The sequence below is a fragment of the Festucalex cinctus genome, chromosome 3, assembly GCF_051991245.1.
Source record: "Festucalex cinctus isolate MCC-2025b chromosome 3, RoL_Fcin_1.0, whole genome shotgun sequence".
Lineage (NCBI taxonomy): Eukaryota > Metazoa > Chordata > Actinopteri > Syngnathiformes > Syngnathidae > Festucalex > Festucalex cinctus.
Window position 1 is genome coordinate 5,258,900 of NC_135413.1, and position 72,089 is coordinate 5,330,988.

Sequence of the window (72,089 nt, forward strand, 5' to 3'; positions counted from 1 at the left end):
AAAAATTTGGAATATGGAAAAACAGACAAAAAAAACCAAAACACATCACTAGTGTTTAGTTGCACCACATCTGGCTTTTATGACAGCTTGCAGTCTCTGAGGCATGGACTTGATGAGGGACAAACAGTATTCTTTATCAATCTGGTGCCAACTCTCTAAGATTGCAGTTGCCAGATCATCTTTGCAGATCGGAGCCTTGCTGTGGACCATTTTTTTTTTCAATTTCCACCACAGGTTTTCTATTGGGTTGAGATCTGGGCTATTTGCAGGCCATGACATTGACTGGATGCATCTTTCTCCAAGGAATGCTTTCGCAGTTTTTTCTCTGTAGCATGATGCATTGTCATCTTGGAAAATGATTTCATCACCCTCAAACATTTTTTCAATTGAAAGGATCAGAAAGCTGTCCAAAATGTCAAAGTAAATTGTGCATTTATCAAAGATTTAACCACAGCCATCTCCCCAGTGCCTTTGCCTGACATGCAGCCCCATATCATCAAGGACTGTGGGAATTTGGATGTTTTCTTTAGGCAGTCCTCTTTGCAAATCTCACTGGAACGGCACCAAACAAAAGTTCAAACGTTATCACCTTTTGTCCAATGCAGATTCGTGACTCATAATTGAAGATAACCTTCATCCAGTCATTCACAGTCCATGATTGCCTCTCCTTAGCCCATTGCAGTCTTGTTCTTTTTTGTTTAAGCGTCAATGATGGTTTCCTTTTCGCGTTCCTGTATGTAAATCCCATTTCCTTGAAACCATTTTGCACAGTTCTGACACATAGATTGACTCCAGCTTGCTCCCATTTATTCTTGATTTGTCTTATTGTGCATTTTCTGTTTTCAAGACATATGGCCTTTAGTTGTTTGTCTTGACGCTTAGATGTCTTCCTTGGTCTACCAGTACGCTTGACTTTAACAACCTTCCCATGCTGTTTGTACTTGGTCCAGATCTTCGATGCAGCAGACTGTGAACAGCCCACATCTTTGCCAACCATACGTGTAGAGTTACCTTCTTCGAGATGTTTGATAATCCTGTCTTTGGTCTCAAGAGACATCTCCCTTGTTGGAGCCATGATTATTGATAATCCACTTGGTCCAGCAGCCCTCCAAGGTGGATTACTGCACTGTTTTTAACTGCTGACTAACGAGCAGATGTAATTTGAGGCAGGTGCCCAATTAAGGAAAGGAAATTGAGTACTCAAAATGGAGTGATTTCATATTTTTTCCCTCAGAATGGAGTGATTACATATTTATTTCCCTGCACTTGCTCTATGAAAATAACACTTACTGACCAGCACAATGTTTTTTCTTCATTTCTTTTAGTGTTTCTGAAAGCCAAGATGTTGCACTTTGGAATGACCTTAAGGCTGTTTCATGCTTTTTATTGGAGTTTGATCTACAGAATAAAACGTCTGAGTGAGTGCTCGTCCAAGACTGGTGATTCCATAATTTTTGCTTGGGGTTGTATTTAGTAACGACTTTGGGACTTTATTCCGCACATTTTGTTTGTTCAGTTGCGTTGTTCTGTGCCATGTATAATTTTGTTTTGGCATTTGCAGGTAAAAAGAGGCCAAAGACGCGCCACGTTGAGAACAGGGAAAAGGATATAGAGGAGCAACTCCTGCTGCAACAATGTGGCTCCACTGCTCCTTCACTCTCCCAAGACGAGATATTTTTACAAAACCTGCTTCCTCTCCTGCAAAGGGCGCCACCAGGAAAAAAGGGGGGCATTAAGTTCCAAGCTTACAAATTAATATATGAAGCTAGACAGTAGGACCTTTGCAGGGGAGGAACCAGCCTTTGTTATAATTTTATTTCTACCTTTTATGAAATCATTCGATGAATGCACTTTTGTTTAATTCTTTAAGAAATCAAACAGTGGAACCTTGAGTTACGAATGGCCCTTTTTACCAACTTTACAAGTTGCGAGGGGGAGTTTTGGTCTAAAATGGACTCTGTAAGTTGTCCTACCCCTTCTCACGTAAAGTCAAAGCAGAATAAGCATTTGTTTGTTTAGTGTGATATTTTCTTTTCCATATGATACATATTCACTTACACACCAATTAAAATAGGAAAAAGTATATTAATGTAGTTTAGGGGCTGCAACGGTTTAATCAAATTTCAAAGAGCAAAGTTACCTCCACCCCGCGACCCTTGTGAGGAATAAGCGGTCAAGAAAATGGATGGATGGATGGAAGTTACCTCCAATCTAATAGATAGATAGCTAGATAAATACTTTCTTAATCCCCGTAGGGGGAAATTTAGTTGTCCAGCAATAGCATCAGGAAAATAAATAAACAATAAAAACATACATCTCAAAAGTACTCAATGTATAAAAGAAAAGAAACCCGACAGTTTACATCAATATTAATTATTATAAAAACGGATAGCAGCTGGAATAAAAGATCTCTTAAAACGCTCGGTTCTGCAGAAGATGAGCAGATCTATTGCTCCTTTGAGCAGAAAGTGTCTTCTTGTGCAGCGGATGCCTCATGTTGTTGAGGATGGCCTGCACCTTTCTCCCCAAGCACCTGTCCACCACTGAGTCTAATGACTCCCCAACCACAGACCCTGCCCGCTTAACTATTTTGTCCAGTTTGTTGTGGTTTCTGATTTAGATGTTATTGCCCCAGCAAACAACAGCATAAAAAAGAACAGCAGCAACAACAGACTGATAAAACATAGTCAGCATCAAATTGCACACATCAAAGGATTTCAGCCTACGCAGAAAAAAAGAGCCTCGTCAAACCTTTTTTTTTTAATAAAGGTGCTCTATATTGATGTTCCAGTCCAGTTTGTCATCCAAGTGAACACCAAGATATTTGTATGTATGTACACGTTCCACGTCCTGTCCATATATGTTGATTGGTTGGAAAATGTTCTTATTCTTACCAAAATTAATAATCATATCTTTGGTTTTGCTTATATTCAGAATAAGTGAGCTTTTAGTGCTCCAGTCACAGAAGGCAGTGATCAAATCCCTGTACTCCCCCTCCTGACAGTTCTTGACACAAGCGACAATGGCTGTGTCATCTGAGTACTTTTGAATGTGGCAATTGTCCAAATGATGTTTGATATCAGCCATGTAAAGAGAGAAAAGGAAGGGGCAAGTACAGTTCCCTGTGGAACACCAACATTGCTCACAACAGAGTCCGAGGTAATGTTATTGCCCAACTTCACAAACTGAAACCGGTCCGTGAGGTAGCTGTGTATCCATGTAATGAATGTTGACTCCACCCCCAAGCCCTCCAGTTTATGTTTGAGGACATCAGGTTTAATAGTGTCAAATGCACTTGAAAAATCAAAAAACTCACATATCCAGCTGATACATCCAGGAAGGAGTAGGTCCAGTGCAACAAATAAAGAATGGCATCATCCACCCCGATTCCCTCCTGATAGGCAAACTGGAGTGGATCCTGTGCATGCTGTACCTGAGGTCTGAGGTAGCGCAGTACAAGCCGCTCCAGCGTCTTCATGATATAGGAGGTCAAGGCCACAGGTCTGAAGTTTTTTTTTATTTTTTATTTTTATCTCAGATGCATGTGCTTCTTTAGGCACAGGTACGAGACAAGGTGTTATAATAACGTTTCAACTTACAAATGAGGTCACGGAACCAATTAGGTCCGTAAGTTGAGGTACCACTTTAAAGCCCTTGGAAAATGTGCCTTGTGTCATGATGGATATTTTGTACAGTTTTGATGTTTTGTCTGCATTGCTGCTTTCCACATTAAAAATGCCACCATGTTCCAAGATCCACTAGAATTGCGGCTTTATTACCTCAACATCATTGATAAAGCTGATGTGATTATATATGTGTGTGTGTGTGTGTGTGTGTGTATATATATATATATATATATATATATATATATATATATATATAGCTTGATCACTGTATTAGTACTGCTGATGCTCATGCTAGCATTAGTTCTATGAAGATTGAATATGGAACATCTATGTATGACCATGTACCTCTTCTTATGTCTATTGAGTGTGAGAATCTTCCAGAGTTGTTGACGTATATAATTTTAGTTATCTATGTAGATTCATGCCCCATCCCTGTAAAAGGCCACCTGGTTTGACCCAAACTTGCTCTGACACATTTTCCTTTCTTCTGACCCAGCAGACATATGTAGGGGTTTTCCGATCACGTGTGCTCTGGCTGGCCTTGAAGGCATCCTGTGAGATAGGGGTTTTCCGAACACGTGAGCTACACGTGCTACACGTGAGTGAGTGAGCCAAGGCCAGGTGCAGGCCATAAAAATGTCTTGTCCGCAAGATTTATGAGCAGGAAGGTACACATGAGCTTGCGTAACCATGAAGTTCATGCAGAGGTCAGCTTTAAATTAGGCCAAAGGTTGCGAGCCTAAGTTTACGTGGAGTAACAGTGCCCCCGATGGTCACAAAATAGTACTGCACCAAGTTAAACTCCTATCTTGCATTGCACTCTAGTGGCCAAAGACATTCATATGAATAATTAGGCTAATTTGTAGGAGTGGACAAATTTTGTAGTGGCCCAATACCGTTAGCTACCTTAAGATGTTACGCCCAAGGAAAAAGTTTGGGGGTGGATTCTAGTCAGGCTATATAAACCAGTGCATCCCGTTGTCCGACGGATTTCTGATCCCTTCTGGCCAGAATATATGTCTTGTTTGTATGTCTGTGTCAAATAAATCTCTTTGTCTACAGCTTGAATCTCGGCCCGGCACTCTGTTACTTTTTTCTTCTAGATGCTGAGTTGTTGAACTTCTCCTTTAAAGCGAATACTCTTGGAGAGGACAGTCGGCGCCCCCCCCCCCCCCCCCCCCCCCCTCTTTTAGCTATATGTTTTAGGAGCTGTTTGTCCCACGGTATTTTACCAAATAATATGTTAGCGGTTACCCTGGTTCCTGTTATTAAGGATAAGGCAGGTAAAGTGTCAAGTCTGGATAATTACAGACCGATTGCTCTGGCCAGTGTACTCTCTAAAGTACTGGAGAAAATATTATTGGACAGATTAAATCCATATCTTGTTAGTACTAACAACCAATTTGGTTTTAAGTCCAAACATAGTACAGATTCATGTATTTATTCTCTGAAAGAAATGATTGATACGTACAGAAGGGCAAACTCCTCTGTTTTAGTTGGTTTTATTGATGCCTCTAAGGCTTTTGATAGGGTTAATCATTATAAATTGTTTTGTAAATTGCATAAAAGAGGAGTACCTAAAACTATAATTAGGATTCTGGCATTCTGGTACGCCAATCAGAGTAAGCAGGTTAAATGGGGGAGAGCGACCTCTGCTCAGTTTGGTGTTGGGAACGGAGTTCGCCAAGGAGGGATTCTTTCTCCAGTTTTGTTTAATGTGTATATGGATGATATGTCAGAGCAACTTGGGCAGTGTAATACTCGCTGCATGTTTGGCAACACTGTGGTCAACCATCTTATGTATGCAGATGACCTTGCTATTATGTCACCTAGTAGTGCAGGGTTTCAACAACTGCTAAATATTTGTTCTGACTATGGTGTAAAATTTGATATTAAATATAATGCAAAGAAGAGTGTGGTGCTGATTTGCTGGGCAAAGGGGGATAAGGACCTTAGATTCCCATCTTTCTCCCTGTCTGGACATGTGTTAACTGTGTGTAGTAAAGTTAAGTATCTTGGACACATCATTACAGATCTGTTGTGCGACGATGATGACATGTACAGGCAGCGTCGCATGTTGTACGCACAAGCTAATATGTTGTGTAGAAAGTTTTATTGGTGTTCTGACCTTGTTAAGGTAAACCTTTTTAAAACATTTTGTACACCTTTGTATACTGCTCCTTTGTGGGCAAGGTTTAAAAAAGTAAGCCTCTACAAGCTTCAGGTTTCTTATAATGATGCTTTTAGGATTCTTTTAAATAAGCCCAGGTGGAGTAGTGCTAGTGAGTTGTTCTGTACAGCCAGAGTTTACTCATTTGAGGGTTTAATAATGAGGCACTTGATGTATGGATTTATGTGTAGGCTAAATGGGTCACAGAATGGCATCATACAGTTGCTGACAAATTCTAAGTTAAGTGCTGTACGATATGGATCCCATTTTTGGTCATATTGGCACAATTGTCTCATCTGTTGAGGTGTAAATTCGCTTATTTTATCTTGTTATTTTTATTATTATTATTATTATTATTTGTATTTTTTTTTTTTAAATCCTTTCCTGTTTTATATGTTACGTGTGTTTGTTATGTGGACCTGAGTCTGATCAATAAACGTGATAATATATATATATATGCATATATATATATATATATATATATATATATATATATATATATATATATATATATATATATATATATATATATTAGGGCTGTCAAAGTTAAAGCGCTAATAGATTAATTAATCACAGAAAATTGTCGCATTAATCACGTATTAACGCAGATTAATCGCACTATTTTTTTCGCCCGCACTTGAGCCTTTAAACGCAACCGCGGACGGTTACATTGAAAGCTGCGCAGGTCAGTGATTAGGTCAATGCATGGCATTTCCAACGCCCGTTGTTCCAAAATGAGCAGGGTGACTCCAGTTGGTGTGATCGGTGGTAAATTTCACTTTAAAAAACTCCCTGACTGGACTTTAGATAAAACAAAAGTAATTTACATTTAATTAATTAATAATTGCTGAATTGCACCCAATTGATATGATGCTGTTATGTTTTGAGCAATACACGCATACATACAATTGCGTACATGTATTTAATCAATGTTTGCAAATGACATTCAGATAATAAAATGTGTTAATGTTAAAATATTACGGTATTTTGTATTTTATATCACGAGAGTAATTTAGCTGATTAACAGTCTTCCCTCGCTATAACGCGGTTCACTTTTCGCGGTCTCGCTGTATCGCGGATTTTTTTTTAAGTGCAATTTTGCATATTTTTTTACAGTAATGTGCCCATTTTATAAAATTTATGAAGGTTTGAACATTGCCAAAGTTTGAACAAGAGAGAAATGTGAGAACATGTAAATGCCTCAATGAGAAAAGTGTATAATTTGTGCGGTCGGGGATTTTAGAGCCTTAAAACATTTATAAGAATTGTAAAACATAAAGCTAACTACTTCGTGGATTTCATTTATTGCGGGTATTTTTTGGAACCCCAGCGGAAAACGAGGGAACACTGTATATATATATATATATATATATATATATATATATATATATATATATATATATATATATATATATATATATATATATATATCCATCCATTTTCTTGACCGCTTATTCCTCACAAGGGTCGCGGGGGCTGCTGGCGCCTATCTCAGCTGGCTCTGGGCAGTAGGCAGGGGACACCCTGGACTGGTTGCCAGCCAATCGCAGTATATATATATATATATATATATATATATATATATATATATATATATATATATATACACTGCGATTGGTTATATATAATAATGGATGTATATATATATATATATATATATATATATATATATATATATATATATCCATCCATCCATCCATTTTCTTGACCGCTTATTCCTCACAAGGGTCGCGGGGGTGTTGGAGCCTATCTCAGCTGGTTTTGGGCAGTAGGCGAGGGACACCCTGGACTGGTTGCCAGCCAGTCGCAGGGCACGCACGCACACACACCCTCGTACATATATCTTTGAGAGGACATCCATTGACATAATGCATTTCCTAGGCCCTTACCCTGATCTCAACCATAATCCAATTCAAACCTAAACTCTAAAACCAAGTCTTGAACCTCAAAAAGATGTCTTGAGTTGTGAGGACCGGCCAAAATGTCCTCACTTCACAAAAATGTCCTCATTCTGTTGGATAAATAAGTATTTTGGTCCTCACAATGTAGTATGTACAAGTACGCACGCACCCACACACCACTGCACACCCCCACACACACCACATGATGGGCATTGCCAACATCACTAGGACTGTAGTCCGCTCGTCTGCCATGAACACTGACAGGCTGGCCCTGCAGCGCGGGTCCCAGCTCAACGCACAGGCATGGAAGTCAATGGAAACAACTCAATCTCCCGGAGCCGGGATTTTGACGGCTTGCGCTCTCACAATCACGTAATCGCCTAATATGGTTATTACTCGTTTTCAGTAGCTAATAAAGCCCCTCTCTTGCTTTTCTGAGGCAGATGGGTGTAGTTTCTCAGGTGGAGTTTTATTGATTTCGATTATCAGGCTTGTACTGTCAAAAATGTGATGTTTGGTCAAGATGGCGGGCGGGCCAGCAGCTTACATGGCAGCTGCTCCTGCTCGGTCATGTTCGGCAAAAACCTGAAATTTACAGGACCATAGCAAACTAATAGTGGAAGATGAACTTTTAAATGTCCTTGCTGTGAAATTTATAACGTTGAGCCAGGATGCACTTGTTATTCTGGCAGTTAACACATTTGACTGAGTCCGTTGAGGCTTACAAGAAGGTGTTGTTTGAGGTGTGCCGAACAACTCTGCACAATATAGTGCATAGAGGTGGGCAGATAGACATTAACGTGAAGAGTTGTCTGAAAGTACTCAAGGAATGTGGGGAAGATGTACCGCATTTTGTTTCACCCTATTCGTAGGCTTTGCCCCCCGTGACATTCACTAGCATGGATGTACAGTATGCAGTGATAGTCTGCTCAAGAAAATGGAGCAGCTACATGCTTCCCTGTACGGAAGCGTATTGCATTCACTTGGGGAAAAAAAAAATCCTGTTTTTCTGACTAATTTTTTGGGGGAGCTTTGTTTTTTTGGAGTAATATTTTTTCTGTTTTTCTGAATATATTTTTTTTCTGTTTTACTGAATATTTTTTTCTGTCATAATTTTTTTTCCCTAAAAACAGAAGAAAAAAAATACTCAGAAAAACAGGGGGGGGAATTATTTAAAAAAACAAACAAAAAAAATATTCCAAAAAAACAGAGCACCAACTTCTGTTTTTCAGAGTAATTTTTTTTGGACCTCAGAACTCCAAATGACTTGGTGCAGACCTGTATATATGACTGGATAGCCGATAGCCCATACACGCCAGTGCAAGCCGTTGAAGTCACAGGGCGACCATCTTGTTACGCCCACGTCGCAAGCAGACTGCTGTATAAACTATACGGTATACGTACAGATGAGACATATGCAGCTCGAGGCGGGATGGGGTGTTTGTGCCAGGGTGGTCACTAAGATGGCCGCCCTGTGACTTCAAAGGCTTGCACTGGTGTCGGCTCTCGGGTCAGGCCGGAGCCGGAAGGCTGGCCGCAGCGACACCTGTTCCAACACCTGTTGGCAGGCTGATGCACCAGGTCCCCTTTTGCGTTGTGAGTTGGAAGAAAAAGCGAGTCAGAACAAAAAATAGGCAGGAGTAAGCACACTGAGACCATTCAATTTGCGCAAATGGAAAAAATCTGACAATCTCAGGAAATGCAACAGTTTATAAAGCATCACCCATGGTACAAACACTTTTCCTGATTGACTATCAAACCTGCCTGCCCACTTCACGCTTAGATCTTATTGGTAAGGGAAAGCCTTGGCCAAACCCACTTATTATGAGATGCAGTTAACTGAATGCTAATAGTATCCGCTTTTGACCACTAGGGGGTAGTGCGAGCTTAGTTTTGTGACTTCTGCTGGTATCCAATTGTTATAAAGTGGTCAGCAGATTATATGTCCCCCCCCATTCTTGAGACCAGAAGTAGTAACAGGTTTTTACTGGTATCAAAAGGACTTATTCATACATAAAAAATAAGGCGACCTATCATTTACATTGTATGATCTAATAAATTTGCTAAAACTAACCTTTTGCAGACACCAAAGTAATGAGACCCTTGTCCTGAGCATCTTCCCGTCAGCTGACAGTTGTAAAATAATGAGATCCTTGTTCTGAGCATCTTCCCGTCAACTGACAGTTGTAAAGTAATTAAGATTCTTGCTCTGAGCATCTTCCCGTCAGCTGACGGTTGTAAACTTTCAGGATATCATTTGTTCATTAGCCCTTAAGCGTGAAGGAGCAGTTTTCCCAACAGTTGACCACAGTAAACTTGTGATTTCTTGTATTTTCAGCTGGCACCTTAGAGTTATGCAATTAAGTAAAATAAATGATTATAGGGTAACAAATACATGATTCCCTTTGTGACAAGTCAGGATACACACTGGCATTTAATTTCCTTAAGCTATTTAAACACAAGTAGCAATCATAAAGTTGTTTAGCATGAAAAGGGTTTCACTTGAACATTTGGCCTAGAATAGGTCAATAGTTATACGCAAAAGGAGGTGGATGATCTTAAAACAACTCAAATTAATTACATTGAAAACGGTAAAACCATGCAAACTGAAATGTACAAAATATGTGACAGTTTAATTATTTTAAATGATAAAATGGAATATTTAGAAGGACAGTGTAAAAGAAACAATCTGATTATTGATGGAATTGAAGAATCACCAGGAGAAACATGGACTGACACCGAAGATAAAGTAATGAAACTATTCAGAGACAAATTACAATTTCAGGAGAAGATAGAATTGGAGCGTGTGTATCGGACTGGCAAACGGGAAACTGGGAGGACCAGACCCAGGACAATTACAGTTAAATTTGAAAAATACAAAGATAAAACAAAAATTCTACAAAAAACAAAACATCTTAAGGGCACAAACATATACATAAATGAGGATTTTACTGATATTGTTCGAAAAAAACGGAAAGAACTTATACCAGAAATGAAAGCAGCACGGGAAAGAGGAGAGATTGCCTACCTAAAATACGACAAGCTTATAATTCATCCCCGTACAAGCACACCCAGACACTTGCACCAACACAACTCATCAATAAAATGAAGGAAGACACAATACACTTGATGACGAAAAGTTGACAAATACTAGAATGGAAAATCTATACCCAAACACAAAAAAATTACAAATATTTGATTATACGGAACATAAGACATCTGATCCAGAAAATGGCATTGACCCAGATAAATTTTTATGTAGTAACAACTATGACCTTGCCTGCGAGTACCACACTAATGAGCAATTCAATGTAAATGTAAGTAAGGATTTTCGTGCATTCTCAATCATACATTTTAATAGTAGAAGTCTATATAAAAACTTTACAGAAATTAAAAAATGCTTGAGTAAAATAAATAAATTCCAAATTATAGCCATATCAGAGACATGGCTTGATAATGAGAAAATAAGCGATATAGAAATGGAAGGATATGAATTGTTTACAATGAATAGGGAAAACAGAAGGGGAGGAGGAGTTGCAATATATGTTGATAAGGTTTTCAAATGTAGTAAAATTGAACATCTAACTACTACTGTGGATAATGTAATGGAATGTGTAACTATTGAAGTTCATATAAAAAATATGTCAAACGTAATTATAAGTTGTATATATAGGACACCAGGATCATGTCTTGATACATTTAACGATAAGTTAACAGATATCCTTAGTTATACAAATGATAAAAAATTGCGAATATTGTGTGGTGATTTTAACATTGATTTATTAAATCCTAATGGACATCAGAAAACAACTGATTTTATAAATATGATGTATAGTAATAGTTTATTTCCTGTTATTATAAAACCTAGTAGAATAACAATCGATACAGCTACACTAATTGATAATATATTCACGAATAAAATTGACCTTAAAATAGAAAGTGGACTCCTTATTAATGATATAAGTGATCACCTCCCGATTTTTGCAATTTTTTATGATTATTTTGATAAAAAAAATGAAGCCGATTACTTACACATTTGAAACTAGAGCAAGAACAACACGCTCCATGGCTGCCTTTAAGTTGGATTTAGAGAAACACAACTGGTCTGAGGTTTATTCAAATAACGATCCTGATATTGCATATAGTGAATTTCAGTCAACCATTATTTCTCTATATAATAAACATTGTCCATTAATTAAGATTACAAGAAAGTATAAAGGTCCAAATAAGACATGGATGACGAAGGGGATACAGAATGCATGTAAAAAGAAAAATAATTTATATAAAAGATTTATTAAATTGAGAACTGTGGAAGCTGAAACAAAGTACAAGATCTATAAAAATAAATTAGCAAATATTATTCGAATAAGAAAGAAAGATTATTACTATGAATTATTAGAACAGAATAAAAGCAATACACAAGAAATATGGAAAACACTAAATCATGTAATTAAAAAAAGTTCTAAAAAAACAAATTTTCCACAATATTTTATAAAAGATAACGATATGGTAATTGATGAAATTTCTGACATAGCTAATAATTTTAATGAATATTTAGTTAACGTGGGCAGCAACTTGGCAAACAAAATCCCAGAGCCAAGAAACAAACGTGAAATAGATAAGAACATTGTAAATAATTCATCCACTATGTTCCTTAATGGTGTTAATGATATTGAAGTATTAAATGTTGTGAAAACATTAAAAAATAAAAAGTCTACTGACTGTCTTAACATTGATATGACATTAGTAAAAAGTATTATAGAATATATTGTACAACCTTTTACATATATTTGTAATTTATCATTTAAAACTGGTATATTTCCATCAAAAATGAAGATAGCCAAAGTCATTCCTGTTCATAAAAGTGGAGAAAGACACACGTTTAATAACTACAGACCAATATCATTGTTGCCACAGTTCTCAAAAATTCTAGAAAAATTATTTTCATATAGATTGGATAATTTTATTGAGAAACATAAGCTCTTAAGTGAAACCCAATATGGGTTTAGAGAAAAACGGACCACCTCAATGGCAGTCATGGAGCTTGTAGAAGCAATATCTACCGAAATAGATAATAAAAAATTTACTGTTGGGATTTTTATGGATTTAAAAAAAGCTTTTGATACTATAGATCATTCTATATTAATGAATAAATTAAAGAAATATGGAATAAGAGGTTTAGCTTCTAAGTGGATGAAAAGTTATTTGGAAAATAGATATCAGTATGTGCAGTTTAATAATGCACAATCAGAACACATGAAGATCACTCATGGAGTTCCCCAAGGGTCTGTGCTCGGCCCTAAATTATTTATACTGTATATAAACGATATTTGCTGTGTCTCAAAAACATTGAAAAGTGTCTTATTTGCTGATGATACAACTTTCTATTGTTCAGGAGAAAACCTGAAGCAGCTTCTGACTACTGTGGAGTATGAAATGAATATATTAAAAAAATGGTTTGATGTAAATAAATTATCATTGAATTTAAATAAAACCAAGTTCATAGTTTTTGGCACGAGACAAATCACTCATCAAGTCAAAATTATGGTGAATTCAATTGAAATAGAAAGGGTGAATGAAAATAAATTCCTTGGAATTATTATCGATGATAAATTATGTTGGAAGCCACACATAGAAACTGTTAAAAGGAAAATGTCAAAAATCATAGGGATACTCTATAAAAGTAAGGATGTTTTAAACATGAAATCATTATATATATTATATAGTTCATTATTATTACCATATTTGACCTATTGTGTGGAATTATGGGGAATGGCATATAAAACAAATACTAACACCGTTTTCAAATTGCAAAAGAAAGCTATAAGAATTATTAATGGATCAAAGTATACAGAGCCAACACATCCACTATTTATTAAATTAAATGCAATGAAATTTTATGACTTGGTGGATTTTAAAATAGCACAAATAATGTATAAAGTTTATAACAATTTACTCTGCCACAGTACTCAGAAGTTATTTGAAATTAGACACAGTCCTTATGATATAAGGGGTACAAGGGTGTACAAAAACCCCAAAACAAGAACAAATATTAAGCAAAGGTGTGTATCTGTAAAAGGTGTTGATCTGTGGAATCATTTGGAAATTGCTCTGAAAAATTGTGATTCAATGCTGGAGTTTAAAAAAATGTTTAAAAGTAAAGTTCAAAAAAATTATCTATGTCAGACCAGTATATGAAAAATGTACATGTGAGTATGTGTAAATGATCTAGATAGGTATTATGGTATATGTTTAGTAAATTTATGTATATATGTTTTTGGTAAATGTGAATATGTTAAGTGCACTTGTGTATATATATATATATATATATATATATATATATATATATATATATATATATAACTTGGGTTATATATATCATTTATTATTTTATTATTATTTTTTAATAATTAGTAAATAAAAATTGTATTAATAATGAAATAAGTTTAAATATATTTAGTAAAAGGGGTAGGACTAGATAAGTTTTTAACTTCTTCCTACTCCCTTTTGAACATGTAAGTTATGATTAATTGAATGATTATGTTATTGGGATTTTCTTCTCTTTTGATTGTTGTTGTTTTTTGTTTTATCTCTGCTGTTCATCTGTTTATATGTTCAAAAAAATAATAAAAGGAAAAGGAAATAGTTCAAGAGACAGCACCAAAAATCAGATCCCACACTGGCATGTATGGGCTTTCGGCTATCCAGGCATAAATACAGGTCAGTGGTCTGAAACAAGTCACTTGGAGTTCAGAGGTCCCCAAAAAAAATTACTCCGAAAAACAGAGCACCGCCTTCTGTTTTTCGGAGTAATTTTTTTTTTCTGTTTTTTGGAATAATTTTTTTTTCTGTTTTCTGGAATAATGTTTTCCCCCCTGTTTTTTTTTAGTATTTTTTTTTCTTCTGTTTTTTGGAATTTTTTTTTTCTTCTGTTTTTTGGAATATTTTTTTTTTTTCTGTTTTCTGGAATAATTTCCCCCCCCCCTGTTTTTCAGAGTAATATTTTTTTTCTGTTTTTCGGAATAATTTTTTTTCTGTTTTTTGGAATAATTTTTTTATGATGGAAAAAAAATATTCAGACAAACAAAAATTAAAAGAAAAACATACTCAATAAAACAAAGCTCCCAAAAACATTAGTCAGAAAAACAGGAGATTTTTTTTTTTTTCAAGTGAATGCAATACGCTTTCGTACCCCTGCAACTTGTCCAAAAATGAATAAACTAAACTAAACTAAACTAAACTAAACTAAACTAAACTAACTTCAGGAGGAAGTGTGGGTGGATCTTCACGTGATAACTACAGATGTCAATCGCTGGGCGTGCAGGCTAAGTATGACGCGGATGAAGTTACAAGAAACACATTTATCAGATGATGAACACCACAAACTAAGGAAATCCTGGGCTGATAAAGTGTATTACTCATCTCACTGCTCTGGGGAAAGAAGAGGGGTGGCAATATTGATGCAAAGACGGTTGAAACATTAGTAGGCCTACATAGACATGAAGAGGGTTTATGCTGGTAAATGGGCTCCTAGATTGCATTCCAGTCTCTATTGTTAATGTATACGGGGTTTTGTGAAGTTATTATTCAATAGGCTCATGGAGCATAGCTCTGGCCTCTTACTTGCGGGTGGAGATTTCAACTGTGTAATGTCACAACAAGATAGGCAGTCGACATCTAAAACGGCTATATCCAAAATGCGAAAACAAGTCTTAAATATTTGTCTGCAGAGGCAGGTGTGACTTTTTTTTATGACGAGAAAAAAAGTGGCAAATTAGCCGCTTTTTTTTTCTCGTCGTGCAGCTGATTGTGTCAAGTGTAGTGCCGTCAAAAAGGAAACGCATGTGTCACGCTACATAGTTTGCAAAATGTCTACGGTGGAAGAACTCGTTAAAATGTACTTTTCGGTCGGGTTTTCAAACAAGGAGATACGAATTGCTTTAGCAGAGATTAACAATATCATAGTAAGCATTCGCACTTTGAAGAGGTACTGCAAGAAACAAGCAGTTTGGAGGAGGTGCTGGCTTTTGTCCACCAGGAGCTACAACAAACCGGAAAGATGCAAGGCTACAGGTGGTTACATTTGGGGGCAGTTCAAATGGGCTTTGTAGTTCAGAAAGACACCGTACGCCAAATTCTGAAACTGCTTGATCCTCATGGTGTGGACCGAGCGAGGCGTCTTCGGCGCTGGCAGTACAATACCAAAGGACCCAACGCTTTGTGGCACATGGACTCTTACGATAAGTTAAAGCCATATGGTATAGGAATAAATGGCTGTATTGACGGATTCAGTTGCTTTGTTTTATGGATGGAAGCCAACACCACAAACAGTGGTGACCGAAAGTTGTGGCTGGCTACCATATACAATGCGTTACACGTTTGGGTGGATGTCCGGAGAGGATGCGCGCGGACGATGGGACAGGAAATGGACATGTAGCCAACATGCAGGTCTTTCTTTTTATTTATTTTTATTTATTTATTTATTTATTTTTTTTAAGAGCTCAGAATTGTTCCTTCGGTAGTCTTACCGATTCAACGTCTTATCATCATTGCTCTTTTTTTTTTTTTTTTTGTGTGTGTGTGCGTGCGTTTGCGTGTGTGCGTTTGCGTGCGTGCGTGCGTTTGCGTGCGTGCGTGCGTGTGCGTGCAAATACGTATACATTTATACTCATTAATTCACCTAAAGCCTTATAAATATCCCATTACCCTTCGCCTTAACCAGGTACTTCAGAATCTTGCCAGAGTCGTGAAGTTTAAATGGTCAGGAGACCAGAGAAAAGGTCAGAAAAAAATAAAGAGAAAAGAAAGATAAATCAAAGTGAAATCCAGCACCGACCAAACACTTCCTGCCTTCCCCATGATTACAAAATCAAAGTCTTACGCCAACCCCGGAAGCCTCTAAATTCCAGCAAATTTAGCGAGATCTCAAGAGACCAGAGGAAAACCTAAAGAGAGGAAGGAGGGAAGGATCGATAAGGCAGAGTGAGATCCATAGAAGCCAGTACATCCAATCCATCAAAGTGAAATCCAGCACCAACAAAACCCCTTACAAAACCAGAGTCTTATGCCAACCCCAGAAACCTCAAACTTCCAATAAATTGAGATCTCAAGTGACCAGAGGAAAAACTAAAGAGAGGAAGGAGGGAAGGATAGATAAAGCAAAGTGAGATCCACAGACCCAGCACCCACTGATTCAAGGGGCTGTGGGAGGGAGAGGCTACTTCTGTTGAGTTTCAGTAGATGCTGGTGCGACGGATCTGGCATGCATAAGGACCACCACCAAAGAAAGAAGCCGTCAACCGCGGTCCAGCAAAGCGAGCACCGCCCCCCCCGAAATCCCCAGGCCGCGGCAGCACCAAGGCCACCCCCAAGCCACCCGAGCGGACACCGGTCGGCGAGCCGACCCAGACGCCCGGAACACCCCCGCCCCAGCCCCGGCCCACATCCCCAAGCCCAAGGCCGCAGAACGAGGCCCAGCGGGCCCCCACAGCGCCCCACCGGTCCCCAGCCCCCATCCCCCCACGACCCACCCGCACCCCACCCAAAACCGCCACCCGCCACGACCCAGGCCCCACCACCCCCAACACCCAACCCCCCACCCACCCATACCTCCACCCCCCCCAAACAAGCCCCCCCCCCGACGACCGCCAACCCCCCCGCGAACCCGGCCCCCCGCGAAACACCCCCCCCCCCCCCCCACCCCCGGAAACCGGCACCGGTTAGCAGCGCAGAGAGGGAAAACGTGCCCACCCCACCTCCAGCCGTCGAGAGTAGCCCAGCGGCGGGAGGGGGGAAGCGGAGGAGGAAGCACCAGGGGAAAAGGCGGAACACCAGAACACCGAGCCCGGTGGGGAGAGGCCCCGGTCGTCACGCCAGCGTACTGGTGACACCTAACCCTGTTACTGAGTCCGCCAGCTCGCCGAATGGCGAGCTCTACCCTTACACCGTGAATGTGGCCCCCACCCAGTGTATATACAAGTGTGTGCGTCTGGTGCATTAAAATTGGGAGCAGGTGAGTCGGAGCAGAGGGAAAAAATTTCCCCTACTCCGACACACCCGCATCCCCCCCAAAAAATGAATATGTATATGTGTGGTGCATTAAAAAAGGAAATGGAGGGACAAAGTGGTGGGGCAGGGACACAGATGGGGGGGGACCACAGCGCTGCCAGGCACTGCAGTCCATCCCCTCTGATGGCTCCCCGCCCCAACTCACCCCTCCCCTTGGACATGAAGTGCATTCAAATTGGAGGGGAGTTGAAGGGTGAAGACGGTGTTTCCGCCCTTCCCCACCCCACCAAGAAATGTGTTGTGTGCCCTATGTGTATATTTACAAAGTGTATAGTGCAAAACTAGTGAAGTGAGTAAGAGGAGCGACCAGCGGGGCCTCACCCAACCCGGCGGGTGTAGGTGGCACGCCCGCCCCCCAGCACCCCAGCACATATTTGTGTATAAAAATAACTTAGATATTTTTGATATTTTCTTTATTGTTGTTGGAGAAAGCTTTATAATATCTTTAGCTAAGACAGGCAGTTGGAGCGTATCCTGAAGTGTTGGGATTTGTTTCTTAACCATGCTTTTAACTTGCAGATAATGTAAGAAATTTCCATTTTTTATTTCATATTTCTGGACCAAGTTTGTATACGATATAAACTTATTATCTGAGAAAAGATGATGAAGGTGTGTAATTCCTTTCTGCTCCCATAAGCTTAAATGGAACGACTGATTATTAAGTTGAAAGTCGGGGTTATGCCAAATGGGAGAGAGCCCACAGGGCGCCAACTGGGAATTTGTAATTTCTAATGCCTTCCACCAGGCAGTCAGGGTGGCGGCTATCATTGGGTTTTTAAAACAATTATGTCGTTTTATTGATTTTGTAATAAAGAGTAAATCTAACAGTCTAAGATTATTACAATCCTTCTGCTCCAATTCCAACCAACAGTTAGTATCTCTGTTGGGTTGTGTCCATAGCACAAGATATTGTAGTTGATTAGCTATATAATAGTACATAAAGTTTGGTGCCTCTAAACCTCCTTTAGATTTACTTTCCTGAAGAGTAGATAGACTAATTTTGGCTTTTTTTTAATTCCAATAGAATTTTATGATAGCAGAGTCCAGCGATTGGAACCAGTTAGACGTAGGTTTAAATGGAATCATTGAAAATAAATAATTAATCTTTGGTAAAACTTTCATTTTTATAGTAGCTATCCGTCCTATTAAAGAGATCGGAAGATTATTCCAGCGCTCCAGATCACTACGGATACTATCCAATAATGGTAAAAAATTTAAAGAAGTTAATTCAGTTAACTTTGGTGAAATTTTAACACCTAAGTATTTTAAATTACCTGTAGGAAAGGAGTAGTGTGGATCCTGACTTGTAGGATTCCATGAATTTTCTGTAATAGGTAATAATGTTGATTTTGTCCAGTTAATAGAGTAATCTGATAAGTGAGAGAATTTAGTTATTAAGTTAAATGCTTCCCCGAACGAGATAGCAGGTTCTTCTAAATAGAGTAGTATATCATCGGCATATAGATTAATTTTATGTTCTATTGTCCTGGAGTGGATTCCTTGGATCCGTCTATCCTGACGTATAGCTAATGCAAGCGGCTCAATAAATATAGCAAATAATAAAGGAGACATTGGGCACCCTTGTCTTGTTCCCCTTTGTAGAGTAAAACTCTGTGATGTAATCCCATTAGTAGTAACTGTAGCTTTAGGAGAATCATATAATATTGAGACCTATTGAATGAATGACTCCCCGAAGCCGAATTTATTTAAGACAGCAAAGAGGAAGGACCAGTTAACTTTATCGAAGGCTTTTTCTGCATCCAGCGAAATAACAACTGCCTTTTTATCATACCGCTGTGACATACTAATCAAGTTAAAAAGCCTCCATGCAGGTCTTTCTAAGGAGGGACCATACTGACAATTTTTCCAAAGAGAACAGCTTGATTTATGGGCGCAGCACAGGGAATCAACGTATTGAATCCTGGTGGGGCATCCTGAGAAAGGAAAGCGTTCAGTTCTGGATGAACATGTTCAAATCGCTTCAAGACGATAGGCATTTCACTGGAAGCTTCTTGGATAAAAACTTGAGTTCCTCAATCTTGTGCAGGTAGGTATACTGTCACGTTGCACCTTTATTTGAGCTGTTAACTGAAATGTCATGCTAAATATAGACATCTGCATATGAATATCCATATTTCATCTGCTAAATCATTCCCAGCGTCTTACAACTTGCAATCCACCACCTTATTGCTGGAGTACGTAGGCTAAGATAAAACATGATACGATATTTAAAGCTACTATATGGACGATTTCCCCAAAAAATATCTTAACAATAGCCTTTTTATTTTACCATTTATGACTGAAACATATTCTAATTAGTAGATCAACATCTTAGCTGTTCACAATGGGTACTCCGACAAGCCTCTGGCCAATATTTATGTAGGAAGCGTCCGGTCCGAATCCTTCGAATTTCCCGCCCTCTGTCTGCGGGATGTGACGTCATGCACGTTCTCGTCAGTTGTTTCCTGTAGTCGCGAAGACGGAACATTTCAGCGGTGGAGAGAGTTGAGATCGGACTTGAATTAGAAAAGTGATTCACAGCTGGCTTTCTACTCCAAAAGGTAAGACGCGAGTATCTTGACATTTAGAAAAAAAATGTGTTGTTTTCAAATAGCAGTAACCTCAAGATCGATCACTTCTCGGTCGTAACTATTGGGGTGAAAGTGAGGTGGACGGCAACATTTAGCGTGAAAGGGGCGGCAAAGTTGAATGTAATAGAACAGAATGACTTTATGAAGAACAGACGTTCCATTCCGCGGCGTTTCAATCAGGCTAAATGTTGCCTTATTTTCCTCCGTGAAAACAGCCTATTGTAGCTACATTATGCTAACGGAATGTGAACGGTACTACTGAATGGCGATAACATTCACGGCCGTATCACACTAAGTAGTGAATGGGTCTATATGTTTTTCACAATCGTCAATTTTCATAAATGACAGCCCACCTTTCGGCTAATGCACAATGACGCTAGCCTGGGGGCGACATACACTGACTAGAATCAGGTTGACGTCCGTCGAGCGGGGTGACTACAATATGTAACTGCATATTAACATCGGAATGAGGTCCAATTAATTGACGTAATTTTCACATCGTTTTGGAGTACAGCACAGGACTGGACTTAGATTACCCTTTTAAGTATTTACTACATTTGTTCAGGATACAGTTACAACATTAAAAAATGACTCTGTTAATGATCTATCAACAGATGGTCCTTAGGGACTCTCATCCTGTTATTATGGTGCGGTGTAGATGCTCATATATGGTTGGGACAGCCCTGTGCAACCTGCCTTGCTCTTTCAAACGGTATGAACAGGAAATATGCATATTCAGCAGTTTTAATAATGACAATATGGACATTATTGGATTAAAAAACCATACATGCATTCCACAAAATCTATTTTATGTTTGGTTCCTTGGAATTTGTCTAATAGCTGTCAATAGTGAGAAGGCCAAAAAGTCAATAATCTGGAAGGAGCCTAAGCAGCTAGCGTTGATTGAGTCCTGCAGGCATGCTAGACTTGGTGGATGTCTGGCGGAACCTCTTGAGGTGAAGCAGGCCCAGGCACTGTGACCTGAAACGCAGGTCTAAGAAGGCGTAGAGGAAGGGGTTGAGGCAGCTGTTGGCAGATGCCAGGGTGAAGGCATATGGGAAGGTCAGCAGCACGAAGCGCTCAAAAGAGCAGACGACTAGAAGCAGGTCCAGTTCATAGAGGGCTGCTGTGACTACGTACACATGGTAGGGCATGCAGCAGGCGGTGAAGACCACCACCACGATGGTGATAATCCTCAAGAGTCGCCACTTGCGTTGGTCCTCCTTGTGGCGGATGTTGAAGTGGCGCATCATGATATAGCCAATCAACCCGTAGCACACCATCATGACCAGGAAGGGGAGCAGGAACCCCAGGGCGCTCAACGTCAAGCTGAACCCTGCGTGCCACAAACCCCACTGCTGCCTACTGGTCGCCACCAAGCTGAAGTCCAGGGTGCAGAAAGTTTGGTTGCTTCCCAGATGTTGCCAGGTGCTGAAGAACACGAGGGATGGCACAGACAGGAGGCCCGACAGCGTCCAGGCCGCGGCAAGGGAGGCACGTACGTGACCACGAGTGCGCAGATGGGTACTGGACAGCGAGTGCACGATGGCCAGGTAGCGGTCGAAGGTCATGCAGGTGAGGAGGAAGGCGCTGGTAAACACGCTGAAGAAAAACATGAAGTTTACCATCTTGCACATGACCACCCCGAAGCGCCACTGGCGATGCATGATGAAGACTGCCACCTGCACGGGCATCATGATGATGTAGGCCAGGTCGGCCAGGGCCAGGTTGCCGATATAGATGGTGGGCGCCCGCCACTTCGCCCTCACCCGCCACACGGTGAAAAGGACCACGATGTTGCCAGTCAGGCCCAAGATGAAGATGAGAATGAAGATCACTGGGATGAACGATGCGGTCAGCGGCCAGTCGGAGAAATCACATGTGGTGTAGTTCTCCATCTCTTCGTAGTCGTAGTTGTAATCGCTGTTGGTCGGCTCCATGGCTTTTCTCTCTCGCTCCTCTCTCAGACTCGAGGTTGCATGTGTTGCTGCTCGTGTTATCTTTCAAGCCTCTGAGCTTGTGCACCCAGCCCCTTTCACAACAGCACTTCCCCTTTCCAAGTGGAAACACGTTCACTCATTTGTAACTTACTGAAACATGGCAAATTATATTACATTATCTAGTATTGCTACCAAAAACACAAAATATAAAGATATTTTTTTTTCTGAGTTTATTTTAATTAAAGATCATTTATTAGAGGTTTTTCTCCCCACATTCTTCTATCTAAATGTGACCCAGGCCGTATCCTTGTCGAGAATCTGCAGTTCACTATCCTCATGTTGAGCACTCACTCCATCTGTCTTAAAAACAAACAAAAAAAACTAGTGCTGTCAAAGTTAACCGTTAACTAATTAATTAACCACAAAAAAATATTGCATTAATCATTGTATTACCACAGATTAATCACACTATTAATTTTGACCGCAGATAATCGATCCTTTTCAGCCGACAGTGGATGGTTACATTAAAGGTAGCTGTTGGAGTTTGAGCAATAAACATAACTACATGCATTAAAGTAAAGAATTTAATAAATCTTTACATATGTCGTAGGTCATTTTTCCCATTTTAAATTATGCAAATAATTAATTGATTAGAAAAATCAGGATGAGCATGTGCAGTAGATATACATTTTTGAAGACATCCTCATAACATTAAATGTCGAAAAAATTAACACATAACAGGTGCGCTTCAAATGTAGCGGGCAAAATATGTTGGGGGGAAAAAAAGCCTTTTTAAGTCAGTGATTAATCATGATTTATCAAAATTCTAAGATGTGATTAATCTGATTAAAAAATTTAATTATTTGACAGCTCTAAAAAAAACATTAACTATTAAGATTTCAATGAGTATGGAATACATGACTGGATTTGGCCATCGGGCATACTGGTGGGCCAGCGTCTTTTGGGGCCGATGCAGTGCTGTTTAATGATTATTGTCTTCAATTTTAGACTGGCCCACAATTTAGAGGGCCTAGTCCATTAATCCATTTGGAATATAGACAGAAAACTTAACCAACATCAGTTAATATCAGTGGCAGTACTAGAGTCAGGAGTTAGGCTGCGGCGGCGGGCTTAAATCAAAATGCTAGGGCTGATTTTTTATTTTTTTTGCCAATCCAGCTCTGATGGAACATATGTTCCAAGTTCCAACACAATCTGCTGCTTTTGCAAGAACTAAGATTTTGTTCAGTCTCGTCAGAAATGTATTCTTGCTGTTTCCCAACTGTTAAAATATTAGGTTCCTTTTACTTTTGTTGAACATGTGCTACGAAGGGATTGCGCAAGGGACCCATGAGAAACCAAAATAAATAAATAAATAAATAAATGTAAAATATCGATACTAGCGGTCTGGTATCGGTCTGATACCGATACTCATGTTAGTATCGATTCTAACGATACTTGGATTGGATGAACTCTCTTCATTACAATGAATAAATAAACAATTTAAAAATAATCATCAACGTTTTTCTCAAGTGCACAAATAATATTGGTGTGAGTTGTAAGCCCTAACCATTGCATATACATAAAAAAAGAGAAAGTAAAGCAATAAACATCAAGCTGATCTAATACAATAAATTCCCAAACATTGGTTATTGCATATGTCGGCACACGTGCATGCCCATACATGCTCACAAGTACACACATTATACACAAACATACATACATACTCACTTGCTCACACAATCTACATGCATGCATATATGCTCTTAAATTCCTTTATCTGATTTATATATTTTTGTAACGCTATCTTTTAACCTCTTTTTAAACACAGTGACTGATTCACAATTTTTCAATTCAGCTTCATAATTGTTCCACAATTTAATCCCTTTAACAGGAACACACATTTGCTTGATGCTTGTTCTTAACAGTGATTTTTTTTTTTTTTAAAGTCACTTACTTGTGTCCCTTAACCCATATAGCAGCAGCCCTCTTTGATTTCAAACTTCCGAATACTGTGGCAAAGTTGGTTATTGTATACTTTGTACATTATTTGTGCTGTTTTAAATTCGACTACGTCACAGAATTTAATTAAGAGTATTTAATTTTAATGAATAACAGATTTGTTGGTTCTATATAATGTGAGTTATTAATAATTTGTATATGGCTCTTTTTGTAGTTTAAAGACAGATTGTGTGTTAGTTGTGTATGTATTTCCCTCCTGCGATTGACTGATAACTAGTTCAGGGTGTACCCCGCGGTGCATATTGCCCAAAGATGGCTGGGATAGGCTCCAGCACCCCCGTGACCCTTGTAAGGATTAAGTGGATGGATGGATGTATTTCCCCATATTTCGACACAATACATCAGATATGGCAGTAATAATGTACAATATAATGTATATAATGATGTCTTATTCAGATCTTTGGTTTTATATAGTATACTTAGTGGTTTGGATATTTTCTACACGAGATCAAGGATATAATTTTGCAAAAATTACGTCGCCAAGAAATTTTACTTCATTTACTCTTTCAATTGAGTCAACAAGGTCTTTGACTTAGTCTAGTGCCAAAGATTGTAAATTTTGCTTTGTCTAGATTGAAAGATAATTATTTGTCGACCCAGTTTTTTTTTTTTTTTAAGCTTTTAATACACAAGACATATCATGAAAGACCAAGCACAGACCCCATGAGTAGTCTTCAACGGATTTGATTTGAAACTGCATCGTGCAACATGCTGGTCTTATGGTGATTCCAAGAGCCAAAAAGAAGTCCGCGGTTTCAAGATTCGGACTCCAGTGCTCTGGAATGCCGTCCCCTCGGAGGTCAGAGCTGCTCCCTCTGTAGAAACGTTTCAATCGCATCTTAACCTCCTGACTACCAGCAATTCAAATTTGTCCTCTGTTGTGGACCTTTTTAAACCTGAATATCTCCCACCGAGTGCATACGATTGAACTCCTTTTGTGCTCTATAGAGGATATTCAGAGCTTTCCAATGATACCAAATGTGTAGGGGTGGGGCTTTGCTACCTTTGATTGCATACATCCATCCATCCATCCATCCATCCATCCATCCATCCATCTTCTTGACCGCTTATTCCTCGCAAGGGTCGCGGGGGCTGCTGGCGCCTATCTCAGCTGGTTCTGGGCAGTAGGCGGGGTCACCCTTGACTGGTCGCCAGCCAATCGCAGCCTTTGATTGCATCATAAAAGAAAATGGCTTCCCTCAGTGCAAGCACTTTTTAGGGGAGGTAGTGTAGAACACTTTTTATTGAACAAATTTCGGCTTTAAATGTTGTTAGGGCGGCACGGTGGTTAAGTGGTTAGCACGTCCTCCTCCCAGTTCTGAGGACTCGGGTTCGAGTCCAGGCTCCGACCTCCCTGGGTGGAGTTTGCATGTTCTCCCCGTGCCTTCGTGGGTCTTCTCCGGGTACTCCGGTCTCCTCCCACATTCCAAAGACACGCATGGCAGGTTAATTGGGTGCTCCAAATTGTCCCTAGGTGTGCTTGTGAGTGTGGATGGTTGTTCGTCTCTATGTGCCCTGCGATTGGCTGGTAACCAGTCCAGAGTGTCCCCCGCCTACTGCCCAGAGGCAGCTGAAATACGCGCCAGCTCCCCCCGTGCCCCTTGTGAAGAATAAGCGGTCAAGAAGATGGATGTTGTTAGCATGTTTTCTATAAGACGCTTAAGAACACATTAAAGTATTGTTTGAATTATTTTAACTGTATTTGGGCCTAGCATTTAAGTTTTAAAAATGTCCTCTGTAGTGGACATATCATAGCTTAAAAATAAAAACTTTTTATTATCATTATTATTATTATTCCTTCTTTTGCAGTATTCCAGTTACTTCACAAAGATTTTTACACTCTTGCATTTGGCTGAATGTTGTGGGCCTGGTGACTGCTTTCTTTCCCTCACTTCTCCACGGCTTGGAGAGGGAGTTAGGTGTCAATGAATATTTTGGATGCTACTTTACGGGTTCTGCGCCGGATGGCCGGGTTGAGATCCGGGGCGGACCATCACCTTGAAGTTGCCGCCATGGAGACGGCTGCCCCGACCGACCGGGCTGGATTTGGATGATGACCCACTTCCCTGACGACGTCTTCTTGCAGTGCTTCAACTTCTACAATGTACTTTTGCACTATCTAGTTACTAATGTTTATTATCACAAACAATGTAAATTGTTGCCCATTCGGAATCCATTGAAGCCTGGTTATCCTGGAAGGGGGCTTACCACATCTGCGGCCCTTTCAATCAGTTCCTACACTCTTCCTGCTTGCCTAGTGTGTAGACGCAATCTGCTCTGCTCCTGCTTTGCTTTGCATTCTTTCAGCTGATAACTGCTTTTTTCTTTCTTTTTCTGGGATTTTTCCTGGACATTTGACTAGATGTGGCTGTACTACCTTTTTGTTTGGTAGATACAACCAGCTGGACGCATTTTTCAAAAATTTTTGGAAACTCCTCACGATAACGTGAGCACGGCCTGCTAAATCAGCACACGACTGCTACTAGCAGCATGGCTGGACGAATGATGCCTTCAATCTCGACCGATGAATACCACAAACTTCTTCAGAAGATGGCAGTGCTGGAGACAAGAATGCACCGCCTTGAAATGTTTGTGGAGGTGAATGGAAAATCGTGGAATGACACCATACTGCCAATGTCTCCAAACGGTGGTCATGAGCATGCTAACAAAAAGCTAGCTCCATCCACAGACCCTCTGTGGAATGTGCTGGGAGCAAAGCCAAAACTGAGGAGTCGTCGCCCAACAGCTGGACCTGACCGCCAACTAATGCCTGAGGAAACACGTCGGCCTATGCAAAAGGCTACCTCAACCCCAAGAAATCAGTCTTGGACGTTGGTACCAGCAAGAAAAAGGAAACCGTCTCTTGGCCGACGAAGACAAAATACTGATATCGAACTGAGAAACAGGTTTGCCGTGCTGTCGCCGAGCCAGCAAGCCTCGGGGGATCATAGCACCAGTCAAAGGTATGAAACCGGACCTTCTCAGCAAATGCGTTCAGCTACTGAGACACAAACACTGATAATAGGCGACAAAGCCTTGTTTGGTGTTAAACGTCTGTGCAGCAGAAAAAACACAAAAGTTCTGTGTTTTGCTAATGACATGGTGCTGGACATTTCTGAAAAAGTCGACAAGATTGCTATACTGACTACCCGACTGTGAGATCGATTGTGATTCACACAGGAGCATTCGATGTGTTGAAAAAAACAGTCGGAGATACTGGAGCAAGACTTTATTACCCTTCTACACAAGATGATATGCCTAAATGCAGAGGTTTTTCTGAGTGGTCCTCTGCCTACTGTCCGACCAGGTGATGAGCGTTTCACTCGGATTATGTCACTCTCGAGATGGCTGAAAAGCATCTGTGCTTCTTACTCAGTGAACTTTATTGACAATTTTTCTATGTTATGTGAACGTCGCCATCTTTTCCAACGCAATGGGATTTATCTCAATAAGCAGGGAGTCAGATTACTGACAGCCAACATCTTCCATAGCGTGCGTCACTGCATGGACGCTATGTTCCCAAAACAAAGGACATGAAACACAACAACCGATAAGAAGAGGGTCTCGTGAGGCAGGCTCACTATCTTCCACTCTCTGCCCTTCAGAACAGATTGATTTGTCCTCATCTGCCCACACTCCAAACACCGACCATCCAGCTCCCCTGCTCCCGAACGACACCTGCCAAACACCAGCACGACCACCACCACCAGTTTCACTACCAGGTGCACCCCTGCGCTGTTCATCGCCCCCAAGCGACGCCTGCCAGACAGCACCACTATCGGATTCACTGCCGGACGCACCCCCGCGCTGTGCACCGCCCCCGAATGACCCGATGACTGACTCGCCATCGTGTCTCACCAATAGGTTGAGCAATCTGGTCAATCTCTCCATACAGCTAAATAAAAGTCTCTCCAGGCAGCTGCCTGCTGATGACAGTTCGCCCATGCTCCCCCCAAGACGCCACATTCAGCTATCTACTAATCGTCTGACTCCACCAAGCCTCAGCGTACAGCTCCCCATCCGCCGACCTCCATCTTTGGCTGTGGAGAATCTCAACTACAGCTCGGTCTGATATGCTTTGGGTCCAGACTACATATACAATATAAAAAATGTGTGTTCCCAGAATAATTCAGGACCCAAGGAAGCTTGTAGCATTCCTGTGATTACAAGAAATAGAAAGTTGGCAAAAGAAATGAGAAGAAATAAGTCAGAAGCTACAAACCTAGTCAGATTGTCAACCTCTGACCAGCGTCTCCGATTACCACTGTGAGACTAGCACTACTAAATACAAGATCACTAGTTAACAAATCATTGTTGATTCATGACATTACTATATGATCTCGACTTATTTCTCCTCAGTGAAACATGGCTAACAGAAGGTTCCTGCAACACGGTTCTCAATGAGGCAACACCAACAAATTTTTGTTTCATGAACAAATGTCGTAATGGCAAAAAAGGCGGTGGACTTGCTGCCATTTTTAAATCTCTATTTCAGTGTAAAGAAATGTTATTGGGAGGCTTTAATTCATTTGAATATCTTAGTCTTTTGGTAAAAGGTGAACCAAACATCGTCATTGTCATAATTTATAGACCTCCAAAACAAAAAGGCAGATTCATGGAGGAATTTGAAGAAATGCTGTCAGTAATTTGTACCGTCTATGACTATCTGGTCTTAACTGGAGACTTTAACATTCATGTTGACCACAACTTGGATAAAAATACCAAAGAATTTTGTAATATACTTACTTTTGGTCTCTCACAACATCTAAAAGGTCCAACACACAATCAAGGTCACATTCTTGATCTCGTCATCTTGAAAGGTGTTGACATTTTACCTGTTGAGGTGAAAGATCTGGCTATTTCAGATCATTCCTGTGTGTTTTTTGAATTGCAAATAATCCCAGAAGTTCAAACAACTACTGTCTCTATTAAAAAAAAGGTACATAAATGAGAATACAAGCAACATGTTTATGGAATTAATGGCTGCATCACCAACCAAGACCGTTGATGAACTTCTGGATGAATTCACCTAAAAAAATCTCGAATGTTTTGGATGCTGTTGCTCCTATTAAAACTAAGACCATTTCATCCCAAACTAAAACACCTTGGAGGTGTGCTACCAACATAATGACTTTGAAATCTAAATGCAGAAAAGCAGAGCGAAAGTGGAGAAAAACTAAACTCCAAGTTCATTTTGACCTGTGCAGACAATGTCTTTGTCATTTTAACCAAGAGTTAGTCATAGCTAGACAACAACACTTTTCTGAAATTATTAATAGGAACCTCAACAATACACGCACTCTATTTGCCGTGGTTGACAAACTTACAAATCCCCCAAATCAAACAGCGCCAGAACTCCTCTCAACAGATAAATGCAATGAATTTGCCTGCGACTTTAGTGAAAAAGTACAAGCTATCAGGTCAAACATTGTTACAAACCAGCAAAATAACAAAATGATGCTGCACTTAAAATCACCTAGGAATAATTTAATTACCATGACAGAATTTGACTCAGTGGATCAAAATACTGTAGTAGACTTGGTTCAGCAATTGAAACCTTCCATGAGCTGTCTTGACTCAATACCATCTGGCTTTTTCAAAACCATTGTGAAATCTGTTCAGATCGATTTACAGCAAATAATTAATTGCTCACTTCAATCAGGTGAGCTTCCTAAATCTCTGAAAGTAGCCGCCGTCAAGCCCATTCTAAAAAAAGAGAACACTTGATGTCTCCCTGCTAGCAAATTATAGACCAATTGCAAACCTCCCCTTCGTAACTAAAATAGTTGAAAAAGTGGTTTTTAATCAACTCAGCAATTTCTTGAGCTTAAACGGACTTTTGGATAAATTCCAGTCAGGTTTCCGACCTCATCACAGTACAGAAACAGCTCTGATTAAAGTACTGAATGATATAAGATTGAGCACTGATGCAGGGAAGGTATCGGTGCTCGTCTTGTTGGACCTCAGTGCAGCATTTGACACGATTGATCATCATATACTGTTAGACAGGCTGGAAACTTGGGTGGGGTTAAATGGAACAGTTCTTAAATGGTTCAGGTCCTATTTGAAGGAAAGGAGTTATTTTGTGACTATTGGAAATTTTGAATCTGATCGAAAGGCCATGACATGTGGGGTCCCTCAAGGGTCGGTCCTTGGACCCCTGTTGTTCAGTCTGTATATGTTACCTTCGGGTCAAATGCTTCAGAACGCCGATGTTGACTATCATAGTTATGCAGATGACACACAACTGTATTTATCAATGTCCCCAAATGACAGTAGTTCTATTAACGTATTGTATCATTCTCTAGAGCAAATTAACAACTGGATGAACCAAAATTTCCTTCAGCTGAACGAAAACAAAACAGAGCTCATTGTTTTCAGCAATAAAGAAAAGAGGATTGCTGTTAAAAAACAGCTTGAGTCACTGTCTTTAGAAACTAAAGACCAAGTTCGAAATCTTGGGGTATTAATAGACTCAGATCTGACCTTCAGCAATCATATTAAATTCATCACAAAAACAGCCTTTTACCAGCTGAAAAACATATCCAGACTGAAGGACTGCATGCTTCAAGCAGACCAAGAGAAGCTTATCCATGCTTTTATCTCTAGCAGACCCGATTACTGTAACGGTCTTCTGACTGGACTCTCTCAAAAGAACATGAGACAATTGCAGCTCATTCAGAACGCTGCAGCTCGAGTTCTGACCAAAACAAAGAGATCAGAACATATTACTCCAGTACTTAAGGATTTACACTGGCTCCCTGTCAGCTGTAGAATCGATTTTAAAGTTCTGCTACTCGTCTATAAATCACTAAATGGTTTGTGTCCTGAATATATCCAAGAAATGCTGATTGAGTACAAACCCAGCAGGGCTCTGAGATCTACAGAATTGGGCCAACTAGTGGAACCCAGAGTTTGAAGCAAACGTGGTGAAGCTGCATTTAGCTATTATGCTGCACACAGATGGAATAGGCTACCAACAGAAGTGAAGTCAGCCCCGAGTGTAAATGCTTTTAAATCCAGGTTAAGAACTTTTCTTTTTTATTATACCTTTGATTAGGGACTTTTAAACAGCTTTAGGTTTTTTTTATTATTATTTTAAACTTACTTATGTTAAATGTTTTAAAGTTTGTTGAATGTTTTAAGATTGTTATTGTTTGTTCTTTCTAGTAAATTGGGTAACCTATTTTCATTTATTTTTCTTCCCCTGAATGTTCACTACTGTTTCTTGATGCTGATGTGTTGTCTTTCCTTGTGTAAAGCACATTGAGTTGCCTTGTGTATGAAATGTGCTATACAAATAAACTTGCCTTGCCTTCTGTTTTTGTTAAATGGTATCTGTAAAACCCTCATTTATGTATGTTTGTACTTTGCTTTCTGTCAAATTCTTGTTGTGTCTTTATATTTTCAAATTAATATGATTGGCCTGGGTCTGGTCGTCCCAGGTTCAGGTTTTCCTGTCCGATGACGAGCCTGCTCCACCTCGATCTACTCAGCTGTAGTTTCTACTTGAAAATTGTCATTCCTTTTTTTCAGTGTCTGTCCATGTCTCTCCATCTTTCTTCCATTCCATCAATAACTAAGTTATTTCTCCTCGACTGTCCTTTTCATAAGTTTAATTCTGCCATAATGTTTGTGACTTCAATGCAACATTAATGAAGTGTAGCTTTATGGCTAACACACTGGATAGTGAATTTACCAGGAAACAAAAAAAACACTTTTAAATGAGATATATGTTTTTATTTACATAATGAATCAAGTTAAAGCATTCTAAAGTGACGTTGAGACACCAAATCCGTACTTTAGTAGTTGACGGTCTTTGCTGGCTTGGTTGCATCCAGGTCAGCTTCCAGGTAACGGAATCGACGATGACGACGCAGAATTTCAATCGCCCGTTGCTCTATGGTGGAGGGACTAATACCAAGATCCTCTAGACCAGGAAGTCCTGGGTATTTCATGTCAGTTGCATGAAACTGGAAAACAAGTTTTCATCAAGTTCCACTGTGATTGATTGTGATGAGAGCTGTAATTCTTACATTAAACTTCTTCCAAAGTCTTTGTCGTCTTTCTTACCCTTTCTATTTTATCTGGGGTTGTCCAGGGCTCAAATGGATTCATTGCGAAAAACTGAGCCACCAGGCTGAAGGAACACACAGAGAAGGGAATTAAAACCTTTAAACAAGTAAGAATCAAATCCTCAAATGAAAGATTATCTTATGGGAACCAACCACAATTGTGAATGAATGTTATCATGTTTAAACACTTACTGCATGAGTGGGCGGGGGACAGGATAGGGCACAAAGGGTCTGTGAATGATGGAGTAGATATACTCCACAAGGTCATGGAGCAGGTACCGGTTGGGACTACAAAACAGGACACAAACGCTGCATCATTATACGTGATGTCAATTGTGCAAGTTTGCTTTGAGAGTAAGTTGGTCTCTTCTGACCAACGTGTATACCAATGCAAAACACATCAACCAAAATAATGTACATATTGTTTAATAACAAATACTACAATGTGTCCCTAAACTCACATCAAGAAGTTTTATCATTCACTGACAGTAACTATAGAATGCTGTCTACTGCCCATGTGTCCATCGGGCTTACGTGACATTGTCCAAAATGAGTATTATCTTTGTAAAAGCACAATCGTTGATACAGCTCTTGCATTGGATGGAGCCTGCTGGGCTGTGCTGGTGTATGTAATGTTGCGCCATTTGAGTGTAAACACTTGGTCACCTACCCAACTAGTGCATATGTCTTGCCATTGGCCTCTGGGTCTTTGACGGCGCTGATGATGGCCTTCGCCACGTCAACAACCTAATGAAGAGGACAATTTTTTGGACAAGTGAGTAGGTTAGAATGGTACCATGAGATTAGGAATGGGCCAATATTAGAATCTGACGGTACGATAATCGTGAGCAAAAATATCACCGTACCGAGGTCCCTCGCTATTTTATGGTTCACTTGTTGCGGATTCACTCTCGCCGATTTCTACCCCTCCATTTTCAATAGTGAGTACCCCATAAAATATTTTTGCCATTTTTTTGTAATATTTGAGTAAATATAAACAGATCTTTCTTTCATTCAACACAATCTATTAAACTTCTAATCAAAATATAGAATATTTGCTGAATTAAGAAACATGTATTAAAAAAAGTTGACATTTTACTTCTTTTAATACTTCTTGGCAAGTCAGTGTCCCATCAGTGGTGAGCTATTTTCAGAATAGATCCCAGTTCCCAGTTATTTTTACTTTATTATAAATGCTTTTTCATTCATCCTATATGTTCTTTTTTCCATTTACATTCATTTTCCCCCATTAAAAGTATGTTGTTGTTGTTGTTTTATTTGATTATACAGCACAGTATATATATATTTTTTGTTTATTATACGTTTTGGTATGATTTTTAGTTTATTCTAAATGCTTTTTCATTTATCATATATGTTGTATTTTCATTTACATTCATTTTTTTCTCATTAAAAGTATGTTTTAATTTACTTATACAGCACAGTATGTATTTTTTTCATTTATTCTAAATGTTTATTTTATTCATACTGTTTTTTTTTTTGTATTATGTATGTTTTAAGGCTGTAAAACACCTAACCTCACACTTCATTCCTGCACTTTTCTCCCAGGTATTAACGTTTTCTCACATACTGTATCTCTTATTTAAATACAGTAGGCACTCTCAGTGTTCTAACCTTTATAATAGTAACAATAATACACGCGGTGCGGTGAGCATTCTATCTCAGCGGACAGTCTTAATATTAATTATGAAGAGAGGAGGCAGGACATGTAAACCCAGTTTGACCGGAACTGCATCACCGCAAAAAAAAAATAAAAATCAGCGAAACAGCGAGGCCACGAAAGATGAACCCGCGATAAACGAGGCATAGTTATTTTAGGGGAGTATCGGTACTTTTTTTTTTCTTTTTCCCCCACTTAAAACACTGAGTGCTACAGCAACACACGTGAAGTGAAGGTCGCTAGTTTTGACGCTTCTTTGGCGAAAATAAATATGGGTCTTAAAAATAGGTAACTATCGCAACAAAGTCATATTGAAACACTGGGCAGCAGAATTGGTCCAAGTGAAAATGCAATTTGATTGGTTGGTAGCTTCACATGGGGCGTTGTGCTGACTCAAAGCAGAAAAACGGTACCCACTGAAGGCACCTGAAAACAGACAGACATGTCTGTTTAACCTGTTTGGGTATTGCCCACAAGGCAGTAATAAGCAGAGGGATTAAATAATTTTTCAGGACAACTCAACTCATTTTGCTCTTTTTTTTCTCATTTTCCATGATTGGAAATTTGGCTAATCATTTTCCATATTTTCCGGTAAGCATAGGATCCCTGAAAATGAGTTATTATCTTTATTGTCGTTCAAATCTTCTTCCCACTGTCATCTTTGTTAGATTTCAGCACAAGGTGGGTTCGAATTCATCACAACTGCACAAGCAACAAGATAACACTAATGCAATTATTTATCTTCTGTGTTAGTGACAGAGGAAAAAAAGTAATCTTACGCAAACAGGCTGCTTGACTGTTTTCTTCCCGAGGCTGATGAGCGGAATGGCTCTGCCAAACCAACGCATATCTGAAGAAATGACATCATAGTGAGTGAAGTTTGGATTTTCAAATCACGTTGACGCATGCTCGGTCTTTACTTGCGTAGTAGTTGAAGAACCTGTCCTCCCTCCCAAACATCTCCGAGGGCTTCATGATGATGGCGTCGGGAAACTCATCTCTCACCGCTGTCTCTCCCACAGCCTGAAATACACAACAAAGCACAGGTGTCAAATACAAGGCCTGCCAGCAAAAGCTTGCCATCATCATCATCAAAATATGATGGTGAGGAAATTATAAGGGTTCTCAAACATATTAAGAAATGAAGTGTGACTGTCTTGCATTCTAGCCACATATCTAAGCATCTTTTTTTTCTTTCTTTTTTTTTAAATTAAGAATACTGTTCCACTTTCATCAAAAGAAAACATTTAAGCTTTGAGGTTTCATTTATTTCATTAAATCTGTTCCCGTTTCCATAAAAATGATCAGTTTCTATGGCTGGGGAATTGGAAAGCAGGTTTCCAACCTTGTTCCTCAGGTATTTGGATGAGCTGCGGATGTCAGCGTTGAGGTGAGAGATGTGGATGAACTTAGTGATGCCAGCCTCTCTGGTTGCCTTGGCAATCTGCTGAGGGATGCTCACAAAGACATCCTCAAATCGGTAGTTCCTTCACACAGAGGCAAACTAAATTCAACAAATGCCAGTATTCAATGATTACTTAGTTGGAAATGGTGTCAGGTCAGGTTATACCTTGTTTCCCATTCTTTTCCCACAAGATTGATGACCACGTTGGAATGCTCCAACACTCGTTTGATGGAGTCTTTGTTCCTGGCATCCCACTCCTGTGGCAGAATTCCAAACAAAGTAAATGTGAGGTGTCTGATATTCTTGGTTGGGTGGAACATCACTGAACTCTTCTGGAACTTACGGACCATAAAAATGATTTGTCCGAGGTCTCCCATAGGCTTGAAATACATGGTGTCATATTGATCACAGCGATGAGGGACTATGATCTGAGAGCCAATACGACCTGCAAATCAATAACACACCAAATAAAAACTATGACTAGCTTTCAGAAAAAAGCATCAAGGCATCAATGTTTGGATTCCAACTCAGTGCAGACAATGAACAACATTTAGTTGAGTTGATGGGAGAATGGCCCCTCATATGTTAGGTTTGCATTGAAGGAAGTGAGGAAGAGTCAGCCCATCTCTTCTCCACTCACCCAGTCGATTGACCACGTATCGCCCCAGGAAGCCTGTAGCACCAAACACAGTGGCGGCGATGCCACTGGATGACGAGCGGCCTCCCTTCCCTTTGGGGATGACAGCATGGTGCAGCTTCCTCTGCTGAGACGGGCCCACACAAGAGGCTGACAATGCAACAGGGGGACAGCAACCCTCTATTTGGAAAGAAATGCCAGGTATTATGTACTCATAGGCTCACTTTTAAGTGGCAATAACTGTAATAACATAGACTAGTCTGTAAGTAATGTGTTATAAGAAAAATACATTGAAACAGTTGAAATTACCTTAAATTTGAAGAAATTATAAGTACAGTGATTTTATTTATTTTGGTGTATACTATATTTCACTTAACGCTACATTTGATTCAAATAATTACAATAAACAAATAATTTCACATGACCCGCTTAGGCCCTTGTTAGAAAGAAATGCATTTACTTCGACATTTTTTGTCAGTCCAAAACTTACGATGTAAACTATTTCTTCGTGGTTTCAACCAGTCTGATCGTTGCAAATTTGTATCGGAGACTGAGTGAGATCCACACCTTGACAACTCTGCACGCTCATGAATGGAAACAAATTCAACTACTGTACTGAGCGATAAGACAGTTCGCGCAACATCATGGCTCGACACATGACTTGAAGTGAGAGTGAGACTAGCCAGCGTCCTCAGGTAGCCATTGAATGAACAAAAACAGCTAACTAGCGTTAGCTATTAGCCAGGAAGATTAGCAAGGTCGTTCAACACGCATTCGCGTTTGTAGTGTGAGTCTGTGTGAAGACGCTGTATTAAGCATACCTAAAAATTCACAAAACCATGTAGCCACATACAGTATTGACTACTAGTTTGACTTTACTCACTCGTGATCTTTGGAAGGACACTCGCAGAACGGCCAACAAGCGCGACGGTCGCCATCTTTTCGTCTACGGTATCCAGTGAGGACCGAAAGAGAGCGACGTTGGTAATATGACAACAAAGCCAAGGTTGATATTTCAGGAGAGGATAAAAAAAGCAAGTTTTGACGAGATAAAAGATAAGCTATGGTCACTTTCACACCACAATTTTATTTTAGAGTACTTATACAATTAAGATGTACGTTTATTCCCCCCCAGAAAAAAAAATCCTATCGGGTAGCTGGACATTTAAAATAAAATAAATAAAAAAATAAAAAAATAAAAATAATAATAATAATAATAATAATAATGTTAGTCCCGAGTTAAGAATGGGCTTATGTATGTATGTATGTATGTATGTATGTATGTATGTATGTATGTATGTATGTATGTATGTCTGTCTGTCTGTCTGTATGTATGTATGTATGTATGTATGTATGTATGTATGTATTTATTTATTTATTTATTTATTTATTTATTTATTCATTACAAGCACGTTTTTTGCCACATTAACTTTGTCTGCACTCCATTCCAGATTTTAATGTTAACTTTAATAAAAAACAGTGCTTTGATCCCAAACTTTTCAACATTAGTGAATGATGTCACGTGTGTCAGAAAAGTTCCATAGTTGACATCACAGAAGACGCAGCGACAATATCTTTGAACCCAACTTTAAGCTCCACCTTCACAACAGCACTTTTCAGTTTAAGAGACGAGCTTCCCTTTTTGTGCCATTTTCCTTTTCCTTGCTTGTCACAGGAAAAACTGATATTCGAACAAAAGGGATTTGGAAGTAATTTTCACTTACAGAAGAGACTTCCCCAAAAACTACTGTTAAAATTTGGGTTTTAGATCAGTGATCAACTGATGTCACGTTAAATGTATTTAAAACATCAATTTTGCCACGTGGCTGTGTTGCACAGTGCTTATGTTTGACTTTGATTCTCTGGTTCAAACCCCTCTCATGGCAATCATTTTTTTAGGAGTCAACTTTTAACTGGGACACAGCTGGGCAGCCAAGATGGGGCCCATTCCTTACCAATATGACTTTTAGCTAGGGCCCATATGAGGCCCATCTTGAGCCCATCTGGGCTTGCCCACATGGGGCCACCATGACTCCATTAACAATACTAATTGCCTTTATAATAAATGGTTTGCTCAAACATAAAAAACAGCATATTACAGCTGTGCATATCTGTTTTTTCTTATTTAATATAGCTCAACTCAAACATTGCTATCTTCGTGTCATCTGTTTTCCCTAATAGCAGCTCTGAAGATTCTAATTGCATGATCATATTCATAGACACAGAAATATTAAATAACATTTTATTTCGGCATGTAATACACAAAAATGATTCACTTTTCAAATGTCATGTTCAGTCGCTATTGTAGAATCGCTGATGGCTGGCCTGATTGCCACTAAGGATGTTACTGCCAGTTTCAAACTAATGCCACAAGATGAAACCCATCTGCAATAAGATAAATAAGCATTACTGCACTGTATAAGAATCCAACGGTTTCTATACACACCAGTAAAGTGCAAGATAGCTAATACTGCAAGGCACAAACTAATATTGTCTTTTAGTTTCTAGTGTAAAAATAGAATAACACGGACATTCAAAGTATAATCATACAAAAGGGGATTCTGTACTAAACATATTTTGGACACAATATAGAATAAACGTGAATCACAAATACATAATTGTTGAGGTGCACGTTTCCCTAATCATATATGAAACAAAAATAAAGAAATAAACAAATTAATAAGCAGTGTATGTGCTCCAGTTAAAATATACATGACTTTGCATCTCTGCGTACAAAACAGTTTTGGCTCGGCCTATATTGCACACACTTTCATAATTTAGCACGAGAAAGGTTGTAAAGGAACAATGAGGATAAAAGAAAAAAAATGTGAATTTCAATATTCTTGCCATTTAAAAAAAATAGCTTTCTTTTTCTCACGAAATAAACATTTGTCAGATATTTCAATAATCAACCAAGACTATGCCCAATGTATAACAGTGGGAAAAAAAAAAGTACCGTTTTAACTACTGTACATTTTGTGGGCATTCCCATCCATGAGGCTGACAACCATTACAAACAACATAAGTTCTTTATATTTCCTTGAATATTTTAGTGTAACTTTTTCCATTCTCCATCTTCTAAAATCTTGTTGCTTATATATCACAACTGATCGGCCATTCTCCTTAGAATCGTCTTTATTTGTGAGGTGTCACGCTCATACTAAACAACATGGCAGTTTGGAGCAACCTGTCACCATCAGCCTGCAGGAAAGCTTGGCTAATACCATTTTAGTTTGTATTCCTGACTGAGGAATGGAAAAGCAGGAGCAAATCTCAGCACCCATGTGAGTTTCCAATTTTTCTTGATTGACTCCTCTGCTCTTAAATGATAGGAGGCAAACATTTCATGTCTTGCCTTTCTGTGGCCTCTTCCTCCTGCGGTTTGATGACGATGTGAACAGGCCTCTCTAAACCGCCATCCTGAATCTTGGAATCAGCACTCTCGCACACCTCGTTCTCTGCTGAAGCCCCGATTGGGCGCAGACGCTCACCCGGGGCCGTCTTTTTGTCTGAACTGTGTCTCTTCAGCTTGTCCTCGTCGCTGTTTTCTTCAGAGATGAACCTCTCTGCTGTACCACCCCAAGAAAGGATATTAGATTCCTGCTTAGTGGGTATGCTTCATTAGGCATGCATGCAGTCAACATGACACTTAGAAACATTTTACAGTGGAATCTTTGAGGTCGAACACAATCTGTTCCCAGGATGTTTGGATTTCAAAACTTTTACCTAACTTTTATCCCATAAATAATAGAGATAACAACAATCTATTCTAAATTGAAACTGTTGCCATAATGATACTGTCATTAACTGTACTGGCAGACTTTTGTTGGTTCCATTAATGTTTCTGAGAGGTAGGCTACTCACCAGATTTGCTGTTAGCTTGTTTGATGCAATTGTATTCACCATTTCTCTCTGTGCTGGCCACACTTTCCGTAGGCTTCTTCACTGATGGTTTGGTTCTGGGCTTCACTTTGTTGAAATTCCCCTCCAAGATCCAGTCGTGTTGTAAACCCTCATCTGGTGTCATCCGTTTAGTTGGATCCCAACTAAGATGCACAAGGGAAAAGAAAGGAGCATTTTTAGAGCAATGGAATTCAAGTAGTGCCTATTTTGGAGGTGAAGCAGAATTGGAACATACGTGAGGCAGCGTGTGATAAAGTCTAAGAATAAAGCATCATTTGTCTTCAGTGTAGTTGACAGCTCCTTGGAATTGGGTCTTCGTTTCTTCCCCTTACTATTAGTGGTGTTTCTGGGATTTCCTTTTGAGTCTAAACATCAATACAAACAGAGCTGTTATTAGCACTGAACATTAGACTCTCATGAACAAATCAGTATGTTTTAAAGTCTGACGTTTTACAAGCACATGGAAATTCAGAACTTCACCAAGATAAATAGTGGAATAAGGCTTTTGTGACGATTATTTCTTTTGTGTGTGTGTGTGCAGAAATGCCTTATCATTAGCCACTGAAATTACTAAAATTATTGTTCAATAAAGATTATAGCGTCAAACAAACTTGAAGGTGATGTAAAGAGAGTGTGAATGTCTTCTTACCAAAGAACAATCTCCTCCTGGATGCAGACTGAACAAAATCATTTGGTGGCATTCCAAGAAGCTGCAAAAAAGGAAAAAAAAGAAGAAAATAAAGAAAAGAAAAAAGGAATTAGGACACTTAAGTGTATTGATTCAAACACTACTACATAACCAGAAGAAGCAGAACCATTTAAAGAGTGATTAATCACATGCACACCTCCATGATACATGCTATCTGCTCCACTTCACTCTCCCCAGGGAAGAGAGGGTACCCGGTGTAGAGCTCAGCCAAGATGCAGCCCAGACTCCACATGTCAATGGCCATGCTGTAGGGGTGACCCAGGATGACCTCAGGGGAGCGGTAGAAGCGGCTCTGGATGTAGGTGTACACTGCAATGGATGAGGTGCGGAGAGCTCAAATTTACTTCACCTATTCGTACTTTTAGTTTGGCTGAAGAAGCCTGTTTCAAAACATTTTATTTTCTTCAGTTACATTTGTTATTGTGATGTATCCTAGGTATTTTGTCTTACAATCTATCTACACTTACTAAATTGTATGAGTTATTCTGTGGTTTCCACCTCAATGTCTGATTACAATCTGGCCACATCTTGCAAAGCTTGAAAGAGGACTTTTTGATTTTGGGTATTCTTGTACTGTGTGTTTTGATCATTTTGGCTCTGTATTTCTGAATGTTATGTGTGTTCTAGGGCATTTGCTTGTAGGGATGCGTCAAGAGAATTGTGTTTGGGACCTCCGCTGTGTCAGATATCATCATACTGCTTGACACTGTGCGGCGGGCGTACGTGTGCTTGACGTAATTTTCCTGCCGGCGTATACACGTAGTCTAGTTTAGTGGTTCTCAACCGCGGTCCTTGAATACCCCTATCCAGCCTGTTTTCCATGTCTCCTTCAGTCAACACAGGTGTTTCAAATCACCAGCTAATCAGCAAGCTCTACATGAAGCCTGATAACGATCCTCAGCTGTGTTGGCTGAGAGAGACATTGGAAAACAAGCTGGATAGGGGTACCCGGTTGAGAACCATTGGTCTAGTTTACCATGTTTGTGAATTTGGCAGACCACGTTGCACCTTACTGGGAGTTCCGACGGACCGAGGGCGTTTTCTATTGATGTGGAAGAAAGTAAATTAGAATTAAGACCTGTTAAAAGCTAGTCTAAGTTGCGGCGCAGGCGGTGTAATACAATTTTGGCGGATTTGATCGAGGCACAGGCTCACAGATTCTGAGGTCCGCGGACATGTATCGACATTGTATTTCATTTGTACAGTAAATTATGACAACAGTGCAGTAAATTATGACAACAGTGAATCATTGTAGAAATCAATTCATTGAACAAGTTATGATTATAATCATCACAAATATATTTATTAAAGTACCTCCCAGACCACTCCACAGCGGCCAACTTTACATAATCAACAAGTGGAGATCTTCTTGCAGTTCCTTTTAAATATACTTTGCGTGCCAATCTTTTGCGGAGTGACTGCAGTAAGTCCTACCCCCCATCTATACCCCACACTTCTTATGTGCTAAATTTAAAAGGAATGAGGGGAGCTGCTTTCATTGGATGGCAAACAAGTCAGCCATGTTCCGTCCCACAATGGTGCAAATCACCCTTTTACACCCTTTTACTTTTACCCATCTACCTAAATACTAAAAGAAAACTCCACCCACCCCTTTGCGATAATCTTGCACTGGGCATGAAAGTTATCTGTGCTCTTTTCTAAGATAATAAACAGTACACATTTGTTTTTCTTTAAGATTTGTTTCTGGTATTATCTAATTCATATATTTGTATCTTTGAGGTTTGATTTTTGATAAGGCTTTTATTTTGCATCTTGTTAAAATTATGCTGGGGTAGCTGTAAGGTGTCCAGTCACAATTTGGCACAGATAAACGTTCACATGCAGTCATATGCTCTCACCTCTTTGTTGTTCATAACAGCTTGATCCAAAATCAACCACCTTGATGTTCCCTGGACCTCTCTGAGACAATAGGATATTCTCCTGTTGAAGAAAAGCTCATTAGTTTCTCTTCCACAACACTAGTGTAATACTGTATAGCTCCACAAGATGGCACAGGTGTCTTTACATTATTTTCACAACAATGCTGAGCAGAGCTACTAAAAAAGTACTTCATTTAATTGTATCTTTATTGTACTTGTATTCCAATTGTACATTCTGTCCTAAAATATAACAGCTATCTGGTTGTGCAAGAATCAATACCGGCTTGAGGTCGCAGTGTATGATCTTCTCTCTGTGGAGCATCTGCAGGCACCTGAGCAGAGCATGGGTGAAGCGACGGATGAGGGCCACACTGAAGCCCTGGAAGTTGTTCTTTTTGATGAGCTCATACAAGTTCACCCTGTCAAGAGAAATCAATCCATCTTTATTTATATAGCACTTTTCATACAGCATGTGCAACTCAAAGTGCTTGACATGATTTAAAACAACTTTGCAGGCAACCCACCTCCCACGATACTGGCCCTCAAACATTAAGAAAAAGACCTGCACATACCAACACAAGTTAAACAACTGGTGACCTAAGAAAACTGGGGATCAATGAACCAATGCAATTTGACAAGTTGGCGTTGTATTAAGATCATGGTCACAATATGTTTGGTAGCTTGATGTTTCAAACGTTTTCCTCTCCACTTGGAAATAATACATAATTGTGTTGGCATTATTCTCCTGCTGTCTGTTGTGATGAGCTGCTCTATGGTTGGTGTAATTGGAACCCCCACACCATGAAGCAAGAAGGGGAAAGAGATAGGGCTCTAATCAAGGCCTTAACTAAAGGATTTGGTGACAGTAATGTTAGACAAGGTGGCAGTCCAAGTTGTCCTCTAAAGGTCTTCCATTTAAAAGGATACCTATGCCTGTGCCTACGGTACACATTCATCACGTAATCCCCGATCCCATGCTGTCACACTCTGACATCAAGGTGAAACCACCTTGCTCAGGACAAAAGTTCCTAAACATAATAAGACCAATTTTGTGCTTGTTTCTGTGGATGATGAGGAACAAAAAACAAGAGAAAGAGTTGGTGTTACCAACCCGAGAAGCTCAAAGGAGATGCAGAGGTGATTTCGGAAGTAGAAGTACTCCTTCATGTGGATGACGTTGTGAAGGTTGTCTTTGTCTTTCCTCTTTATCACATCCAGGATCTTCAGCTCAACTAAAGCTTGGTGATGAAACCTGGAGAGCAAATAATATGTTGAATTTACCACTCCATCCAAAAGTGAAAAAGATTTTCCCAACTTGCACCTCTTCTTGTTGCGTATCATCTTAACAGCCACAAGTTCGTTTGTCTTGTGGTCCAAACATTTCAGAACCTGCCCAAAGGAACCTTTGCCAATCACTTCAAGTACTTCAAATCTGTAGGCGATATGGTCGTGCAGCACCTGCAACAACAAAATGAGCACAGTTAGAGCAACCTAATATTGACACAAATTGATAAAAACACCTGACATAAACTGTATTATGATTCTTAATTTGCCAGAAAACCTGTTAGTTTTGCTCTTATGCCATCACCAATATTACTTTCTCTGGCTAAATCATCCCCTTTCCACCTCTCGTGTCACCTACCTGGGTGTTAAAATGGATCCCCATCCAAAATACCATCTGAGAAACATTGCAAAACTTCGTCCTGCACTATCCCTGGCAGGTACAGAGAAGCTCATCCATGCCTTTGTTTCCTCCATCTAGATGACTGCAACACACCCCTCATCGGGATTCCGGGTAAGAACACTTCTGCCAGGATCCTGATGAGGTTGCGCAAATTCGGAAATCACCCCCATCCTGAAATCACTTCACTGGCTCCATGTCTCTCTCAGAATTGAGTACAGGGTCTCCCTCCTCACCCACCAGTACAGAGATGTCTCCCGATTCCTCAGAAACAACCTCAGAACTCAAGACCTTGTCATGAACCCTCCGTTCTGCAACAACAGACACCCTCCCTGAAACCAAGCTCTGCACCATGGCCGATAGGGCCTTCTCCTCTGTGGCTCGGCTGTGGAACGCTCTCCTGAGATCCCCACAGACTACTGATGCTTTTAAACAAGACCTTAAGACTTTTCTTTAAAACAGCTTTTTTTTCTATGCCCTTCTCTTTTTTTCTTTTTTCTTTTTAATTTTTATTTTATTCTGCAGCAGGTTGAGATTGCAGAAATATAAAGTACATTACAAATAAAATTATTTTATTATTATTATTATTAGTGTACAGTAAGTTTGGACATTAATGCTCATTAGGGGTTGGCCTACACTCCTCAGCAAGTTTATGTTAGTTAACTAAAACTAATGAAAAAGCTAAAATTAAAAAAACAACTAATTTTGTAAACAAAATGAAATAAAAAACAAAATTGCTTTTTAAAAAACGAAAACTAACTGAAACTACATTTTATATTTACAAAACTAACTATTATAGTAAAAATGTCCTTTGTTTTAGTCTTTGGTAATTAATTTAATGCATGAGCCTTTGAGGATGATTTTAAATGTGATTTTAAGTAGATTAATTTTGATATTAAGTTATTAACTGGAATAAGGACGTTTGAAAATGTCTCACAAAGTAGTGATGTCATCTCACAGCAGCCAATAGTCTTATAGTATAGTATATATAGTCACCTTCAGATAACCTCAGTCCCATGGTGTTTTTTTTTTTTTTTAAATATTGTGCACAAGTAATACAAAACTAATACTGAAACTAACTAAAACTAAGCATTTATTAAATAACTAAAACTAATAAAAAAAAACAAAACAGAACCACCCTGAAAACGAACAAACTTTAAAAAACAAAACTCAAAACGAAATAAAAACGAAGTAAAGTGAAAAATTCCAAAACTATAATAACCCTGCTTCTCAGTTCCCTGATATCTTAATTATTAATTTTATATGCTTCCAATATTGTGGAAATAGTTTAGGGAATTCCATTTTCTGTTGTGCTGGAGCAGAATACAGTACACAGTAAATATTGCAGAGTAAGTTTGACTCTATATAGAATGGGACTGTCGCCAAATAGACTCAGTTTCTGACACGACGAGAGGAGGTAGGACTCAGACGCAGAATGTAAGTTGGCCAACAAGGCTGCAGCTTTAATTGCTCGAAACGAAAAACACCTCTCAAAGAGGGGGAAAAAAAAAGGCTGAACAAAAAGAGCTCCAAACTGGAGATAAAAAAAGGGCACTCAAAAACAGGGACAACAAAAGGCGCTCCACTAGGGAGGAAAACAAGGGGCAAACTAAGGGCGCAAGACAAGGCAAGGCAAGGCAAGGCAAGACATCAAACTAGGACTGTGGTACGAGGACTGTGAGGACGCTTCCATGCACTGAGATGTGACACTTCGGCAAACTGAGGGAGAAGGCTGATGGCTTTTATTGCAGGGTTGATTGGAAGCAGGTGGTGGTGATCATGGGCGTGGACCGGTAATCAGTGAGCTGCAGGAAGGGTAAGTGACCTGGGGTGAGAGGAGAGTTAATACTTTCTAAATTAAACGGGAACCTGACTGTGAAAACAAAAGCATGAACCTCAACGGCCGGCTCTTGACGGCCCAGGAATGTCAGGGTGCTCTTCATAGAAATCGTCGATGAGGGAGGGGTCCACGATGAATCGGGCGGGCACCCTCTGCCTCTCTTCTGGCCCGTAACCCTCCCAATCAACCAGGTACTGGTGTCCCCGGCCCCGTTTTCTGACATCCAACAATTTCCTGACTTTATACACCGGGCCCCCCTCCACCATCTCCGGAGGGGGCGGCGCAGGCTCGGGCGGGACCAGGGAACTGTCCTGGACTGGCTTGACCTGGCTCACGTGGAAGGTGGGGTGGGCGCGGAGGGATCGAGGCAGGCGAAGGCGCACGGCGGCAGGACCTATGGTCTTGGCAATTGGGAACGGCCCCACGAATCTTGGGGCCAACTTTGGACATGGTACTTTGAGATGAAGGTGTTTCGTAGAAACCCATACCTTTTGGCCTGGCTGGTATTGGGGTGCGGCCTTCCTCCTCCGGTCAGCAGCTCTTTTCACCCTGTCGCCTTGACGCTGTAGTGCCAGTCGAGCTGCTGACCAGATTCGGCGACATCTGCGGACCATGGCGAGAACCGAGGGGACTGAGGCTTCCTCCTCCAGGTCCGCGAAGTAAGGCGGATCGTATCCGTGAACACATTTGAATGGCGTGATTCCTGTGGCAGAGGTGGGTAAGGAGTTATGTGCAAGTTCGACCCATACCAAGTTCTTGCTCCAAGTGGATGGGTTTTGGGAGACCAAGCAACGAAGTCCGGTCTCCAGCTGTTGGTTGAGCTTCTCAGCTTGTCCATTGGCCTTTGGGTGATAGCCTGAGGTTAGGTTCGCCTTGGCTCCTATGGCTCTGCAAAACTCCTTCCAAAAACGAGAAACAAACTGGGGCCCGCGGTCCGACACAATGTGTCGCGGGAATCCATGGATCCTGAATACCTGGTCGATCATGATTTCGGCTGTTCTCTTGGCGGAGGGTAGCTTGGGTAAGGGAATAAAAGCGGACCATTTTTGAAAAACGATCGACTACTGTAAGTATCGTGGTTTTACCATGCGAAGTAGGAAGTCCAGTAACAAAGTCCATAGAAATCTCGGCCCAGGGTCTTGAGGGGATCGGCAGTGGTTGGAGGAGACCCATCCGGGGTTGATTTGACGATTTATTTCGGGCACAGACTGGGCAGGCCTTGACATATTCCTGCACCGAGGTCTCCATAGAAGGCCACCAGAATCTTCGGGCGACGGCGAACAGGGTCCTACGAGTACCTGGGTGGCAAGACAGACGAGAGGTGTGTGCCCAATTGATCACCTGTGCTCGTAGGGCCTCCGGAATGTAAAGTCGTCGTGGTGGGCACTCCTTTGGTGTGATTGTGTCTTGGAGTGCCTCCTTGACTTCCTCTTCTATCTGCCAAGACATTGCTCCTACTACGCAGTCTTTAGGCAGGATGGGCTCAGGTTCGGTTGCTGTGGAATCAGGGTCATGAATTCGGGACAGAGCATCTGCTTTGACGTTCTTGCTTCCGGGTCTGTAAGTTAGAGAAAACGAAAATCTGTTAAAAAACAACGACCACCTGGCCTGTCTAGGGTTCAGTCTTTTGGCTTGGCGCAGATACTCCAAGTTGCGGTGATCTGTCCAAATGATGAAGGGGTGTTCCGCGCCCTCCAGCCAGTGCCTCCACTCTTCAAGGGCGACCTTGACCGCCAGTAGTTCCCGATCTCCAACGCTGTAATTGCGCTCGGCCTTGGAGAGCTTCCGGGACAAGAACGCTCAGGGGTGAACCTTTCCATCCTCCTGGCTTATTTGGGACAGCACGGCTCCGACGCCCAGATTGGAGGCATCTACCTCGACCACGAACTGCCGGGTAGGATCGGGAACTCTGAGTATCGGTGCCTCCGTGAAACGCTTCTTGAGTTCGATGAATGCGGCGTTGGCTTCAGGAGTCCAAATGAAGCGATGCTGTGGGGAGGTCAAGGCATGGAGTGGAGCTGCGATGGAGCTAAAGTTGCGGATGAAACGACTGTAAAAGTTGGCGAAGCCCAGGAACTGTTGCACCTTCTTTCTAGATTCAGGTGTGGGCCAGTCTCTGACCGCGCTGACCTTCTCCAACTCCCTCTCGACTTTGCCAGGAGATACGACGAATCCCAAGAATGAGATGGTATCTGCATGGAAAAGGCTCTTCTCAGCCTTTACATAGAGCTGGTGTTCTAGCAGACGTTTCAGGACTTGGGTAACATGTTGCTGGTGGGTTTTCAAGTCCGGTGAGTAGATCAAAATGTCGTCGAGATAAACATATACGAAATGGTCTATGAAGTCCTTGAGCACATCGTTAATCATGGCCTGGAATACAGCCGGCGCATTAGTGAGTTTAAATGGCATGACCAAGTATTCGTAGTGGCCCCGGGGAGTATTGAAGCCGGTTTTCCACTCATCACCTGCACGAATCCTGACGAGATGATAAGCGTTGCGGAGATCCAATTTGGCTTGCTGTAGCTGGTCGAATACTGATGACATCAAGGGCAGAGGATATCGGTTCTTGACTGATTTCATTCAGGGGGCTGTAGTCAATACAAGGGCGTAAAGAGCCATCCTTTTTGCCCACAAAGAAAAACCCAGCTCCAGCTGGCGATGAAGATGGTCGGATAAGTCCGGCTTTCAAAGAAGTGTCAATGTACTCGTTTAGGGCCTTGTGTTCGGGACCCGACACCGAGTACAATCTCCCTTTGGGAATGGTAGATCCAGGAATCAGCTCAATAGAACAGTCATACGATCGATGTGGAGGGAGTGACATGGCCTTGGTTTTATTGAACACTTCTCTGAGAGGATGATAGCAAGTGGGAACGGTGTTCAAGTCCGGGTAGTCCTGGTCAGTCGCGAGAGTCACCTTACGGATGGCAGCAGAAGGTGCCTCTGCCGCTGGCTGCTCCAACCCATGGTGTTCACAGTCATTTCCCGAGTCCAGGACTTGCCCCGATCGCCAGTCGATGCGGGGGTTGTGCAACTGCAACCAGGGATGTCCCAGGACCAGTGTGTGTGACGGGGAACGGAAGCGAAGGAATTCCCGGTGCTGCCCAATATGGATCTCGAGAGGCTCTGTGACATGCGTGATGAGGAATAAGTCCTTCCCATTGAGCGCCCTGGCCCTCATATGGGTGGAAAGTGGCTCCGTGCCTGCCTGCAATTTTTCCACCAGGCCCCAATCCATGAGGCTCTCGTCCGCTCCGGAGTCGATGAGAGCTAGTAAGTCTGTGGAAATGGCATGGCAAGAAATCTTGACTTGCGTGAGTTTTCGGTTCTTGACTTGCTTGTGAGTTTCGGAACTCACCGGAGTGCCTCGCTTGGTGGGACATTTACCACCAAATGGCCTTGTTCTCCACAGTAGTAGCACCGCCCCTCTTGACGACGTCGCTGGCGTTCGTGGTGAGTCAGTCGGGCGCGGTCCACCTGCATCGGCTCCTCGCCACTCTCGCTGGATCTCCCCGCGGTGGACGACTGGGGAAGTGCACCTTGTGGAGACGCTCTTGCTGCCGGGTGCCGGAAGAATCCAGAGCCGTGTCTCCGTTGATGTCCGCTGGTCTGCATAAGATCTCGCCTTCGATAATCGGTGCGGATGGCCAGCGAGATCAATGAGTCCAAGTCGCCCGGTAAGTCCACGGGCAGTAAGAGTTCTTGCACAGAGGTTGAGAGCCCCTTCAAAAAGTGGTCAAAGAGGGCTGTGTCGTTCCAGCCACTCATGACTGCTAGAGTTCGGAATCGGATAGCGTAATCATTTACCGATTCTCTGCCTTGTCTGAGGTTGCTTAGTTCTCGAGTCTTTTCTCGATCCATGTTGGTGGGATCAAACACGAGGCGGAGAGCCCTGCTAAACCCGGCTGCGGTGGAGCAAGTCGGGGAGTGCCGTGCCCATTCCGCGGTGGCCCAGTCTCTGGCTCGTCCCATCAGGTGGGAAATCATGAAGGCCACGCGGGAACGGTCGGTGGGAAATGCCTGTGGTGAGAGTTCGAAATGTATGTCGCATTCGGTCAAGGAATGCCTGACAACGTCCTGGTTCTCCCGAGTATCGCTCCGGGGAAGCCAGTCTCAGTCCAGCCCCGGCCAGGGCTGGAGTCGGAATCGGTGGTTCAGCTGTTTCTGGTTTCGTGACGGTTGGCGTGGAGTGTTGCAGGTGGCTCACCAGCTCCTGCACCTGTCCAGCGAGCTCTCCCATCCGGGTGACCATGGCCTGCTGGACCTCCTCCTGGTGCGACAGGCGGGCGGCCTGTCTCCGGAGTGCAGCCTCCAACTTCTCTGCTGGGTCCATGCTGGCCGAAGTGTACTGACACGACGAGAGGAGGTAGGACTCAGACGCAGAATGTAAGTTGGCCAACAAGGCTGCAGCTTTAATTGCTCGAAACGAAAAACACCTCTCAAAGAGGGGAAAAAAAAGGCTGAACAAAAAGAGCTCCAAACTGGAGATAAAAAAGGGCACTCAAAAACAGGGACACCAAAAGGCGCTCCACTAGGGAGGAAAACAAGGGGCAAACTAAGGGCGCAAGACAAGGCAAGGCAAGGCAAGGCAAGGCAAGGCAAGGCAAGGCAAGGCAAGACATCAAACTAGGACTGTGGTACGAGGACTGTGAGGACGCTTCCATGCACTGAGATGTGACACTTCGGCAAACTGAGGGAGAAGGCTGATGACTTTTATTGCAGGGTTGATTGGAAGCAGGTGGTGGTGATCATGGGCGTGGACCGGTAATCAGTGAGCTGCAGGAAGGGTAAGTGACCTGGGGTGAGAGGAGAGTTAATACTTTCAAAATAAAACGGGAACCTGACTGTGAAAACAAAAGCATGAACCGCCACTCTGGTGGCGGCGTGACAGTTTCAGAGTAATATTTACGCTTGGAAGAGAGTAAAATAAAGTATTGCAAAAAATACAAATAAAAGTTACTCAAGGGTTGAGGAACGAGCTCAAGTCTCAGCTTGGGAGACAGCCTATCTACCCCCTGAGCCACGCAACTCCTGCTGTGTGTTAGTGTATCACTCATGTCAGCTGGAATCTTCGTAGCACCAAGAGCCCAAAACCAATGTGTTTGGTCTCCTTTTGGATATAAACAGTACGAGTGGCACAGCTCAGGTGGTAGTTTGGCAGTCTCCCAAGCTAAAAGGTCGTGACTTCGTTCCTCAACCCTTGAGTGACCTTTTTCCCCCTATTCTTTACTCTTTTCCAAGTGTAAATATTACTCTAACTGAATCTATTTTGTCCCACTCTAAATAGAGTCAGATTTACTCTAAATAGAGTGAAATTTACTCTACAGAATTTACTGTGTATGTGTAAAAGGCACATCATTTTTGAATGAAGTCTAATTTATTAGAACTATGGAGCCCCAATTTCAGTCCCTTCAAAACACCTTTGGGATAAACTATGGAGCAGATATCAGCTCTCACAACGTGTTCCCAGAAAAGTGGAACCTGTGATGATAGCTTCATAATTAAATCAACCCCAGATGCAAAAATAGACCAGTTCAAGACTTGTTTTCCCAAACTTGAAACGCTGCTACTGTTTGGAAATCGTTTTTTAGAAAGACAATTTTAATAGGCCAAATGTTGAGGGTAAATGACCATCTTGTGGTAGTATCATCAAATTACCCTGATGTAGCTCCCATGCTCGTCGTCATATCCGCAGTTCTGCGGCACAGCTTGGGATCCCTCGATCTTTTGAGAGCCCAGCCCGAGGAACCAGATCTCTGCGTAGTCCATGATTTCCTCCTTCTCAAACTCAGTCAGACGATCTTGGAAATTGTTGACTGATTCTGTTAGCAGATTGGAAGAGGAGGAGGAGGAGCAGATGAATCATGTTATCATATTGATCAAAGAGCAGAGAGTGGGAGGGTGAGCAAGTGCCATGATGCAAACATGCTATTCTTTACTATGAGTCAATGAATAAGATTACTTTGAGTAGGTCATGTTTTTCTGTGCTCCATGAAAACATACCTGTGGGAGACATTGGTAACCTTCGACCCTCGGGTGCCTTTTCTTTGTTCAGCCTGTTACTGAAGAGTTTGTTGTTGCGGGACACTGATATTTTATCCATGGCTGCACCAAATCGCATGGTGAACTGCTGAGTGGGTTTAGGCCTCTCAATCTGTTCATGGACATTCAGATTTCAGTTCTCATCCACACCAAGCTATTAAAAGAGCCTACAGTTGCATGTCTATGACTAGCGACAACACGGTGACGTTCAAGATGTTCCACAGAAATCATATTAGTATCTACTGCAAATCACCTCACTTTGAGTAATATTATCCACAGCAGAATAAAAAAAAAAAAAAAAAAAACCTTTTCTACTGATCAGACAGATAATAAGAATGCAAGAAAGCTGAATAATGACATCCTTACTGTGTTTGTTTGGCAGTGGTTGTGGAACCCCTGATTGACAATTTGAGGCAGGATGTGGTTGGACTGCTGCTGCTGCTGCTGCTGGTTCTTGGCATTGCTGACAACTACCTGGACCACTGGAGGCTCCAGCTGAGGCAAAGTTTCTACTCCTTGGCCAAACTTCTGTAAATGGAAAAAAAATGTTTTATCATGCTAACTTTACTATATGATGAAATGCTAACAAAAAATACAACACACAAAAAATAGTCTGAAAGTGAATACATTTTAAAGTAATCAAATAAAATGGGGTCACATGATGAGATGTTTTGTCTTGCTCAACTCAGCAACAGCTATATACTTAATTTATAAAGACAGACGTAGTGAGGCAAAAATAAATACATATCCACAATTGAGATATAGTGATTGACCATATACAGTCGGGCTGGGAATCTTTGACTGTCTCACAATTCGATTCGATTATGATGTTTGGGTCTACGATTCGATTCAGAATCCATTTTAGATTCTTGATTCAAATGATTTTCGATTCAAAATGATTTGATTGACAAATGATTTCTGCTTCAATTTACAGATATGCACAACATTGTCATGATGTACTCCAGTCTGCTTTGCAACATAGACATAAAGTGTCTTTTTTTTTGTTTTTTTTTGTTTAAACATTTATTAATTTTGTATTGTAAGTGCTTTTTTTCCACAAAAACAGCATGTGGGCTACAACTGCCTTTTCATTTATTTTTCTTCCTCTCAATGTTAACTACTGTTTGTTGATGCTTATGTGTTGTCTTTCCTTGTGTAAAGCACGTTGAGTTGCCTTGTGGATGAAATGTGCTATACAAATAAACTTGCCTTGCCTTTTCCCCTTCTTCTTCATTTCTAATTTAAATAAAATCAATTTTTGGATATTAAATATCGATTCGATTTGCTTAATAAATGAGAATCTCGATTCTTTTATGAATCGATTTTTTTGGCAGACCCCTAATAGACAGCACAATAGTAAACACTTGGGATGTAACAATAAGGGCAATATTGTGATATTAAAACTGCCACAATATCGTCGTCGTCATGTTCACGATATTTAAAAGCACCACATCTGCTCAAAAAGTCAGATTGATTTCCATTTGTGCAGTTGTAGCACCCTCTAGTGGCTACTTTTTTAGGTGAATTTAATTTTCATTAGGGATGTTTTGGCCCTTCTATGTTTAAAATCTATGCTAATTGTCAGATGATCGTCATAATATGCTTGTGGAGCGAGTCAGTATGTGGAGGAACTCAATGTGTGCGTGCATTAGCAAGTAAATTCCTCAATATTTTTATATATTTTATATTTATATAGTTTTATATATATTTAGATTTTTACAATATTTTTCATTGCTGTTATGTACAAAAGCACAATATTGTGTTTTTTTTTTTTTTAGCATGAGTTCATTTTTTTTTACAATATTGTGACCTTTTTTATATATCGCCAACCCCCCAACAAATTGTGATAATTATAGTATCGTGAGCTTTATATCGTGATAACATCATATCGTGATGTTTGGATATTGTTACATCCCTAGTAAACACAACAGAAGTAGAGTGGGTCAGCGATTGTGACCTACAAATGAATAATGTATTTTTTACACTGTCCTTGCACGCCTGTCACAGCCCCTTTCATCAGTATGTCATTGTGTTAGGCTGATCACTTTTTAGTGTGAGGCTCAGGTGATCAGAACCCCCAGCAGGGAGAGGCTGGAGTTACTGAGGGTAATGGGGACAAAGTCTTACAGGTCCTGGCTAAGCCGGGTCGTGGTGTTGTCTCTGGGAGCTTTGTGGGGGAGAAGAGCAGCAACCTACTCCTCTCTGGCTGCCATCAGGCATACTCTGAAAGCTTGATGGGTAAAATTAAACCCCTGTCCAATGCCAAGTCCGCTACGAAGAATTAGATATCGTAAAGATCTATATCAGTATCACGGGGGGGAATTACGCAGTGAATTTAGCACGTCTTTATTTTGTTAACTGCCATTCCACAAATATGTCCAGTTAAATCAGTTAGAATGGTATTGTTCTTATATATGACGTGAGTAAAACATCTCTGTAAAGTATTACTGATGCGAGATATATATTTTTTCTCACTGAAAGCTTGCATGCACATTTGATGTGATTTTTCTGCTTACATGCTGTGTTTCTGCTGATGATGTTGTTTATGATGCACAGAGATAGAATTAAATATAGTTGCTGACACCCGCCACAAATGGAATATGAAATAAACTCAGCCTGGCCGGCATGCTTTAAGGCACTTAAATGCCAAAGAAAAATGAATGCGATTACATACTGTATATGCAGACAAATGTGCACGCTGCGTGATGTGACACGAATGGATAAATGTGAGTAAACAGTGAAGTTGCAAAAAGTATTATTATTATTAATATTATTATTATTATTTTAAAAATGTGTTATGGTTTGTGTTTGACAGACAAAAATTGATGCATAAGCATTTTTTAATTTATTTTTTTACATTTTATTTTTTATATACATCTTACAGGATCTAAGCACTACACATTTGCATGTTAATCCAGGAATTTTACAGCTCAGATAAATTAAATGGGAATCAATAAGATCTGATGCATTAGTTATTATTATTATTATTATTATTAAAATAAGCCAATTTACTGGAATCCAATAGACATGTTCAACTTACAAATTAATGTAAAGTAGGGGATTGTTTTGTTTTTGGGTGACAGTCTCCTAAATAGAAGCTTACCGGTATACCTTCAAGCATTTTTGCAAATTTGGGCACCACATGCAGTAAAACATTCTTCTATTCTTCAGTCATGGTTCTTTTTTTTTTTTTTTTTTTTTTTTTTTTGGTTGATGTAAACATGATTAATAATACTATTGAAAAGTACATCAAAATTAAAACATGGGGCCCTATTTTCATAGACAGGTACCTAAAAACGGTTGCAAATTCATTCGTGCCAGCGAAGTCTTTTGTTTCCCGTGTTTGAGATTGATTTGCACCTCACTGGGCATTTCGGTGGATGAAGCTTCTGTGCCCCTGGTGCACCTGACAATCTGGTAATAGAAAGTAGACTGCGCTTGGCGTAAAAACCGGCAGAAAAACTGCCTTATTTAAATGAGGGTTTTGTGCTCTATGGTTTTAGTGCTGATGGTTTTTTTCATCATATTTCTATTTTTTTATTTTATTTTTTTGCTCTATGTGCCTTCACTTATCCCTCAGGGACCAATAGTTTTTTTTTTATTAAATTGAATTGGTTGAACATTTGGGAGAGCACCACAGGCCCAAGATTCAAGTGTTGGAATTGGAAATGTTAGTGGAAGTAAAAGAAACATATTACTGAGTTACAGAAAATAAATCTTGACCCTCGTGAGGATTGGCGGTTCAGATGATGGATGGATGGATGGATGGATGGATGCATAAAAGTCATCTTTTGTTTGGTCTAACATGTCCTGAGTGTCCATCATGAATAACATGGCATTAAAAACTTGGAACAGCATACATGAAGAAGTGCTCTGGCCGAGGCCAGCACCAATTGTCACTGCTGAAATGACCAAGATACACGCAAATACAGATTAGAATTAATTTTTGTCAACTAACGTCCAACAACTGTCATACAGCTTCCACATTGGCTTGCGTGCTCAATCAAGTTTGCACCATGTTTTGCATGTGCAAACCTTATGAAGTTCAGGCTCATAATGTCGATGAATATTCAAGTTACTGCAGCATCTTGCAGAGGTTAAAATCTGACCTGTAAGCAGGATCGGTTGATCCCAAGACGACTGCCCTCTGCTTGTTGTCTGTGAGGGAAGGCCTCCGGACGAGCCGTCTGGGGGAGGAATAATAATGTTTAAAGTACACAACTAGCTAAAGCAGATCTACTGCTGTTCATTTGTGGCACACTGGAAATGGGGCAACGGAGAATTACAAAGTCACACACAATGTCAGATTTAGGAATCCTTTAACACCTCTTCAGATAAAAGCAGTCCTGCGGAAATTGCTTCTCATATTCATTCTCTGTCACACACACACACACACACACACTGCAGGCAGCCGAGCAAGATTGCAGCCATGCTACCAAAAATAATGCACTGAGATCTAAAAATATATGACTTCCGTAAAAACCCAGCAACAACGATTCTCTCTCACATGCTGCACTTTTCCCTCCTGATCTGCAGTGCCTGAAAATGTGCACGGCCATGTGCTTGCCAGCAGATGTACACGTGTATGGCCGAATGTGTTCAAAAGAAGCTCTGTTGTCAAAAGCAACTGATTTTCACGTTCTATAAAAAGGAACTGGAGAATTTGGGATGAATCCCCTTTGCCACCAATCTGCCTGTCACGTGCCTTTTTAATCAGCGCGTGAGCCTTTGTTGGCTCCATATGGGCGAAATAAAGCTTAACCTCATTCGAAGATACAGTACATGCTGATCACTCTACCTGCCCAGAGTGGGAGAGAGACGCGAAACAGGCATACTGACCAGGATAAAAACAGCTCTAATCTCAATCTTGCCCTGAGTTTGTGAGGCAAACGCAACAACAAATTAATTCAAATTAATTTTTGCCTCAATCTCCCAATTAAAGCCATTCCTTTGGGACAGTGGTCTACACTGTAGTCAGTAAATCATGTTATAATCTGTGTGGGTCACCGTGGTAGGCTGGCATGTAACAAAGCAAACAAAAACAAAAATCACCAAGATGGATGAGCTGATTAATCAGTGTTGAACTTGTGGAAGCCCTATGACGTCACATGACAGGATGCCAACTTAATTGTCAATAAGTTTTAAGGAGCAAAATCCTTTTACTGTGTAGAGGGTAAATGCTTTTCATCAACTCAATGAAAAGTACTCCATTGGAAACCCAAAATTCATAATTGTTTGACCGACTGAAAAGGCCCTGGTTCCTTGTGTTTTCTTTGTTTGCACGCTTAGTATGCTAAGACAGTCATTCCAAACAGTGTGCTGCAGTACATTAGTGTGATATGAGAGAATCATCACGTCACATGTACGACAGAAAATTATGTCCAATGTTATTTCATTTGTCTGAAAATTATTTTTCCATCCATCCATTTCCTGTTACTATAAAAATATGTTCATCAACATATATGTTAGGAACATAGTTAGAGGGAGAACAATTAAATGCTCTTCCGCCAGACAAAAGTTACAGTACATTATTAACGAACAAGTATTGAACTTTTTTGGAAATTTTTGTGTGGTGGTGTGCCATAAGATGTTTCTTATGTAAAATATCTGTATGTGCCTTAGTTTAATAAAAGTTAGGAAATACTGATCTAAAGAATGAGAAGTCACAATGTTGGTCATCTCAGCAGGTGCCCGAGAGAAGCGTTGCCTTCGTGTGCTCGGTCACTTGGGTCAGAGGGTCAACAAATGGAGGAGAGGCAAATCAATATTTAAATCAAATCACTTTTTGAATTTTGCCATCCACTGCCAAACACTGATGCTCAAAGCAATGTCAGAAATAGAAAGGGATCTGATTTGCCAGCAAAAATATTTGGGCAAGTGACACAGGCAAATTATGGAATTAATAGCACTTTTGTGGAATTTGTGGATGGGGAATTGTTATACAACAGTCAGGAGATAAGATTGCATTTTATCATAACAAATGCATCACAGGTCTTTCCCAAAATAATACCAAGCCAGCATTTTCTGGGAAACCATGTTCTTGGACAGAGTGACAAGTTGCTACAATATTAAACGGTATATATACACATGTATAAGCCAATGAGCTCAAGTACAAGAGTGACATAGTGACAAAAGATTGAATTTTATTTTATATAAAATTTCAAATAAATAAATAAATGAATGAATTAATTTTATGGACTATCTCTGTTAGTAATAGTTTGAAAAGTATTTTAAAAGTTTAATTTCTGATACCAGAATGTGCATCTATATAGCTATAATGTGACAATAGAGTAATAGAGAACTGTCGCCCACTGTAACAGAAATTGGAATAAACTTTTTGACTAAATGTACAATTCGAACACTACTGACTGAGGTGTAATATAAACAAGCTTCCTCACCTTATTTATCTCTGGCAACATGATGAAAATGTGAACATGAAAAGTGACTCTTGACGCGAGAGACTTTTTACAAAATCCTGGCAAAAAGAGTCATCTTGTCCATATAGTCAGGAGCGTCGAAAGGCAAAGCGGCTGTCCGAGTCCTCGTTAGTGATAAGCGCGTGAGTTCCGTGGAAACTGGTCTGAACCACGGATAAGAAAGGGGAAAAAAAGAATCGCACTCCAGGTTTTACGCGCACTGCTGCCGTCACCGAGGTGGAGATTAGCGTGAGAGGCAAGCTGTTGTAGGTTCTGTGCGTCGTGACGCGTCCATGAGCTAAGGAGCCACCTGGTCAGGTTTCTGCCGCGGACAGCTGGGGATGTCCCGATATAGACGTGCATATGTCTTTTCTATCCCTCTGCAGCCCCTCAAAACACCGACGCTCCACGTAGCAGATTTCCACCGACGCACGCGCACACGTCAGCCACGCTGCATGCTCAATATTCTCCGGAGACTCCCTCACAATCTCCACTGTCGAGCGGAGATGAAGGATTCCCTGGCAAACAAGCGTGCTCTGCAGCCTATCTCAGATAACCTCCCCCAGTAGACCTATACGTCATCACAAGGATACAGTATCAAGATTGAAACTAATGGGGACTGTTTGTTTGTTTGTTTTGTTTGTTTGTTTGTTTGTTTGTTTGTTTGTTTGTTTACTGTGATTCAATGTACAATAAACAGAATCTGCGTGTAAATTTTACAGAACAACATAGTATTAAAGCAGCATGTGCTTGGAAAATGGCACTTCATTTGTATAGGCTTTACAATTAAGGCCCTCAATGTGCTTTAACTACTCATTTCACAGTATCAGAAACAAGTGGACTTAACTTGCTCATGGATCTTTAACATCGTCACACCAAACCAACAACCTCAGGGGCATAAGCCGACCACTCTACCACTAACCCATGCTAAGCTGTTGTTGTGAAGCTGTCAGTAAATGACTGTTGAATCTACAAGTTTAAATAGCTCTGTCAGGTTTGTATTTGCGCAGTATTTTTTTTTTTAAATAGCTATTCTGGTAACCTTCCAGGTTTTGTTCCATTAGAAAAAAAATTACACATGGTTTTACTATACAGCAAACATTTATTATTATTATTATTATTATTATTATTATTATTATTATTATTATTATTATTATTATTTCTATACTTTACAAATATGTTTGTTTTTATGGAACAAAACCTGGAAGCTGTGGTTACCAGAATAACTGTAAAATAACCTGCAAATAACATAACAGCTTGTATTTTAAACTGACAACTTCACAGGAACAGGTTAGCATGCGTTAGTGGTAGAGTGGTCAGCTTGCACCCCTGCGGTTGTTGGTTTGATCCCAGCGCAATGTAACAGTATTAAAGATCCATGAGCAAGGTATTGTAATTTCAGTTGTTTCTGATGCTCAGAAATGAATAGTGAAAATGCAAAGTACATTGAGGGCTTTGTAAGGTAGTAACGCACTATACAAATGAAGTACCATTTCCAAACACATGCTGCTTTTATACTATTTTCTTCTGTCAATATTAAATACAGTCAAAATTCTGTCAATTCTATTTATTGTACATTGAATCCCATTAAAAAAAAACAAGTTCTGTAAATTTGTTTACATTTCCTCACTGTAATTTTTTTTTTTTTTTTACTGAATTTACTTGGTAGCCCAACCACAGCTGCCGTTTTTTCCCCCGTAAAAAAACATAATTTTTTTTTACATACTACTTCCGAACTTAAACGAGTGGTGGGAACTATTTTAGAGTGATAGGTAATAATATCAACCTGTAGGTCTCGCAATTGACTTAGCCTATAACATAGTAGCCTTGTTTAGCAAGAATGGGAATTTGTCAGATGGATCTGTGCCATGCTGGGCAACGGGCATTCTGGCATATGGCTCCCGGCACGCCCCTGGCACACCTGACAATTTGGTGGCTGAACATAGTGGCGAATTTGAAGGGAGACTGATTCTGCGCTCTGTGGGGTGGATGACATCGTATTACACTGACAGGGAAATAATAAAGTGAAGGCAACTATTCATTGATGGACGCATTTTCTTCTCTACACACAAACCACCACCACATGCATCACCCCCTTTCCCAATGTCGATGTTGTCTGTTTTCCTAATTCAGAAATCTACTTACCCAAATATATGACACATTTCTTCTAATAAGTTACTACTACTAACTACTTTTAGTACAAATTACTGTATTCCGTGTGAATCTGTGTATATTTTGAGGTTTTGTTTTGATCTTTGTTGTAATTTGTTCATTGATTGATTGAGTGATTGATTTGTTACTTTGAGAGTTTTGGTGTATACAGATCTATGACACAAATGATGTGCATCAAGGAGTTTATGTCAACAGATTGCAGCGCTAAAGTGTACTTGCATTGGTGCAAGTGAGGCAGTGATTAAACTGCTGCGTGCCATACTCATCAAATTGGATGATAAAAACCAATTCAACGAACTCAATGTAGAATAAACACAATCAGAACAGAATCAGTATTTCATAAATGGATGAAAAAATATAATACATGTTAAGAATGAATATTTAAAGAGAAAAATCATACGGTGAGAGAGAGCTCGTTATATAACATGTTGATTTTGAGAAGGACTTCACATGTTGCACATGCAAGTGAGTGCTGGACATTTATTTTTCCATAGACTAATTCCCTCAGCAGGGGGGAAGCATCACTCTTTAGCCATGTGATAAGAGGCCCAGGAGATGCGTATGATTGGCTGACAGTTCTTATGCAACAACTGTTGTCACTTCAGTAATCCATCTCACCCTTGGGACAGAATGTGTACCTATTCAATAAGCTGCTTTTTATTCCACTAGTTTCTTCCCTAAGCAACTCTTGTGTGCAGAAGTTGATGTATATCAGGTTGCTGCACAAAGCTACTAGCATGCGAGCCCAGATACTCTTGTCCAGATTTGGTGCTCAGACTGATTGGCCTCAAATGCTGGAGTGGACCTCTCAGGAGGACACAGAGTCCTCTTATGCAGACCTTATTTAAACTGATCTTGATTAACAATGATTAGGCAATGATTGAGCTCTTTTAAAAGCTCAACTGTAATTGCATTGGTTGTTCGTCTCCGTGTGCCCTGCGATTGGCTGGCAACCAGTCCAGGGTGTCCCCCGCCTACTGCCCAAAGCCAGCTGAAATAGGCTCCAGCACCCCCCGCGACCCTTGTGAGGAATAAGCGGTCGAGAAAATGGATGGATGGATGTAATTGCAGCTGCACAGACCAGGATGGGAAGATGTCTTGAGCATTTCTCTCTACAGCTAAAAAAAAAGAAGAAAAAAAAAAGTAGGATATTACAAGTTTACTCATTTATTATTTTCACACTGTCATATTGAAACACTATTCAAAGCACTGGGTTGTGAGTATTTTAATGTCAAGTCTTTTTTGATGGCATGACGGTGAGTCAATACAAGTTCTTTTAAGTGTTTGTAACCATATCACCATCATATCGTCCATGTTTTTTTTTCATGGTATTGTTTATGAAGTTGAGTGTTTCTGCCCATTTACATGCAAACATTAGGCAAACATTTGGGCCTCGGAGACCTGATAGCTGACTGCAGATGGACTTTAAACATGACGGGGTGGGGCTGCTAAACTGGATGGCATGAAGAATCAAGCAGGAGGGGAGATAGTAAATTGCAGTGTGGTGATATTACCCTGTTTTTTTTTTTTTGCTAAAGCAATTGTTAAAATTTAAATTTCAAGCTGTTTTAAGCATTTTCAAAAATCCAACATAATTCAAATATATTTTTTGCTCCATTGCATTATTCCGTATTTCATCAAATCTCTTAAGACAGTGAAACAAATAAATTCATGTTAATTGTAAAAGGGAACTGCATCCATTTTTTTAATGATGTGACAAAACTTTGTCATTAGAAATGTGCTAGAAATCAGATTTATGCACCTGTTATCTGAAATATTTCCAGAAATGTGAGTTTTGTTACCTGTGTGAGCTTTAAGCAGCAGTCATGTGTATGTATATATATATATATATATATATATATATATATATATATATATATATATATATATATATGTATAGGGGGTATACCGCTGATTTTTTTTTTTTTAATCAATTGTCTTTGCCATCATGAAAATGAATGAGTAAATAATGTTTAAGTCTTGAGAGCATGTATTTTTTTAATTCTTGAACTTTTATATTTAGAAATACATGTCTGTTTTCTACTAATTTCGAGTATTTTTGCGTGATGAACTCCCACTTAATTCTAATAGAATGAGAAGGTTGTTTTAAATAACCTTTTACAAGGTTGCCATTCTTCACCACTTGTAATCCATCTTCACCATGGTGACAAAGCATGACTCCAAAGCAAAGATGTAACAAAACTTGTTTGACAAAAAAAATAAAATAAAATAAAAAGTGAAAAGTTGTATTGAATTGTGATCCCTCATCTTTAAAAACATACCTCAGGTTGGATCATCCTGTTCCTGCTCCAACAGCAGCCTTGGAGGAGCTTAAATCCACCACAGGCAGGTGAGGTTCCGTCATCCTGCATCATGCACCTCCTCCATGCTTCCACAACCACACACTGAAGTTAACCTCGACCCGTCCACTGTCAGCCGGAAAGATGTGAAGTACTCAGCAGGTCAGAGTGAGAAAACACAGTTTCCTTGTCAGACATACATGATGATAATGTACTGTACAATCCCACTTTTGTTCCATTCCTCTTCACAGGACATTGATGAAATAGAGTTGAATATCTTTTGATACGAACAAGTGACTTTTTACTTCAGACCTTTCTACATCATATCCCGCTGTAATCTGACTGAATCAGATATGCTCAGACGCAACTGTGTTTTTCTTTCCTCTGGGAGTTTACCTCTGTGTTTTGCTGTTGACAGTGACGTATGTATGTGACTCAACAAGGGACCCATCATGTTGCTTGAGATAGTGACGGGAGCCTGGCACTTGGTTTCCTGTAAGGCCTCTGGGAGTCTCTTGATGGGGTGGAGCATTGGAGGAGAGCGAGAGTTGCTATAGACACATATCTCAGGTGAACCTTTCATGTGACGAAGTCAGAGTGAGAGGTTTTGGCACTGTAGTGGATCTCCCCTGAGTTCAGACTTTCCGCTGCCTTCTCTCTTGTCACCGTATCTTAGAGACAAAGTCAGCGAGGGTTGTCAGATTCCCTCCTATTCGCCCTCTGATGAGAACCAGCACACCAAATAAATTCAAATACAGTGGAACCTCAGTTCACAAACGTAATTCGTTATGAGACTCCGTTTGTGGAATGAATCCTTGCAATGTTTCCAATTAAAATGACTGTAGCCCAGGACAAAGTTGTTTTTATTGGTGTGTAGCATTATGAAGAAATAATATGGTTTATTCACGAGCAAATTACTGTGCAAGGCCTTTTGTATATCAGCATTTTTTTTTTGTAAAAAATTATCTCCTCATGATGCAAATGGTTAAATGTTTTGTGTTTCCTGAAAAATCAGAAAAAATGACTTAGGCAATATTATAAGAGGGTGCTGATATTACATTTCATGTTTAGCAATATTCTTTCCTTCTTTTATCAGCGGTATTTTGATCAGACATGCTAATAACACTATATATAACTCACAGTTTTCAGTCTCTTTGGAGCCATACTGAGGGCTAATTTAGACCAAAAAAAAACAAAAACAAAAAACAGACACCTGCAATATGTGACACACGGCGCAAATAATATATGTATGGTGTGAGAATTCTTTTCCTTCTTGGTCATATCAGCCTTGAAAAAGAGACCTTGGTCTCAAAAAATTTTTATTTTATGGTGAAAGGTTTTGTTTTTGAATGAGAAAAAGCCCAACTTTATGGAAGCTTTCGTGCTGATGCAAAAAATATGTGCGAACTGAAGCATAAGTGTGTGTGAGTGTGTGTGTGTGTGTGTGTGTGTGTGGGGGGGGGGGGGGGGTGTACAGAAAGGTAATATTTCTTTGAACATTTTGTTTGTCAACTGAATGGTTTGTGATCTGGATCTTCGTTTAAAAAAAAAAAAAAAAAGTGTATGTTCCAGTGTATGTTTTAAACAATTACTGGTACTGTTTTGTGCCCTGTGATTGACTGGCAACAAGTGGAAGGTGTAAGCCGAGAACCAAATGAGGACAGTCAGTATAGAAAATGGACGGATGAATAAATAGAAAACATCCTTTTTTTTATTGTGTAAAAATTTTCATGTGAATGGAGACATTATTTATATACAGTATTAGCTCGTTTCACTTCCGCAATTAATAAATGTAAATAAAAAAATTGCTTCTCAAATGTTCCTTTCTTCACTTAAAGGGGAAGTCAACCCAAAAAAGTCATTACAATAATTAGTTGTATAGCCCCCATTAGTCAAAATGTAGCTTTCTAATTAGTATTGCATGATTTAAGAAGCAACATCCACCTGTTTTTATCCATCTCGGCGGGCGACCATTTTGCCACTTGCTGTCGACTGAAAATGACATCACAGTTGCTCAGGTAACAACCAATCACAGCTCAGTTTCAGAAAGCAGAGTGTTGTGTTTAGACTAGTGGGTCTGCTACTCGAACACATTATTGTCAAGTACATTTTTGGGTTGACTTCCTCTTTTATGTAGTCTGAACAGAAGATGTCAGATTAAGATGTTGAGATGGTTTTTTTTGTGTTGATCATCCCTAAATCACTGTATAATCTTATATATCGTAATAATATATTTTTTTAATATAGTAAAAAAATTGAACCATTACAGAGACAAGACTTTTTAGTAGTGCACGTTTGTCACATTTGCATCAAATAAATCAGAATAACAGTTCAGATTCAGAGTGTCTTAATCAGCAGCAGAAAGGAGAATCTTCTAAGCATTGGTGTGTATTGCTTATATCCAGTGTGGATTGAGTCCCAATGATCCACCACAAAAGGGAAAGACTCTTGTTTCAAGGTCGTATTTATCTGCTATCAGTTGGGTCAAGCTGGACCAGCATCTCAGTTCCTACCTCCCTATCTCCCATTTTCAGGCACACAACTGTTACATTGTTAACTTCCATTGGAAACATATTATAATCACAAAATACGCTACCATTTCTACATCCATTCTTATGTTGTTGCTGGGGGTTTTTATTGGAGGAGTGTTCCACTGTAAATTACTTTTGGTGACAAAGGCCCAACGCCTCTCCTCAACTCCATTTTCTACTGTGGACTATAAGTACGACATATCATTTGTAATACTGTTTTTGTCCATCATCTTAGTAGCCACAGTTTGCAGTCATTCTGTCCCTCGACCAAAAATAAAAGCAGTATATCACCTTGTTTTGGTGACAAGAAATGTGTTGCTATTTCTGAAGCATCAGGCTTCTGTATTCCATTACTGCTCGGTCAGGGCGGCTTGGCTGCTCTGAGTCTCGTCTTCCTACTCATCTTTTGGTCTTGGACTGGCACTTGGCTCACAAATTTGGGATATGAAGTCAAATTTGGAAACAATGGACAACAGGTATAAGAAGGGCTACTCAGAACCAGATGAGACCGGTCACACATAACTCAGTTTAAAAAGGATAAAAACATGTGCCCGGCTTGCTGTTGAAACATGGACTTATTGCTGCTGGCTGCCTGATGAGGTGAACTGAGATGGCATCAATGACTGTTGCTGTTTGGCAGAGAAAAGTACGGGCATAGCTCAACCTCAAAAGCAGGTGTTGTCATGGTTTGGCTCTCAGGCCTCTGTTTGTTTCTTTCCAGCACCCAAGTGATTGGTGGGCGTTTCCCACCTTAATGACCGCACCTGTTCCTCGTGGACAATCAATGGACTTTAAAAGCCACTGCGCCACTACTGCTGACTGCCAGATTATTCATCTTGCTCACTGCTGTGCTGCCAAGTGTTTATTCGAGCGTTTTCATAGTCTTTCATAGTTTTTCACGTGTCATGTATTACTACGTCGCCCTTTGTTGTACTTTGTAAAATGTTTGGATTTTAGTTTCCGTTCTCTCACCTAGACTTGTAGTGTTACCTTTTACGTGTGCGCTGTTGGCCACGTTTTCTTAAGTTGAACTTTCTATTTCGTGTTGTATGATGTTTGTTGTGAATCCTTGCTTTTTCTAAGCAAGTGTTTTTCGTTAATCACTATTTTTCTCCTTGCCTTTTGCAAGTGTTTTCGGTTGAGTTGTTTTTGTACTGGTTGTCTGACCAGCTTTTTCGGTTGTTTGTTTCCGCGCATCTCAGCGGAATAAATTCCTTATCATCCTTCCTCTGGTCTGCGTATTCTGGGATCCACTCTCGCCGGCTACCCCGGCCCCCCTTAACAGAATAATCTGGCCATGGATCCCGCAGGCCCGGAAGAGGTACGTCACGCTTTGGCCAGTCAAAGGAAATTGGTGGGGCAGCATGACAAATCGCTGCGTGATATGCAGGAGGCGATTTCCACGCTGGCCCGCCAATTTGGGGAGCTTTTGACCCGGGTCGGTCAAGCAGAAGCATACGCTTCTCCCCGAGCTAGCTCGACTCCTGACTTAGAGCAAGCGCTGCCTTCTAATGTTGCTATTAGCGAGCCTTCTCTCCCACATCCGTCACGTTACGGAGGAGAACCCGGTATGTGCAGTACCTTTTTGCACCACTGTTCCCTGATTTTTGACCAACAACCGCTTACGTATGCCCTTGATCGCTCCAAGGTAGCATTTGTTATGAGCCTTTTGACTGGCCAAGCAGCCTCTTGGAGTATGGCCGTGAGCAATTCAGCACCTGAGCTCCGGTCTTCCTTCCCCGATTTTGTTCGTGAATTCAGATGCGTGTTTGATCATCCTGTGACGGGGAAGGAGGCCGGAGGCCAGTTACTTGACTATGTGCAGGGCCGGCAATCAGTCGCAAACTATTCTATTGGATTTAGAATCCTGGCCGCAGAAAGCGGGTTTGACAATCGAGCGCTTTGTTGTATATTCCGGCGAGGACTTTCACCCGTATTGAAGGACGAGTTGGCAGTTCGCGACGAAACCACGAACTTGGAAGAACTCATAGCCCTGAGTATTAGACTGGATAATCGTATCCGGGAAAGACGCCGAGAACGGGGCTGCGAGCAAAGCAGCCAAAGCAGAGACATGTCAGGATCCGTGACTGACGCCGTAGCGGACGAACCCATGCAACTGGGGAGTGGTCGACTTCACCCAGCAGAGCGGCTGCGCCGATCTCGGAGTGGGGCCTGCTACTACTGCGGTCAAGTGGGACACCGCGTCGCCGGCTGTCCAGCCAGAGCTTCACGGGGGCAACAAGGAACAACGCTGCTCCGCTCTCTACAAGCCCCGGCTGATACCCCGGTCTCGTCATCTACACCACAGCGTGAGTGCATTCGGACGGGGGTAGATAAGAGTATGGTGGGTTCTAGAACTGTCAGCCACACTAGGCTCGAACTTCCAGGGGAGGTAACGGGGCCAGGAAATACTGTTACAGTTATAGCGCTTATTGACTCTGGGGCCGATGAGTGTTTCATGGATCCTGGTATTGTTGAACAGTTGGGTTGTCCCTTAGAACCCCTTAGGGAATGTAAAGAGGTGCTGGATCTTGACGAACGCCTCCTGGCCGCTATTGAAAATGTTACGGCTCCGGTTGAGTTAAGGTTGTCAGGTAACCACGTGGAGCGTCTTCGTTTTTTTGTTATGCCGTCCCGTTCGGTACCCATTATTTTGGGACTTCCGTGGCTTAAGAAACATAATCCAGAGATCGACTGGTCCAAGCCGGCCTTGGAAAACTGGAGCGAATTCTGTCATGCTAACTGTCTAGTATCCGCCGACCGCGATAAACCTACCTCTCCGCCTATGTTTCTGGAGGCAATCTGCCTTGACAATGTACCGAGAGAATATCATGATCTTAGTAAGGTTTTCAGTAAGGACCGAGCCCAGTCGTTGCCACCCCATAGACCCTACGATTGCGCAATCGACTTGATTCCCAATGCGCCACTTCCTACCTCCAGATTGTACAGGGTTTCGCAACCGGAACAGGCGGCCTTGCATGACTATATCTCTTCCTCCTTGGCCGCCGGCTTAATCCGTCCGTCGACTTCACCGGTAGGATCAGGGTTTTTTTTCGTCGAGAAGAAAGATAAGTCGTTACGGCCCTGTGTTGATTACAAGGGTCTCAATGATATTACTATAAAGAATAAATACCCCTTGCCCTTGCTTGATTCAGCGTTTGCGCCACTGCAAGCCGCCACAGTTTTTACAAAACTTGATCTTCGGAGTGCATACCACTTGGTTCGGATTCGGGAGGGGGATGAGTGGAAAACTGCTTTCAAGACCCCGCTGGGACATTTCGAATACCTAGTAATGCCGTTCGGACTAACTAACGCACCATCCGTGTTTCAGTGTTTAATTAACGACGTCTTACGAGATATGCTGGACCAGTTCTGTTTTGTTTATCTTGACGACATCCTGATTTTTTTCACGCGATCTCAAAGAGCATAGGATTCACGTACGCAAAGTACTCCAGCGATTACTGGAGAACCGGTTGTATGTAAAAGCTGAGAAATGCGAATTTCACTTAGACTCGGTCCAGTTTCTGGGCTTCATAGTGGAGAGAGGACAACTTAGAGCAGACCCAGCTAAGATTCAGGCTGTGGTGGATTGGCCCTCTCCATCGTCTAGGAAACAGCTGCAAAGGTTCCTAGGGTTTGCTAATTTCTATAGGCGCTTTATCCGAAACTATAGTCAAAGGGCACAACCACTTACACGGCTTACATCTGATAAAGTTCCATTCCAGTGGACTCCGGAAGCGGAATTAGCTTTTTCTGAATTAAAACAATTGTTTTCTACTGCACCAGTGTTGAAGCATGCTAACCCAGAACTTCCTTTTGTGGTCGAGGTCGACGCATCCAGTTCAGGAGTGGGGGGGGTCCTTTCCCAACGCTCCCCGGATGACCAGAGGCTGCACCCCTGCGCGTTCTTCTCAAAGAGGCTTAGCCCTGCAGAGGTCAACTATGACGTTGGGAACCGCGAACTTCTGGCCATCGTACTGGCTCTACGGGAGTGGAGACACTGGCTGGAGGGAGCGAAGGAACAATTCATAATCTACACAGACCACAAGAACCTGGAATATATTCGTGCAGCCAAAAGAAAGAACCCACGGCAGGCAAGATGGGCTCTGTTTTTTACTCGTTTTGACTTTGTGCTGACTTATCGCAGGGGAACTTTGAATCAGAAGCCAGATGCCCTTTCACGCATCTATGACCACGCCATAGAAGCCATGGTTCCTGAACCTATTCTGCCCGAACGCTGCATTGTGGGAGCATTGCAATGGACTATCGAACGGAAAGTTACCGACGCACTGGCCGGTATCCAAGTACCGGAAGAGGTTCCTCCTGGGAAATTGTTTGTGCCCCCTCAGGTACGCCCGGATGTTCTACAATGGGGACATGAGTCCAACCTCGCGTGCCATCCTGGAGTCCACCGCACGCAATACCTGGTGGAACAACGGTTCTGGTGGCCGGAACTCAGTAAAGACGTCTCAGACTTTGTGAGGGCTTGTGTCGCATGTGCCTGTGGAAAGGCGTCCCACCAAGCCCCTGCTGGGCTACTACGACCCCTACCGGTACCCTCTCGCCCTTGGTCCCACATTGCCATGGACTTCATCACGGGGTTGCCGGTGTCAAGAGGTAACACTGTGATTCTGACCGTAACAGACAGATTTTCAAAGCTTGGCCATTTCGTGGCCTTATCAAAGTTGCCGTCTGCATTGGAGACGGCAAAACTGTTGATCAAGCACGTGGTTCGGCTCCATGGCATCCCCCTCGACTTGGTCTCTGACAGAGGACCACAGTTCGTGTCCCAAGTCTGGAAGCGGTTCTGCAGGGCATTGGGAGCCACCACGAGCCTGTCATCGGGCTACCACCCGCAAACCAACGGCCAAACGGAACGCCTGAACCAGGAACTGGAAGCGGCGCTTCGCTGTGTGTGCCTGCAGTCCCCCGCATCATGGTCATCACACCTAGCCTGGGTTGAGTACGCACACAACACGTTGGTCTCCTCAGCGACAGGTCGATCTCCGTTCGAGGCTGCTTACGGTTACCAACCCCCGCTGTTTCCATCCCAAGAGGGACAAGTAAACCTCCCGTCCGTGCAAATGCACCTTCGCCGAGCCCACAGAGTCTGGCGGGAGACCAGAGCGGCCTTGTCCCGTACTGCTGCCCGGAACCAGGCCATCGCTGATCGGCGCCGCCGCCCAGCACCGACCTATGCCCCGGGAGACAAGGTATGGCTATCCACCCGAAACTTACGGCTAGCAGGCGGGGCCAAAAAGCTGGGGCAGCGGTATGTTGGCCCTTACGAAATTGTGACTGTGGTTAATCCCGTGGCCATGAAACTTTGTCTCCCGCCATCCATGAGGGTCCACCCAGTCTTCCATGTCTCCCAGCTCAAGCCTGTTGTCTCCAGTGAGTTAGCTCCCGCTCCAGTGACTCCGCCGCCTCCACGACTGCTCGACGGTGACCCTATCTACACAGTCAGAGAAATCCTGGACTCCAGACCTCGCGGCAGGGGTGTCCAGTATCTGGTCGACTGGGAGGGCTACGGGCCGGAGGAGCGGCAGTGGGTCCCCCGCTCCTGGATCTTGGATCCGTCCCTCCTGCGGGACTTCCATTCAGCTCACCCCTCGAAACCAGGTGGTCCGCCAGGGGGCGTCCGTTAAAGGGGGGGTACTGTCATGGTTTGGCTCTCAGGCCTCTGTTTGTTTCTTTCCAGCACCCAAGTGATTGGTGGGCGTTTCCCACCTTAATGACCGCACCTGTTCCTCGTGGACAATCAATGGACTTTAAAAGCCACTGCGCCACTACTGCTGACTGCCAGATTATTCATCTTGCTCACTGCTGTGCTGCCAAGTGTTTATTCGAGCGTTTTCATAGTCTTTCATAGTTTTTCACGTGTCATGTATTACTACGTCGCCCTTTGTTGTACTTTGTAAAATGTTTGGATTTTAGTTTCCGTTCTCTCACCTAGACTTGTAGTGTTACCTTTTACGTGTGCGCTGTTGGCCACGTTTTCTTAAGTTGAACTTTCTATTTCGTGTTGTATGATGTTTGTTGTGAATCCTTGCTTTTTCTAAGCAAGTGTTTTTCGTTAATCACTATTTTTCTCCTTGCCTTTTGCAAGTGTTTTCGGTTGAGTTGTTTTTGTACTGGTTGTCTGACCAGCTTTTTCGGTTGTTTGTTTCCGCGCATCTCAGCGGAATAAATTCCTTATCATCCTTCCTCTGGTCTGCGTATTCTGGGATCCACTCTCGCCGGCTACCCCGGCCCCCCTTAACAGGTGTGAGGTGAATTTCTACAGACACACACAGTAAGCTTCTCAAAGGATATATGGCCATAATATACCTCCTTGGCATATTCCAGCTGGAGTCTAGGTGTGTAATCTATTTTTGAATTGCCATCAGCTCTGATAAACAAATGACGTAAGTACAGGGTCAGGCAAAATGATCTGACACATTTGTAGTTTTAATAAAAGACAAATAAAGTAAAGAAACAAAAAAGTGTTTTCAAAAAGTACGTA

General features: G+C 41.1%; 3 protein-coding genes across 5 annotated transcripts; all 3 read right to left on the reverse strand.

Annotated features, from left to right (window-relative positions):
* Window positions 1-21,249: 21,249 nt before the first annotated feature.
* On the reverse strand, window positions 21,250-22,296 carry LOC144016609 (apelin receptor B-like). The gene has a single exon (XM_077517948.1). The coding sequence runs from the start codon at window positions 22,294-22,296 to the stop codon at window positions 21,250-21,252; it is 1,047 nt and encodes a 348-aa protein (XP_077374074.1).
* Window positions 22,297-32,036: 9,740 nt separating this feature from the next.
* Window positions 32,037-37,161, reverse strand: LOC144015500 (NADH dehydrogenase [ubiquinone] 1 alpha subcomplex subunit 9, mitochondrial-like). The gene is made up of 11 exons (XM_077515541.1): window positions 36,997-37,161; window positions 36,117-36,293; window positions 35,824-35,921; window positions 35,642-35,733; window positions 35,417-35,558; window positions 34,992-35,094; window positions 34,851-34,921; window positions 33,064-33,140; window positions 32,586-32,681; window positions 32,392-32,458; window positions 32,037-32,291 (listed from the first exon to the last, which is right to left on the reverse strand). The coding sequence occupies exons 1-11, from the start codon at window positions 37,049-37,051 to the stop codon at window positions 32,121-32,123; spliced, it is 1,149 nt and encodes a 382-aa protein (XP_077371667.1). The 5' UTR covers window positions 37,052-37,161; the 3' UTR covers window positions 32,037-32,120.
* Window positions 37,162-38,341: 1,180 nt separating this feature from the next.
* On the reverse strand, window positions 38,342-59,093 carry LOC144015499 (dual specificity tyrosine-phosphorylation-regulated kinase 4-like). 3 transcript variants are annotated; one of them, XM_077515539.1, is made up of 14 exons: window positions 58,564-59,093; window positions 56,275-56,352; window positions 52,532-52,693; window positions 52,127-52,277; window positions 51,782-51,945; window positions 43,927-44,063; window positions 43,717-43,857; window positions 42,886-43,024; window positions 42,585-42,666; window positions 40,862-41,034; window positions 40,666-40,726; window positions 40,252-40,381; window positions 39,978-40,159; window positions 38,342-39,679 (listed from the first exon to the last, which is right to left on the reverse strand). In XM_077515539.1, the coding sequence occupies exons 1-14, from the start codon at window positions 58,582-58,584 to the stop codon at window positions 39,435-39,437; spliced, it is 1,866 nt and encodes a 621-aa protein (XP_077371665.1). In that variant the 5' UTR covers window positions 58,585-59,093; the 3' UTR covers window positions 38,342-39,434. The 3 variants fall into 3 exon arrangements, with proteins under 3 accessions (XP_077371665.1, XP_077371664.1, XP_077371666.1); XM_077515538.1 differs by having other exon boundaries at window positions 38,342-39,682; window positions 58,564-59,091; XM_077515540.1 differs by lacking the exons at window positions 51,782-51,945; window positions 52,127-52,277; window positions 52,532-52,693; window positions 56,275-56,352; window positions 58,564-59,093 and adding an exon at window positions 46,615-47,244 and having other exon boundaries at window positions 38,342-39,682.
* Between the last annotated feature and the right edge of the window lie 12,996 nt (window positions 59,094-72,089).

Excerpts from the sequence above, each read along its gene's own strand:
- LOC144016609 (XM_077517948.1), bottom strand. The coding sequence starts at position 22,296 with ATGGAGCCGACCAACAGCGATTACAACTACGACTACGAAGAGATGGAG.
- LOC144015499 (XM_077515538.1), bottom strand. The coding sequence starts at position 58,584 with ATGTTGCCAGAGATAAATAAG. Across the intron at positions 52,278-52,531 it reads ACCACTGCCAAACAAACACA|ATTGAGAGGCCTAAACCCAC; the intron begins GTAAGGATGTCA and ends GTCCATGAACAG. Across the intron at positions 51,946-52,126 it reads GTTACCAATGTCTCCCACAG|AATCAGTCAACAATTTCCAA; the intron begins GTATGTTTTCAT and ends ATCTGCTAACAG.
- LOC144015500 (XM_077515541.1), bottom strand. The coding sequence starts at position 37,051 with ATGGCGACCGTCGCGCTTGTTGGCCGTTCTGCGAGTGTCCTTCCAAAG. Across the intron at positions 35,734-35,823 it reads TCGGACAAATCATTTTTATG|GAGTGGGATGCCAGGAACAA; the intron begins GTCCGTAAGTTC and ends ATTCTGCCACAG. Across the intron at positions 34,922-34,991 it reads GTTCTTCAACTACTACGCAA|ATATGCGTTGGTTTGGCAGA; the intron begins GTAAAGACCGAG and ends TCATTTCTTCAG.